Raw genomic sequence first — 71,772 nt, forward strand, 5'->3', positions numbered from 1 at the left:
CCAGATTTGATGAAGTGAAGGGCTGTGAGGGCCGACCAAAGGGCCAAAGGGTTGAAGAAGCTGAGGTTTTTTTTTAGGATTTTACCACAGGAAATAAACAGACTTTGGACATGCCTGCGCCTAGCCAAAGAGATTGCTGCATCCATCTAGAGGGAAGATGCTGTAGATGATCTCCCACCACCTCCAGACAACTATTAAGGAATGAACTAGGTCTCAGCTGCTGTTTCCTCACAAGTGCTCTTAAGCATTTTCTCATCCCTTTCTTCCTACTCATTTCCCCTTTGTCTCCTTTGGGAGTGCGCATTTGTTTCTCTCCCCCTGAATTCAGAGAGAAATGAAAATGAAAATACTGTATGAACTGAGTTGCAAAACACAAAACGACCAGCAGCATAGAAACTCTACAGCGATTGTTATCTCAGATGAAAGAAACACTGACCGACATCTCTAAATAGTCTTCCTTCCCCCTTCCCCTTTCTCACCCGTATTATCACAGCCAGCCTTTCCACTGCTCTCATATAAAGATTTGCTGTGATCATAAAGATTTAACTGGGACCAAGTCTTGCCCTGCTGTGAAAAAATCCCCATGTTGATTGCATAGTAGTTAAAGTTTATTGTAATAATAAGAAGAGCCATTCCTTTGAACGGCTCTCAGGGTGAATTCACTGTCCTGAAACCCATAGTCTTTCTTATTTGCGATGCACCCAGAGTGCATGCAGACATATCCGTAAAGGAGTCAATCTGGGTATTTTACGGAAGACAATTGAATCCATTGTAACAGTGTGTATTGGCTTAGTTTCAGTATGGATATACAGTATGTAAAAAGGTATAGGTAAAGGTAAAGGACCCCTGGGCGGTTAAGTCCAGTCAAAGGCGACTATGGGGTTGCGGCGCTCATCTTACTTCAGGCCGAGGGTGCTAGTGTTTGTCCACAGACAGCTTTCCAAGTCATGTGGCCAGCAGGACTAAACTGCTTCTGGTACAACGGAACACCGTGATTGAAACCAGAGTGCACGGAAACGCCGTTTACCTTCCCACAGCAGCGGTACCTATTTATCCACTTGCAGTGGCGTGCTTTCAAACTGCTAGGTTGGCAGGAGCTGGGGCAGAGCAACGGAAGCTCACTCCGTCACAGGGATTCAAACTGCTGACCATCTAATCGGCAAGCCCAAGAAGCTCAGTGGCTTAGACCACAGTGTCACCTGAGCCCCTACAGTATCTGCCACATAAGGCACTATGTGTACTATGTGTAGCTATGGTTTTTGGATGTTCTTGACATGTATGAATCCACTGTTATTGACTGCTGGCCAGAATCCTCTGCAAATTGTGCATATAGAGGTTCGGTTCTCTGTGGATGTTCCAGATCGCACTGGATCTTGATGGAAAAGCATCCCTCAACATATGGAGTGTTGCCCATGTCCCACAGCTCATCTTGGAGCAGCATAAAGATACAACTTTGTCAGTGGTAGAATGTTGCCTCCACAAAGCGCTGAACCCTTACATCCATTCCTGAGTCAACAAGCTATTTCCCACAGTTTGGCGCATGCAAATGTTTCCTGAAACCAGAGTTCCCAAAGAAGTCCTAAAGGCTAGGAGCGTCAAAAGATTTATGGCTGCAGTTGTGTGAGGGCCCCAGTTCACACCGCAGCAACTCTTACTGCCGATATAACTGCTCAAGAGGAAACTTCATCTCCCCGTTTGGATGCAGGGGTGGAACTTGGTCGCCATATGGTACGGAGCTGCTAATTTGATAACACTTTTGCAAGATGCTCTGTACATTCCAGAGCCGTTGGTATGGAAACAGCACAAACACTGCCGCTATTTTGCAAGGCTTTTGCGTCAGGTCCTGCTGATACTTTCGCTAAAAAGAGAATTCTAAAAAGATAGGAAAAACCACAGGCACACAGGAGATTGGTGAGAACTGTAAATTAGCTGAGATTTAGAATATATTCAGAAATTGTCTGCATACTTTAAGGCTTCTATAGACCCAGCCTGGAACAAAGAATTTTGCATAAGGAAGTTATCAACAGACCTCTGATATTTAACTCCCCACCCCCACCCCCTTCTTTCCCATTCCCAACAAAAGCTGAAGCACATGAATTCGTTGGTTCCTCCAATAATGGCTAAGTTACTCCAGCCAAATGATTGTAGTCTTTCCTCTACCTTCTTTCTCCACTTAATCCTGACCTTTCAGAGCCTCTTTGTGCACCATTGCTCTGAAGAGTTGGGGTTATTAAACCCTAAGCACTGTATTGCTCGAGCAGCAGGAATACCCTGTCCCAACTTTGCTGTTCTTTCTCAAGTCCTCCCTGCACTTCTGTCTCTCTCAACCAACTGACCTAAGGCATATTCCAAAAGGGAGTATTTGCTTTGCCCTCCAGGTTCCCTTTCTTTTTGCAGCCAACATCAAAGTGCAGTCGAGAGTCCCCTCCCCACTGAGACCCCCTCTCCCCATATATATAACCTTGGGTTTGATCTACAAGGTGCAGCAAACTCCCCTTGTAGATTTGCCAGGGAGAGAGGAGGGGAAAGAGAGGGAGGGAGAAAGAGAGACAGACCACATCTTTATTGCTATGCTGGAAATTTAGCAGCTGCAGGAATGTTACAAGTGAGTACCTGAACTCACATGTGTGTTCATATGCACACCGCTGAGATGTTTAGGATCCATGGAATGAAGTTATATGGTTTTAGCAGAAGTGTTATTAAGAACTATATGAATATTATTTGTTAATGTGCTAAAGTGGAAAACTTAAAGTTAAATTGTGTTAGTATAAATTATAGAACAAAAATTGAGGAAGAGGGAAAGGATTTGTTGAACCAGCTAATTTGAACTAGAATACAAAAAAGGGAGGTGCGAGGAAGTCGAGGGAACAAGCAAATGAAAGATATAGATATGAAACTTGGATGTGTGTTTAAATGTTTTTGTTTTTTCTTATTGTATTGTTGTATTGTATTGTATCTTTTTTATTTTTGATGTATTGTCTGTTGAATTTGTGTATTGTTTTTCTATACCTTTTTTTCTTTCTGTAACTATAAAACATCTAATAAATATTATATATATAAAAAAAGAGATGTTTAGGATCTTTTGCTGGAGTTTTGATGTGCGTTTGTTATGGATGCGTGTTAATCTTTAATCTGATGCCCACAGGATGCTCTCACACAAAGAAATAAAGAAATCTAGTTTTATTATCTATCATCCATCTATCTATTAAAAAAACACACGCTGCTTTAGACAGCAGAGTTACAATCTAAGCAGATAGCAAATTACAACACATACATTGATTAAAGAGTAAAAGATTCCCTAACTATTCTAGAAGGCCTACAGAAGCATGGGCATGACAATTTAGCTATAAACCTACACTAGAAGGGGGGCGGGAAAGGAAAGTATACCTGCCCTGAAAGCAAAGCAGAAGTGGCCATCCTGTTTGCTTAACAGACTTGAGATAGTGAGCCATTATTATCTGCACCGGGCCATCTCTGTCTGCAATCTGCCTTCAAACCACCTTACCATTGTGTGGGTGGATCGCATTGAGGAGCTGAATATCCTGTACTTGACAACTAATTTTGCATGTAAAAAGGTAAAGGTAAAGGTACCCCTGCCCGTATGGGCCAGTCTTGACAGACTCTAGGGTTGTGCACCCATCTCACTCAAGAGGCCGGGGGCCAGCGCTGTCCGGAGACACTTCCGGGTCACGTGGCCAGCGTGACATCGCTGCTCTGGCGAGCCAGAGCCGCACACGGAAACGCCGTTTACCTTCCCGCTAGTAAGCGGTCCCTATTTATCTACTTGCACCCGGGAGTGCTTTCGAACTGCTAGGTTGGCAGGCGCTGGGACCGAACAATGGGAGCGCACCCCGCCGCGGGGATTCAAACCGCCGACCTTTCGATCGGCAAGCCCTAGGCACTGAGGCTTTTACCCACAGCGCCACCCGTGTCCCACAATTTTGCATGTGTTAATCCTTAAATCAGTTGTGTGTGAACTCAGGATATTCCTGAATGCCTTTCAGTAGGGGGCTGGAATCTGACTTGTTCTATGGTCACCCAAGCTCATCATGAAGGGTCTCATGTCATAATAGAGTTAAGTCAATCTTCCACTTATGCCATGATCTACAGAGATAAACCATATCATAAATTTGGATTAACACAGCTCCTCACAGGGAAATACCTTGGAATTTTGAGAAGCATGTCCCTATATGAGTTGTTTGACCCAGGAAGGTCCTGAAGATGGGGGTTTAAGAGGGGAGTGGAAAGAAAGTACAGTTTTTCAGAGTTCCCAAACCTAGGATGATATAAAGGACATGAGATCAAGCTGCACAATAGCTGGTGGGCAATGTGTCAAGCAGACTGCAAGAGCTGGGGGAAAAAGTATTCGTGGAAAACTCAGAGCTATATATTTAATAAGATGCGTTCAAGGCATTATGTGTATTTGCATTATTCTTCCTGACAGGTAAAATTATAGGCTCACTTTTAGATCAGCAGGAATTCCAAAGGCACGAGGGCTATCCTTGTTGTTTAGTCGTGTCCGACTCTTCGTGACCCCATGGACCAGAGCATGCCAGGCACTCCTGTCTTCCACTGCCTCCCACATGCTGGTAGCTTTGAGAACACTTGTCCAACCATCTCGTCCTCTGTCGTCCCCTTCTTCTTGTGCCCTCCATCTTTCTCAACATCAGGGTCTTTTCCAGGGAGTCTTCTCTTCTCATGAGGTGGCCAAAGTATTGGAGCCTCAGCTTCAGGATCTGTCCTTCCAGTGAGCACTCAGGGCTGATTTCCTTAAGAAGGAGGGCTATCCTACCTATGCATTTGACATTGGCACCTAGGGATTTGAAGCCCCTTGCCCAACCTTGGTTGGCAGGGCTGAATTGGGCTGAGGTTCTAGAGAAGTCTAAGATGCGATTGGGGAAAGACTGCAGGTTTCCTCTGTAAATGAATCCACTCTCCAGAAACGGTCTGGGCTGACCACCGCAGAGCAATTGCAGTGTGTGCGTTATCTGGATGTGGTATGCCCCAAACGATGCTGTTATAGTCTTGTGCAAAGCTCATTCATCCTCTTTCATCCTCTGTCCATCTCAGCAACCACCCACAGTGTGTCTGTGTGCCAGATAACCCAGCAGCAGCCTCTAGAGTTACCATTTCAGTTTTGCCAAGGGGAAGACTGTGCCCAGATTGAAAGCATGGGAGATGGTCCCCCAAAATGTGACTGTCGGTGGGTCAAGAGAGAGCCTCACACCTGCAATATTACCATTACCATCTGCCGTGGAATCAGCCCTGAGTGTCAGCGCACATGGCTTAGGAGGATCAAACATGCTGAATGATTTCATGCATTTATTCTAGTACATTTTCTTCCTTCTGCTGTAGAACTCAGGGCACGGCACATGGAGGACCCGACGTGGTCTCGGCCTGTCCAAGCACTGAATGGACCCAGACCTGCTTAGCTTCAGCAAGGTGGCTCCATCATTTGTCCTCAGACTATGCCCTGGCTGGGACATTTGATCCCCGGAACGAACACCCAGTGACTTGAGCTGCATGCAAACTAGCTCGTTTCCCAGGAGAATTTTCCGGGAACAGCTCACACTGTTCACACCAGATAGCAAACAGAATCGCTGCTCCACTTTGGGATTAGGGCAGGGTAAGTCTGTTTGTTCCTCTTTGTAGAGGAACAAACTTTCCCCGAGATCAATGTCTAAATTGACACTGTCAGGAACAGCAGATAATATGCGGTCTGGGAAAGCTCAAGCTTGTCACTCCCTGGCTGGCAGATCTGACGCAGGCCTAGCAAAGGAGAGTCTTCTTGAAAGGCAGCTCCACCCACTGACTGCATTTTTGCACGGGATGCAAATCTGCCCAGCTGCCTGGGGAGGCTTCAGGTGACAGGTTGGAATCCTCCCTGCCAGCAGATATCCTAATGAGTATATGCAGGCCAGAGATTGCTTGGTGATAAGTATTTATTTGCAATATGTTTGTGCTGCCTTTCTGCAAACCTCCAAGGTGGTGTACAGTAAAAGTAAAGGTAAAGGGACCCCTGACCATTAGGTCCAGTCGTGGCCGACTCTGGGGTTGCGTTTCTCATCTCGCTTTACTGGCCGAGGGAGCCGGCGTACAGCTTCTGGGTCATGTGGCCTGTATGACTAAGCCGCTTCTGGCGAACCAGAGCAGCGCACAGAAACGCCGTTTACCTTCCCGCCGGAGCGGTACCTATTTATCTACTTGCACTATGACGTGCTTTTGAACTGCTAGGTTGGCAGGAGCAGGGACTGAGCAACGGGAGCTCACGCCGTCACGGGGATTCGAACTGTCGACCTTCTGATTGGCAAGTCCTAGGCTCTGTGGTTTAACCCACAGCGCCACCCGCATCCCAGTGTACAGTACAATAGCTCAAAACAGTAATACGGATGCCTTTTTTTTGTTTTGTTTTTTAAATCAAACCAGCAACAAGTTACAAGAAAGCAGCAACAACAAAAGAGCAACAAGCTACAAGAAAGGAGATTCAGACTAAACATCAGGGAGAACTTTCTGATAGCAAGAGGTGTTCAACGGTGGAACAGTCTCCCACAAGAGGTGGTGGGCTCTCCTTCCTTGGAGGTTTCTAAGCAGAGGTTGGATGGCCATCTGTCATGGATGCTTTAGCTGAGATTCCTGCATTGCAGGGGGTTGGACTAGGTGACCCTGGGGTCCCTTCCAACTCTATGATTACTAACAACAAATTTAAAGGTAAAATTAAAGGGATGCTTCTCAACACCTCTTCTTAATGCAGAGGGAGAGAGACAGACAGACCCATTGTAACGCTAATGCAGGCATAGGCAAACTCTGGCCCTCCAGATGTTTGGGACTACAATTCCCATCATCCCTGACCACTGGTCCTGTTAGCTAGGGATGATGGGAATTGTAGTCCCAAACATCTGGAGGGCTGGAGTTTGCCTAGGCCTGCTCTAATGGGAGCAGATTTCACCGTGTGGGAGCTACACAGGAGAAAGCCCTCTCATGTCTGACGTCAAGCCGACTTCTGCAAGTGGTGGTACCATTAAATGAGGCCTCTCCTGCAGATTTTAATAACTGGACAGATGATATCTTAACCAAATTCTAAACCCTTTAGGGCTTTAAAGGTTAAAAGCAACACGTTTGATCGCTCCTGGAAAGCATCTAGCTTGGGATTTCCACCAAAGAGTTCAGGATGGCATACCCTGGGTTTTCCCCATTTTATACCTACAATAAATCTCTGAGGTAGATTGGGTTTAGAATTAGTTGTGTTTCCAAGATCACCCACTAAACATCATGGCTGAGCAGGAATTTGAGCCTGGTCAGACCCATTACTCTTCCCCACCATACCCAACAGTGATTCTATAAAAGTGTGGCATTATGGACAAGCTGTATTCCAAAGGCATGCATAGATTTTTCTGTAATTTGTTCTGACCGAGAAATTTACCTCACAAACAAATCCAGTGCTTTGCTTATCCAATTACACACACACACACACAGAGTTTTCACAGTCCATCTGGTTAAAATTTACCTTAAACTTTTAACAACCTTTGCTACAATAAATATTTTCCACACAAAAAGTACAGATCCCTCCTCTTATCTCTGGACGTTTGCAGAAATCACGTCCTGTGAACACTGAGAAACGGCTTATTCTTGCGATGAAAGTTACATGTTTCCTCTCCTAGGCGTCGAGCCTGCCCTCCGTGTGCGGGAAATAAAGATAAGAATCATTGCAGATGGTGGTTTGCCCATCTATCACACAATCTGTTTTCTGTAAGGAGGAAATGGAGACCTATCATTCGGCACAGAACGGTGAACTGAACAGAAATGCAATAAAATATCAGCCAGGTGTTCTGTGCTGAGTGCTATACATGTCTGATGCTGTTCTCAGGAGTAAAAAAAGATTAATTGCAAACCAATTTTCCCCATTTTAAGGAACAAGCACAACCTTGAGATAAAGCACTGATTAAAAAAACAACCCCAACCCTCATTAACTTCAGCAAAACGTGGCAATAGCTATTAAGTTCTTGGGAGGAAGTGATTGTGTCCTCTTGGGTTTCATAGGGAAAGAGGGAGTGTAGTTGGACATGCAGCCTGGACTTTAAAGAGAAGGCTTTAAAGAGCTGTTACTTGCAATACTGTGTCCAATTCTGGGAACCACAATTTAATTGTGTGCAGAGGAGGGCAACCAAGATGATCAAGGGTCTGGAAACTAAGCCTTATGAGGGGTGCTTGAAGGAGCTGGGTATGTTTAGCCTGGAAAAGAGGAGATTGAGTGGAGATACGATTGCCATCTTCAGATGTCTTAAGGGCTGTCATATGGAAGAGGGAACAAGCTTGTTTTCTCCTGCTCTGGAGGGTAGGACTCAAACCAATGGCCTCAAGTTGCAAGAAAGGAGATTCCAACTAATCATTTGTTAAAACCTCCCGACAGTAAGCTGTTCGGCAGTGGAACAGACTCCCATGAGAGGTAGTGGACTCTCCTTCCTTGGGAGTTTTTTAAGCAGAGGTTGGGTGGCCATCTGTCGTGGATTGCTTTAGCTGAGATTCCTGCATTGCAGGGGGTTGGACTAGATGACCCTTGGGGTCCCTTCCAACTCTATAATTCTAAGTATTGGGAGGGGGTGCTGTAAAGGCAACAGAGCGGCTTGAAAGAATATGGGCTATAGCTAACGTGAAGAAGTGTGCGTGCGCACGAGAGGAAGCAAGAATCTGAAAAATGTGTAGGAATGGGACCGGATCCTGCTCTAGTTAAGTCCTGGCCTCTTATGCCACACATCTGCATCAACAGATGTATCCATTAAGTTTAGTAGCTCCAGATGTGCGTTTGTATAATACACGAAGAACAAGTGTAATGCATCCCAAATACATCACTTTGTGTTGGATTTGTTTGTTCGTTGCTGGTTTCTCCCCCCCCCCCCCCGCGCCGCCCCCAATTTCCCTTTTCTTTACAGCTAATTTCCTCAATGGTCCTGCTTGGTCAGTCTCTCCTACCACACCTTGGGAGCCTGTACATTCCAGCTGGTTTGCCTATGAGCCGAGCTACATGATCAGCAGCAGTAGCATGTGGTCAGTCTTTTGCCCGATGACACCTCTTCAAAACGCTCATGGAATGAGGGGTCTTTGCAGTTGGAATGCTCCCTTTTATGAAAGACTCTTTACGCCCTCTTTTCTTCATGAGATACTTTGGGGGGAGGGGGCTTTGTCCTATTGCTTACTGCAAGATTGGGGCACCTCAGGCCTGGGGGGGTGGAGATATGCAGCCCTCCAGATGTCTCTATCCAGCCCTCCCTGGATCTTGTCCATCACCCACGTTCCTTGAGTCCTTTTGCCTGCCTGAAATGTATCCTTGAACTGAGATTTAGGAGAAGAAGGGTTGTAGTTTGTGGATAGAGCATCTTCTTTCCATGCAAAGATCCCAGGTTCAGCATCTCTAGGTAAGGCTGGGCGAGAGACCTCTGCCTGAATCTCTGGTGAGCCACTGCCAGCCAGTGCTAAGCTAGATGAATCAAGGGCCCATCCTATGTATTAGATATGTGGATTGTTGTATGTCACATGCCTGTTTACATTCCAGCACAGCTTGCTGGGAACTTCCGTTTGTGTATAGCTTTTGTTTACTGCTTCCTGCTCTTGGACATGAAAGAGAGCAGACATGTTTTCTTTGTCCTGAACTATGCTGAATAAACAGCTTGTAAATATGCTTTACATATGCCTCTGTCTGCTACTTCTGCTGTGTGTTATTCACTCTGCTGGTTAAGGCGTGCTCAAGTTTCTGAAGGCTTCTGAAGCTGTAAGTCGTTGTTTGATGCTGTCCCAAAGGACTGGAGTTTGCCCGTCTGCTGGCTGGTGGGCTGGAGCCAGCTGGGGGCCTGCAAATTGTCCCTGTTCCCTTGGAGGACACATCCCAACACTATGCTCTTATAATGCCTCCTGGTGATGAGGAGCCTGTGTGTACAGTAGTACCTCTGGATGGGAACGGGATCCATTCCAGAGCCCCGTTCACATCCTGAAGTGAATGCAACCCGCGTCTGCGTATGCATGGGTTGCGATTCGCCGCTTCCGTATATGCGTGTGATGTCATTTTGAGCGTCTGTGCAGGCGCGAGCAGTGAAACCCGGAAGTAACGCATTCTTGTTACTTCCTGGTCGCCACGGAGCGCAACCCGAAAACGCTCAACCTGAAGCATATTCAACTGTATAGAAACGCCTGACTTGTGTAGCTGGAATGTAACTGGTAGTCACATAGATTGCTCCGCCCACTGTTACCTTTGGCCTGGCCCACTTTGAACTCAGGAGACACACCCTGCTTGCATGTGGCCCCCAGAAAGCTGCCCAGGAGGGAAGGTGGCCCTCGGATTGGAACAGCTTCCCCAGTCCAGCTTTCTGTGTACAGTGTGCAAGTCAACTCCCCAGACGTGCTGCTTATTTTGCTTCTGGAGCTTCTCGAGTCCATCCCTTTGTCCTTCCATTGCTCCTCCTGCTGTTCTTGAGCAGTTGAAGCACACTCATCGGGAGAGTGCTGCAGAGAGAATAGCTGTTTTGCTCAACGTGCTGATGTAGGAAGCTACCCAGAATTGCCTATTGATTAAGGCCAGGTCTGCTCAGAAACAGAACTGCGGCAGGTGCTGATAAGGCAAGATAAATATAATATACATATTTGGTGTGTCTTCTCACCCAACCCACCTCTAAGCTTTGTTGGCTCCAGGCTCCTTGGATACATCTCCCCACCCTAGTTGGTCTCCTTAAACAGGAAGTGACAAGACCTGAAAATGAAGGGTTCTCTTGCACCTGATCTTCCTGGCAGGGTTAGAAACTGAAACATGAAAGCTAGGAGACCTTATACAGTGGTGCCTCGCAAGACGAAATTAATCCGTTCCGCGAGTCTCTTCGTCTAGCAGTTTTTTTGTCTTGCGAAGCAACCCTATTAGCAGCTTAGCGGATTAGCGCTATTAGCGGTTTAGCGGCTATTAGCGGCTATTAAAGGCTTAAGGGATTAGCGGATTAGCTGCTAAAAGGCTATTAGCGGTTTAGCGGCTTAGAAAAAGGGGGTGGGGAGCGGAAAAAAACCCTCAAGAATCGCAAGACATTCGTCTTGCGAAGCAAGCCCATAGGGAAATTCGTCCTGCGAAGCGCATCGAAAAACGGAAAACCCTTTCGTCTAGCGGGTTTTCCGTCTTGCAAGGCATTCGTCTTGCGGGGCACCACTGTACCTAGATTATGGGCACAACAATGGAATGTCCAGGCACGCTTTTTTTATAACAAGAATACAAAGCTGAAAATGAATGAATGGCAGCTATAGTATTATATTCATTTTTCACATGGTCTAGTCCTTCCCCTGCTCACCCCCCTAATAGTCTTAAGAGGGTGTCTTCTCCAGCCTTCAGAGAGTAGCTGGAAGTGGGGAGGCAGAAAAAGGTCCTCCTTTCCTTCCACTCTGCAATTTTAATCTGAAACTTTAGGTGCAGTACTGCGCTCAGAGCTCAGAAACTGCTTGAGTTAATGAAATTCCCCGTTGCAAAATGTACCTAGAAAAATGGGAGTTTCAAACACAGCTTCCTGGGTGCTCTTTGCAAAGCTGAGAATGGTGCTGTGGTTAAAGTGGCGGGACCTCTGCTCTGCACATGCCCAACCGTGCCATTTTTCCAAAGCCACAACAAAGCGATTTTTCTACTGCTCTAAAGATATGTGTGGGAGGCAACTTCCACCCATGCCTGGCTCTTTAACAGTTTGCACTTGCCCCGTAAACTCCTCAACTGAAGATTATGGGCAGAGGTGGAGCAGAGAATGAGATAGCGGCTTACTGCAAACAGTTCTCGCCTCACCTCATACTTTGAACAACCACGATGCAAATTCTGGGCTCTTAGACAGAAGATAATCTTTGCCTGCTACAGATGGGTTAGAAAACCAGACCTGAGTATCAAAATGGTCTGAAATGCAACCAGTCATGGAAATGATCATGTGTCCTGCTTTACAGAGGACAATTTTCTCTTTGAAGGAGTCTTCTCTGTGTATGGCTGAAAAATAAAGAATTCCAGGAAGGGAACACAGGTGCCTGAAGGTTGCCAGCTGTTAGCTCCTGGGCAGCAGACTAAGTATACTTGCTCACAGCTTCACCCTTGTATGCATTGGATTTTTACTCAAGTTGTAGTGATAATTTCTAATTTTGCATATACACATACCAATGAAAAGGTGCAAATTTTATGTAAATCTGCATCCTCTGTTTTTGGGTGGGGCTTAATTCACTGCTTTACCGACCCCATACTTTTCTGCAAGCGCAGGCCCTTTGATGGAGGAAAAGTGAAGTTGCCACCCTTGGCAGCTGATTTTGGGTATCATTAGAGCAGAAATATGTATTTTTCCTGCCGGGGAGAAGTGGGGAAAGAAATTGTGGGATTCTGTGCATCTGGTCCCAAAATACTTTGCGAGGCCTTGGACACTATTTTCTGTTCTCAGCCAGCCAGGTATCTCAGGCCACCTCTGCTTTTCTGTAAGACGGAAACCCTTTTTGTGCATTATTGTGTAACCGTCCACTCAGCACCCGCATTGCTGAAATTGGATTGATCCAAGCACCAGCAGAGCTAATTAATGCACAGTTGGAAATGCATTACTCAGCTGAGGGAGACAACAGGTTCCACAATGCCAAGAGCTGCACAATCTTCTCTTTTTCCCTGATTGCAAAAGAAAACCTAATGTTATTCACCAGGCAGAATGATAAATAGCCTGATCAAAAACTTACTAAAGGTGCAGCAATTGTTTTCACTTTATGAATTTTTAAATCATTAACTTAAAATGAAGCAGTTCCTTTTTCAAGATTAAGCCACAAAAAGAAAAATCTCTCTTTTCTTGCCCTATGCTTTTTCTTGGTTGGATTGCATTAGATCTGGGTCCAAACCACCCCCTTTGCTATAGATTTTCAGTGGCATAGGCCATATTTCATTTGCACTCCCGTCTCACACAGCTAGCAACAAATTTCCCTGCATGCTGTGAGCAATGCATATTGTTCTTAAGTTACCCAAGTCAAAACCCAAAATGAGCTCTTCATTATCTAAGATTGGAGTTGCATGTAAACCAACTGTTGGTCCTGGGAAATGGCGCAGAACCTGCGAAAAACATCGAGCGCAGACCACACAGGGTCTCCTCCTTGTCGAGGGCACCGCTTCCACATTTTTCTCACAGCGAAGAGGCACCCACTTCTCTATGCTGCTCTCAGGCGATGAACAAGATGCCAACCTCATGCTAGCGGGCTGTGCGACGACTTCTTCATTTCTGGACTCACTTCTCATTCTCATCAGCTGCCCACATGCAGCTTCCCTCCAACCCTGAAACTGGACTTTTCCAGCCCAACGCCCGCTTTTTACATGCTGGCAATTCACTAGCTTTAACGGGTCCTAGTTAAAGGCGCCAAAATCAAGCTCTCACTCATTCATGCAAACTCGAGATCACCTTCAGTGCTGGCCCGCCTGTCAAAGGTTGATGCACGGGAGCAAGTTCTGCTTCACCAGCACATTCCCTGCAAAGAACATGAGCACACAAAGCAGGCCAGAACGCAGCCCATCAGCTGACATCACTCGGCGGGTGAGCATGGTTTGGGGGGAAAGTGGCCTTGCGGGAAAAGGGCTTCCCCACCCTTGCTCTAGGGGGAGATGTGTTTCCCAGATGCTACCGGCAGAGACTTGTATGGGATATCACTGCTGTGGCCACAACCTAAATTCAAGTTTGAGAAATCTTTGTGCTAGGAGGCGGCAGAAGACGGAAGCAGCAATGCTTTATAAGCAAGAGGTTTAACATGGACATATGAACTTGGATTGCTAGAAGAGGCTGTTTTGCAGCAGCATCTGAACCAAGAAAACTCCTCTCTGCGGGTTTTTCTGCTCTTTGGGCTTGCATGGAATGTCAGCTGCCCAGGAAGAAGGAAAGCTAGGCTAGGCTGTCCCTATGCCTTGAACAGCCAGCTTGATTTGCACAAATCAGCAGGAAGAACATTCTGCAGCATGGAGCCAAGGAGCAAACATTGGCAGCCTGAGAATGGTGCCAAGCATAACCAGGCAAGCAAGCCTACAAATAAGCATTTAAGACGCACACGTCAAGGTTCTTTTTTTAAAACATTAAGTTTACTAACATAAATAGTGTTTATAACAAAAGGCACAGGTTTTTCTTTTCTCCCCTCGACTATAAACAATGGAAAAATATTTACAGTTTGCACAGAATATAGCAAGTGCACAATTGGTCTTTTTCAGGAGTTTTAAAAATGTCTTTTTTTTTCTGCCCCCGCCCTCCCTAGCCCCTTAGCATCTTTATTCAGAGTTCCGCAATTGTTTCTTTTCCCCCTTCTGCAGCAAAAGGGATCCAATTCTACAAATATCAGGTTAAAAAAAGGTTGTTACAACAACAACAAATCAACATGAAGCAATTCTCTCTTTTTTCCACACACTCCGCCCCCCCCATTCTGTTCTCAGATCACAACGACATTACTAACTTCTTCATATTGGATTACGAAATAGGGATAGCTCTGGTCGTCGTTGAAAATGACGAAGATCTGAGGCTCGAAGTAGTTGTCCACGCAGGAGTCGTAGAGGTCGCTGGTGATGCTGTTGGGGTTGACGGGCGGAGGTCTTCGCATGGTGTGGTTGCCGACCGTGTACCTCCCCGTCAGGACTTTAGCCAGGAACATATAGTGGATCCCTTTGGGAGAGCGCTTGGAGAAGTTGTGCGAGTAGCTGGCTTTGCGGGCAAAGTAGCTGCCTTGCCCAAACATGGTGGCATGCTTCCCACAGACCCGGGGGTCAAAATTATGCTTGCAGATTCCGTCGACCACATCCTGCGAGGTGCCGTGGAACAAATGTCTTTCGTTCATAATCCGGTCCAGTCCTGTCATCTTTTTACACATGTACTCCTTTTTCCTGGAAGCCGGAAAACAGAAGTCACTGTTAACAGTTGTCAACAGGTTTACCACACCTATCAGCCAATCACCCATTCCCACCACCCTTCTGAGTAATACCCCTCCACACCCTCTCACTATATACAAGGGTCTGGTGACTTCTGTTTCAGTGTATCTGAAGAAGTGTGCATGCACACGAAAGCTCATACCAATAACAAACTTAGTTGGTTTTCTGATGCACAGGTAAAACACTCCACCTAGACTGGAAGATGGGCCGCCTCCCCACCCCACATAGTTTTGCCTTAGTCTCCCTTGCAGCAAAATGTGTCCCCGGTTTAGCAAATTTAGAAAGAGGCCAGCAAACTTCAATTCAAACTGATCACTTAAGAGCTCTCCAAAAGGAACAATTACTCCTCAAAGTCCTGAGCTGCCAGGTTCAACAAAAGGACTTCTCCTTTCTAAAAACAAAACAAAACAAAAACCACCAACCAACCCCAAAATGGTAGAACAGGAAGTGAGTGTTTCAGAGGAATTTCTGGGCTTTTGCTAGAATTCCTAACAACGAAGAGCCAGAATCAAACATGCTCCCACAACTCGAGTGTTTTCGATTCGGTACACAACTTGCTAAAACAGCTACTCATTTTTAAGAAACTGGATCTGCAGACCCCCCTACACTTTGTATTAACAATAAAACTGCACTTCACAACGGGGCAAATTCATTTTACAGGGACGTTGCAGTACTGGATTTCCTGCAATATGCAGCTGGTTGGACCAGATGACGTCTGAGGACCTCCCCTTCCAACTCAACAATCCCCCCCCCCAATGAAAGCGGGGAGGTTTCCCCCAATTAATAAGGAGGAGAACTGTTATTATACGCATTGGCTCACCTCTTATACTTCTCCCACAAAAACTGGTTCTGAACTCGCAGTATTTTCAAAATTTTGTATTTGGTCTCTGGCACAGTCTTATGAAAGAGATTGTAAATGGTTCTGTAGCTTTTGTCTTCCTTTGACACAGGCACTTGGACGAAGTCCTGAGCTGGATCCATGCTGATCCACGTTTCAGGGTAGAAGTTTGGAGAGGTAACGGCAGTCGGGGATAAGACTTGCGGGTCGGTTGTCGGCGCCACGGGTACGGTGGGGCTGCCACCAAGAGTCCTAGGGTGGAGAGAAATTGGGATATTGGATCAACACAACAACAACAAAATAGTAATCTGAATATGTACTTTTAGAAGTATTTGGAAACAAGATTTCTTTTGTTTGGAGCAGGGCAACTGTTCACTATAAGAACCACCCTCCTGGATCGACCCAATGACCCATCTAGTCCAGCATGCTGTTCTCACAGTGGCCAACCAGGTGCCCACGGGAGACTTGCAGATATAGAACAAGATATAAATTCAACGAATAAAAATAAAAGAGTGCAATAGCACTCTCCCCTCCTGTGGTTTCCAGCCGATGGATATTCAGAAGCTCACTGCCTCTGAGACTGGAGGAGGAACATCGTAGTTATCTAGGTTGCGGGTCATACTCGGGAACAATCGCATGATATACCCTTATACCTTCAAGCCTAAGTTTTTAATTTAGAAAGCTAGGGGCAAAAGGACTGATCACCGGGATAAATAGCAGCAGCTCGTATGATAATATTACTGGGATCCACAGACACGGAGTCGTCGTGGAATTTTTCACTGGGCTTGCAACGATGTGCTGCAGAAACACAGCATGTTTTTGATGCGTATGACTTGTCCTAGTGATCGCTCCTGCATCAAGTGAGGAATCCCACCCCTCCTATGAGGGAGAGTGCCACCCGAAGGAGACACAGTTCCCGGAACATTAAGCTGCCGTCAGGAAGGTCCCACAAGCACAGACCACGGAACACCCTTCTGTGTATTTAAAACCCAAACACTAGGTGTTCAAAGCCAGGGTACAGTTGGCTAACAGCAGCAATGGACTTCATTAATGCCCACTTGGCTAGTTAGAAGCCTAGAATCCAAGTTGCCATTCTACTTGCAGTTGCAGTTTTATCCCTGCTGAATTTCTGGGAGTTTCAAACCACACGCAAGTCTTGTGACCTAAAAGTCTTGTGGAGCAGAACCCAAGGGATGCATATGATGAAGGCTTATATTCCAAAAAGCTTCAATAAGAGCTGGTCCTTAAAGGTGGTATAAAACCTTGTGATTCCTATGAACAGATTGTCATGGCTGCTCAAATTTTGAAGTGGCAACTACCCATACTAAAGGAGGTTCGCCTCTTAGGGAGGTAGCCAGGTAGCCCAGCCCACCAACAACAGGGCTCCTAAGCCTCTATAATGTGGGGTGAAGGCAAAACCCTACCCAATGCAATTCCTCTGTCAAACATAGAATCAACAAACAGATTTTGAAAAGGACAGGAGCCTCACCAGGGTCAGGCACCAGCTCCTGGGAATTATTATCCAATCCTAAAAGGCCTGATCAACTGTCATAGTGATTGGTTCTGTTATTGCCCACTAATGCAAAATTTCCAGAGCTGCTCCCCTTATTGACCATCTCCTATACAGTGCCGGGGAAATAACGCAAGGAATATCAGAACAGAAATTCCCTTAATACAGCCGGGGAACCCAGAAGAGAGTATGGTAAGCACAGAGGTCATACACATAAGTTGGATAAATCAGAAGTGCAACTGAAATGCACGTGTTTAGCATTCCCTTAAAGGAATCCAGAACAACTGATTGCAAGGACATCTACGAAGTCAGAGGGAGTATAGATGGGGTTAGGTGCACCTAAAGCATGATCCTATGCAGTTAAGCCCACCGAAAAAATCAGAAGGTCACCATTCATTAACATTTGGGTAAGTCAAGAGCTCTCAATAAAGAAACACGGGCACTCCAGCATTAGGAAAGGGGTTGTGGCGGGTTCACCACGTCCATTTGCCCCGAAACAACGGTCGCTGCCGAAAGGGAGTCCCACCACTTACTGCAAGTATGGCATGAGGATCACACAGGAGCGGAAGAAAGGTCTCCTCTTGATTTCTCTTCGAATGCACGAATTCTGCTGGAAGCCATCTTTAATGTTCAGGACGTAACGGTTGTGCCACGTAACAAACCGGACCTCTGCCAGCCCTCGGTAGTTGGCTTCTTCTATCAATCGCACAACGGGCTTTTAAAACAAACAAACAAACAAACAAACCCAAGTAAATATTTAATAATCCACACCAACGGTGCAAATATACTTTCCCCCACTGTTTTTTTTTTTCCCCTTTGGCAGGGTTTTCCAGTTCTGCTGTCATTAAAGATAGTGCTAAGCACCACTATATGCATTATCCTGAAGGATTATGGTTTGCAACCACCACCCCTCCAGCACACTGAAATGAAAGTTGGAACAACTGAGCAGAAGCTGATTAAACTGAATGGCCTTTGCAGTCTTCAGCTTCCAGAAGGAGAGGACGCAGGCATATTTAAACCTCTCTCGTGAAAGTTAACGGTGTTAAGCATCAATTGGGTGCCAATCAGTGAGCAGTTGCGCAAGGTCTTGTTTCTGCGAACATGTCAAGAGTTTTCCTGCCAATCCAGCACTCCCCAAGATCTGACTGTTGCTAGATTGCAACTCCCATCATCCCTGACCATTAGCTATACTGGTTGGAGCTGGGGCGAGTTGCGAGTCCAGCCACATCTGGAGTGCATAACATTGACTAGCCCTGAACTGGTCAATGGATACTTCCTCCCCTTTTCCTCACCCACCTGTGCCCTGCTGCCAAATCTGCCCCGGAAAGTCTGGAGAAACCCAAGAGCAGTTTGGGGGGCAAAGTAGATTTGGGAAGTCCCACTGAGCTTGCAAAACTTTGCACGCGTAGCTATTTTTCTGGATATGGAAAAAGCTACCAGTTTACACACAGCCTTTTCATTTATTTTTGAGCATCTTGCAAAGGAGGTTAGGCTAGTTAATGGTGATTTATAACGAAGACTACGCAGTGGGGGGCATCATGAACCAAGGCTTCCCGCATCCATATCCCCCAACATTATTCCTGAAATTTAAGGGTGATGGTGATGGTGAAATACCTCTGAATATTCTCTCCAGCCAAAATGATCCCTGCAGAAATACTTCCAGATGGTGTAGTAGTTGGAGTTGGAACCTGTACACACAGGCGTAGACAGCCTCCTCAGCTGGTCAAATTCAGTCGTGTCATAGAGTGCCAAACCATTCAAGTCGACTAAAAACTCATGGCCCCTGTGGGGAGGGAGAAGAGAAAAGGAAAACAATTCAGCTTTCTCTATCCATTCAAGAAGCGACTGGAAGTTATGACATTTCAGCAGTTGCAAAGCTTTGCCAATTCTTCCTCCTATAGCAGGCATGGCCAAACTTGGCCCTCCAGCTGTTTTGGGACTACAACTCCCATCATCCCTACCTAACAGGGGTCAGGGATGATGGGAATTGTAGTCCCAAAACAGCTGGAGGACCAAGTTTGGCCAGGCCTGTTCTACAGACTGGGAGGCAAACCAAATGCGACCCACAGTTCCGCAAACGCAACCTCTCAGCCTAACCTACCTTACAGGGTTCTTGTGAGGATATAATAGGAGGAAGAGGAGAATGATGCATATCAGCTCAATCACCTTGGGAAAAAGCCAGGGGTATATAAGCAATTTATTAATAAATTAATCATCCACTTTTTAAAAGCGACTTGTGGAAGATCAGGACAAAAGCAACTGGGCTCCATCCTTTCATTCCACAGCACCGTTGCAAATAACCACCCTCTCCTCCAGCAGCTGCTGCTTTTTTGGGAGGGCAGATGCTTCAAATCTGGGACCACAGGGTGTGTGTGTGTGTGTGTGTGTGTGTGTGTAGGAATGGGGTCAAACACCTCCCTGCACACCATAGCAGGAGTTATTTACATTTTAAGAGCATGCATGTCAATTGCATAACCTGACTGACTGGGTTTTGTGCAGGGAGAGACATATATAAGCAGCGAACTATTTTATTAGGAGCAAGGAATACAAGCCAGAAGAATGAATACAAAACAGAACGCAGGCGTTGTAGGATCTGCATGTCCTTGCCCCACATCAGGGAGAACATTCCTGGGTAAGACGGATTTTCCTTGCATCAGTTCTGGGACAACACCTTCCTCCCCCTCACTCTGCAATCATGCATCATTTTTGCTGAGAGGCTACACACCTACTTAGGCTATCAGTCGGATGCAAAATGCTAATCAGACAGGAACCAGGTGCACACTCCCCCCCCCCCAAACCCCTTGTGAGTCAAATGCTCCAATTCATTTATGATGCCACCATTTAGTACAGTGGTACCTCGGGTTAAGTACTTAATTTGTTCCGGAGGTCTGTTCTTAACCTGAAGCACCACCTTAGCTAATGGGGCCTCCTGCTGCTGTCGCGCCGCTGCTACACGATTTCTGTTCTTATCCTGAAGCAAAGTTCTTAACCTGAGGTACTATTTCTGGTTAGCGGAGTCTGTAACCTGAAGCATACGTAACCCGACGTACCACTGTACTTCTTCCCTGCGGCCAAAGTTAAACAGGGCACGTGGTCTGCTGCACAACAGAAACGGGGGCAAAGGAATCACGCTAGATTCCTTGCACTGCACTAGAACTGTTCTCTAGATCAGGGCAGCGGCCAACACTCTCCCCCAAATTTATGATCATACGCTTGCCGTTCGATGCAAGACACCCTGAGGTGACCTGCACACGCAACTGAAGAAAAGCACCACCAAGTTTAACAATAAAAACAATACCCACCCCTCAAAAGAACAGAAACAGCAGTAAATGAGATTGCCATATCCCCTCAACTGCTACATATTTTCTCCAAAAAAGCAGGTGGTTTGTAAAGGATAAACAGGGCAGAGCGCCACATTCCTTGCTGCACTTCTGCAATAACCCAGCGGGGAGCTCTATTAAGAAAAAGTGTTAAATTGCTGACAGAGAAGAAAGCCAATATTGTTTCATAGAATCATAGAGTTGGAAGAGACCACAAGGGCCATCGAGTCCAACCCCCTGCCAAGCAGGAAACACCATCAGAGCACTCCTGACATATGGTTGTCAAGCCTCTGCTTAAAGACCTCCAAAGGAGGAGACTCCACCACACTCCTTGGCAGCAAATTCCACTGTCGAACAGCTCTTACTGTCAGGGAGTTCTTCCTAATGTTTAGGTGGAATCTTCTTTCTTGTAGTTTGGATCCATTGCTCCGTGTCCGCTTCTCTGGAGCAGCAGAAAACAACCTTTCTCCCTCCTCTATGTGACATCCTTTTATATATTTGAACATGGCTATCATATCACCCCTTAACCTCCTCTTCTCCAGGCTAAACATGCCCAGCTCCCTTAGCCAATCCTCATAAGGCATTGTTTGTGTTTTGGAAGAAGAGAAATAGGCTGCTGTATTGAGGGGAGGGAATGCTTACAATATGTGAGGAGGAATAAGTGATCTGGCACCTCTGAGTAAGCAACATGCTAGCTGTGGCACAAACCTTTCTATTCAACAGCCTACGTCATCAGATGCATAAAACCAGCAAAGAAGCTGCTTTTCCTGAAGTTAAACAGATCCATTTGTGCCATGACATTTAATAAGAGAGAACTCCACACCCAGGCAGGCAGAGATCATCGAGCTCCAGATTACGACATGTTAATGTGTAATCCGTAATTACTGGTGGACTTTACTTCTTTGCGGCAACTTAGCTCTGCTATCAAGGAAACTGCTTTGCAAATGGGGAAGTGCAAGCTCGATTAGGTGCCGCGCACCTGTTGCCAAGTCACCTGCTAAAACTTCTCTTTCAGTCACCTGTGCAGGAAGAAGGGAGGTGAAAAGATAAGATGAAAGGATAAGATAAGCAAAAGCTATTGATTTCCCCCCAGTTACAAGATTTAAGCTGCGGTGGATTTGGCAAGACAACTTCCCCAGCCGCATTCCCTATAAGCCTGAAACTTCAGGGATGCTATTTGTAGGATTTTTGAATGGGTCAGAGGTGTAGTGGGGGGGGGACACACTGGGTGAAACACCACAGGGGGGGGGGGCACTTACAGCTGCCCTACAGCTGAGGGGGAGGCAGTGACAGAGAGAAGCCCAGAATCAGATGCTGGAATGGGTATTAAGTACATAGTTCTTGACTTCACGGTGCAACAAGACCAGGCACATCTATCACAATAAGTCTGTGGAATGCTCTCCCCAGGGAAGTTCGCCTGGTGCCTTCATTATACACCTTTAGGTGCCAGGCAAAAATGTTCCTCTTTAACCAGGCCTTTGGTTGATCCGATTTACATCCTATGCCCTTTTAAAACGTTTCTTTTTTGGGGGGTATTGAGTTGCTGTTTTTATTTCTATTAGGCATGTTGTGGTTTTATATCTTGCTTTTATTCTGTGAATCACCCTGAGACACCCCAGGTGTAGGGCAGTATATAAATTTTAATGAATGAATGAATGAATGAACATTCAATGAAACTGAATTTTGGAAGATTCAAGGAATGGGAAAAGAAGTGCATCTCTTCACACAACACACAGTTAACTATGGCAAATCCTTAATAAAAATAAAATAAATAAAATAAAAATAATTATGGAATTTGCTCCTACAAGAGGCAGTGATGGCCACCAACTTAGATGGCTTTAAAAGAGTGTTAGACAAACAGTTATCAATGGCTATCAGCTTGCCCTAGATGAAAACCTGGCAGCCTCCTTTGTGCAGTAACAGGTGTGAGCATTCTAGCAGCAGCTTGGTGATCATGTATGATACTGCATACAGATCTGTTGCGACATGCAGAGAAAACCCAGACTGCGTTCTGTACCGTCAATGAGACTTAGAGATGGCGATACAGTATCTGAATTTAAAGACAGGCAAAGGCCATAGGTTCAGGCTACAAGGGGTAAATTGCCCAGTTTCTTCCACCGTGGTAGACTTAGTCGTAGATTTGCAACTTCCACTTGTTATACTGATTAAACCTTGTCACCGTTTCAGATTGGCTCTGGGCAACATATTATTGAACATTATCACTTTATTCAAAACTGCCTGTTTATTAAACTGAATAAATTATTTGGTATGTGCAAAGAGATTTGAGGAGGAATGTGAGTCTTTAAAAGTGTTTTTGGAATTTGAAACAGAATTAAAATTGGTAATCCTTTCCAAAAATAATCAAAGAAAAAATAAGCAATGGCTATCAGCCGCAGTTGCATTCTTCTACCTCCGCCACTGTCTAAGGCAGGATGTCGCTAAGAATCCCAGGTGAGCAGAAAGGTGCTGCAGGTGCCTGCAAATGTAAATGGGGAAGAGTGCTAAGATGCTCAGGTCCTGTGCTTGTGGGTTTTTCAGGGCATCTGGTTCCTTACTGAGAAAAACAAGATGCTGGGCCTGACCCAACAGGTGCTTTTATGTTCTTACTTGGTAGTTATGTTTTGGAACATGGTTCAGCACAGCTTAGGTGAAAACAGCATTCCCGACATAGTTTTAATTTAGTCAAGAAACACAAGGCAAATGAGGCCAAATTCAGGTTGCGGAACGAACGTCACCTGACTGGTTATAAACAGTTTCACACTGATTTTTGTGCTGGAACTATGGAAAGTCAAGCAAAAATTTTCCAAGGCACATAGAACACTGGCGATGGGAAGTAAGCTACAAACAGGGAACCAACAGCAATGGACTTCTTTCACCTTTAACATTCTGCACCCAGGTCCATGTTAGAGAAAAGCTTTCGGCAAAAAATATACGTAAGCAAGTACAGTTTTGCATGTGCCTGTTTACACACACGCAGATACAGTTTCAAAGAGACCGCTCCAGGATACAAAACATGTTGGAATCACTTTTGGGAATTTGCAAACAAACAAGGCCTTTAAGAAATGAGGGTCCCACTATCCATTTTCAGGCTATTTAAAGCTGTTTCCAAGGCTTATTTTAGCTTTGCAGAAAACCTTTGCTCTGTTTAGGCTTGCTGAATATTAGCCCTATGGGAGCATCCCGTTCCCATGCTAGGGGAACTGAAAGTGCCATGTCTGTTACAAGCACCGGTTGCAAAGCTTCGTGGCTAGAAGCAGTCAACACTGGACAGATCTGGGAGCCCCTACATATTTCAGCAACGTGGCATTTCTGCTCAGCTCTGATAGACAAAGCACCGTGCAAGAGGTTTAAGTATCATTAATTCTGTACCTACAAAATGTAGATAGGTACAGGGTTGATGCTACCTACTCAACAAACCATTTTTTTTTTTTTTTACAATGCTACCGAGAGTTTAAAAAGCAACAAGCACATTGGCGTTATGCAGACAGCTTGCCCTGCACGCTGCTATTTGATTACGTTTTGATCCTATCCTTGCTCCAGAGAGTGCACAGATGGCTCTTTCTTGTTCATTTTATCTTTCTATCTCACCTAAAAAAACATCCTGCAATGTAGGTTAGGCTAGAAGGCTGTAAATGGCCAAAGGTCACCTGCATGGCTAAGTGGGGATCTAGACCAATGTCTTAAGGATCACACCGCACTGAATTCTCCAAGTATAACCGGCATAAAGTTTCTCACCCACCCACCATCTCACATCTGTGACACACACCCCCTCAAAAAAAAATCATGCACACCTGTGCCCATCAAATGTGCTGCAAAATTGCTTGGGAGTTTTCTTGCACACACGCTGCCTTGAGTCCTGAGTGTGAGCCAAGCTCAAGTGCTCCTAAAATGAGTAGCAGCAGTTTAGGTTTTAAAGTGAACAAGGCTAACATTTGAGTGTCAGTATGAAAACAATTAGCAATGCCACCCTTTCTGCCTTGCCCTTAATCGTTGGCAGTTGGATTTACAAGCCTGCATTATTTTATCCAATAAATACAGGTATGGGAGATGAACATTCCCCAAAGGTGCCAGACATAGTCTGTAGAGACAGGGCAGCAAGCTGACCTACCTTACTAGGACGTTGGGTGGATAAAAGGGTCATGATATAAGGTCCTTCAAAGAAAGGTGGGGGCCAAAGATTAATAAATCCCCTAGTGACTTTACAGAGGTACCTCCACATTACCAAGCCACCCAATTCATAAATGATTTAGTATTATTATTGGAAATCACCAGGAGGAGCCTATTCCACCTGGCCTCTCTTACAGTATTATATTTCTGATTTAATAAAAGTATTCCTATGCTTGCTTCGATATGAAGCGCTCGCAACCTCAATAAAGCTGTTCGGAATATTAAAACAGAAAGCATACTGGGATGTTATTGTCTCATTTGTTGGCAGCCGGTTGAGATGGAGAAATAGCCGAAGTCTACATATTTTATAAGCCCACTGCATGTTCAACGGGATATTTGAGAATTTAATCTGACAAGTGCATTAGTGAGACTTGATAAATATTGATTTGCTTGCACATTCCAAGGGAACAACTCTGGTTTATATTGTACTCTTGCAATTTATGCTACGGATCCCCAGGGGGTTTGAGTCCAGGTTTATCATCTCTTAATATTACAGCCAACGCAACAGCCTCTTTGGAAACTCACCTACAATTCCAACCTTTGGGAGCCCGGACTGTTGTTTTGTCTGTGTGCCCGTAGCAAAATTTATTAAGTACTTTCTAGATAGTCAAGGGATTTTAGGAGAGCGCAGAGACATGTAAGATTAAGACTTTTTCTTTTTCTTTTGCCAGGAAGAACTTGTTTTAGACAGAGGAGGATGAACAAGGAAGCCTAACTGCACGAGAGTAGATGTCAGCTTTATTTAAAATTGTGCGCTCACCTTTCAGCACAACTGAGATCAGCTGGAGAAGACTTGTCATGGGGGTGGCCGTTCTGCCCGGGAAGTTCCTTTTGTGACTGCAAGGATCCGCACCCTCCATCCTCAGTACACTGCAATCATGTGATGCCCTTTCAAAGAGGTGCATCGTGCGAATCCTGAGCAAGCTGACATTGGTTTGCCCAGGTTCCTGGTCATGGGAGTTCTACTCATGTATATGTGGCATGGACACGTTTGGGGTATGGTGGAGAGGGAAGCACACAGAGGCATGTTGGGGGCATGGGCTGCATGAACACACCTCAAATGTCCTACCACAGGGACCCCCAGACTCGGCCCTCCAGCTGTTTTGGAACTACAACTCCCATCATCCCTAGCTAACAGGACCAGTGGTCAGGGATGATGGGAATTGTAGTCCCAAAGCAGCTGGAGGGCAGAGTTTGGGGGTGCCTGTCCTAACAAAATGGAATCGTCAGTGGTGCTACGTGGGACACACAAGCACTTCTGAAGGAAGGCTGTTTCCATATGCCTTTCTAAGTAGAAGAGATTAGCAGACAGGATGAACTTGACTAGCTGAGAGGATGAACTTTGCATTTCTACTGCAGTTCTTAAGCATTTGCTTGCATAGCTTTAGTCAGAACTCTTGAACGCCACAAGTGCAAAGGTCTGCAGTGGGCTATGGGGTGGAAAGTGTTAAAATGCTGTGCCCCACTGAATATCGGGTCTGGAAAGAGTCACAAAGCCATGGGTTTGTCAGAGCAGCTGCGGTAAGGAAATGACATCCAAGAAAATCTCACATTAGCTGTTGGCCTCCATGCAAAGGCAAAGAATTTTGCTTACTTGTATTTTGTACTGAAGTTCACCCACTCAACTTAAAAAACCTCCACAAGAGGTTGCCACATATTTTATGCTCATCTAATTTTAGGCATATGTAAGTAACTCTGGCACAGCGCTAAAAAGACACTCCTCTTGGCCCTCATCCCATGACATATCTGTACCTGACTTGAACCAATGGAGTACCACAAATATTACCAGAACCAAAGGGGTACCAAGATTTGTGGTACAAATATTTCCGGCATGTTTGCTGTTTTAAAATAGCCGAAGCTGCACCAATGTTTTGGAATGAGCTTCCACTGACTATGGATGTTTGCTTGGATGGGGAAAGAGGGGGTGGGGAAAAGAAAATAGAAGCCGAGGAAGAAGCGAAAAACGAAAAACACTAAAGTCAGGAAAAAGCGTTAGTCAGCAGGCACACTAGTGCTCAGGAGAGCCTGTTTCTTCCCAATTGGAAATTAAAAGCAAAACAGGAGAGAAAAGGGGTTCAACCCACTTGGAAACAAGGTTGGCTGGAGAAATGTTCTCCCTGCCATAGTGTGTCGTAGCAGAAAATATTCAATACAGCTGCAAGTTCTGGGAAGCGAGAAACAACTCATCCGGGAGTAGTCACATTTGAAATAAGTGGCTTCGGCTTCTGAAGCCCTACCTAGCATACTTAAGGAAACTACTTCCTTCCTCATGCCTCACTATGATCTCAAAGATCAACCAAGAACACCCACTTGGTTTCACCTGGGCTGCCAAATGAAGTGGGCAGGTGAGAGATGCCTTTGCTGTGACTCCTCCAGCTGGTAGGGAATTCCCTTCCGCTAGCAAGTAGCCCAAACTCAAGGGGCCCCATCTGCATTATACATTCAAAGCACTGCGATACCACTTTGAACAGTCATGGCTTCTTCACAAAGAATCGTGGGAGCTGGAGTTTGTTAATGGTGCTGGTAGTTGTTAGGGAGACCACCTCCTCGCCTCACAGAGCTACAATTCCTGGAGTGCCTTAATAACCAATCCCTTTTCCCCCAGGAAATTATGGCATGTAGAGTTTGCACTCATCGCCATTTATTATACAGTTTAAAATGAAAAATGCTCACCACCCAACATCAAAATTAATGGAGAAAAAATCAGCAGCTTCTGAGAGGGAAGAATGATTTCAGAAAGGAGGGAAAAAAGGAATTTTTTTTGGCAGCATTGTAAGAGCTCAATGCCATAGGAGTCATAAAAATATAAACCGATTTATGGAGGAAGAAGAAGAAGAGTTTGGATTTGATATCCTGCCTTTCACTCCCCTTCAGGAGTCTCAAAGCGGCTAACATTCTCCTTTCCCTTCCTCCCCCACAACAAACACTCTGTGAGGTGAGTGGGGCTGAGAGACTTCAGAGAAGTGTGACTGGCCCAAGGTCACCCAGCAGCTGCATGTGGAGGAGCGGAGACGCGAACCCGGTTACCCAGATTACGAGACTACCGCTCTTAACCACTACACCACACTGGCTTGGACGGGCATCCAAGTTCTTTTAGCCATGTATGTCTGCTTGCGCCATTCATTTATTCAACCGCATTTTGTGACCTGGGCTCTGACAACCACACACCGCCTGAAACAAGACCGGATCTATCTGACCTTCCATATAAAGAAACTCCCATTAAGTAAGGTGCAATGAAGGGCCACGTTCACGCCATACCTTTAAAGCACTATGGTTCCACTTTAAACAGCAACGACTTATCCCAAAGGATTCTGGGAGCTGCAGCTTGCAATGGGTGCGGAGAGTTGTTCAGAGACTCCTATTCCACTTAGCAGAGCTATCTTTCCCAGAGTTCCCTGGGAAAGAAGAACTGTCCCACTGTGAGGTGAAGAGGGAGTCCCTACAGCTCCCAGAATTCTTTGGGGGGGGGGGGAGTCATGGGCTGCTTGAAGTGGTATCACAGTGCTTAAAATATGTGGCATGAATGTGACCAAGATGACTCCTAATCTGCAAATTCTGGGTGGCGGCAGAGACAGACAAGGAGAAAACGTGTTTGAACTTTCATTAAAGTTTGAACTCATTAAAGGCCTTGCCAAGTCAGTGAGACAAAGTCAGGCCACCGTCACATGGCTCTCTTGGGAGCACAGAATGTTTAGCTGCCATCTCCCGGTCAGAATGCTCCTGACGTGGGACGAAAAGGGCATCATGTCTCATCAGCTACAGTCCAACAACTGTTCCCTTACTTTGGTGACTCTGCATTGATTCATCAGCATTGGGTCAAGCGGTGTGTGCCTGGAGTAAACAGACCGCAGTTCTGAGGGAAGGGGGGAGAAAACACCCCATGCACAACACACAGTGTGAAGTTTTGCTTAATCACTCTTGGAAACTGGTTCACAAAGCCCTTTGTTCCCCTTTTCGCCTAGCAACAGTAACTATTTATATGCGGCAAAAATACAAGTCAAAGAAGTCCCCACCGCCAGTGCAACTCCTGGCTGTGAGCATCTCGCGCAACACGGGATCAGGAGAGGAGGAAGAACGGGCTAGAGTCAGTTTTAGCTTCCAGGGCACTGGCAAACACTAGGCAGGGCACTGGCACCTCTCTGTGTGAGGTAACATGCATGTTTTGTTGCCAACGTTATCTGTCAAAATAATGCGCTAGCAAAGGAAATTTCTATAAAAGTTCCCACTCCAGCAGGAGCGGGCCAGTGGAAAACTAGGTTTTGCAACCAGAGCGCACAAAACGGAGTTCCTTGCATAACAGCAAAGTCAAAACTCTTCTTTACTATAATAGGTTGTCGTCAATATTCATCATTCCAAAAAGCAAGAGAGTTGGGCCTAACTGAAAGGAAGTTGGTTTTTCATGGCCATGCAGCGATTTTCAGAAAAGAATGCTTCATTGGGCAGAGTAGCATGTTTTCTGATAGTTTACACAAAGCCACAGAAAAGCAGAATATGATACTGGGCACAGGACTCTAATTTTATATTTTTTTAAATGCACATTTTTAGTCTTCATGGTGTATGCATTTTCACAGGTAAACCTGAGAAACTGGGCAGTACCTGACAATGGCTTCATAGCCAGGGGAGAGCTCAGGAAGATTTCAAATGGCCAAGACCTTGTTTCTGCTCAAAGATCACAGAATTGTTTGCTGCCTTTGAAAAAGGAGAAGGCTTTCCATTTGTGGAAATGTACATTATTTATATAGGACGCAGAATCCATATTTTCTTGGCATAAGATTTTATTTAAGCCACAGTGCACAGTCCTGATCACAGGGTACTGAAAAGGCAGTTTCCCAAAGTTTCTGGCTTCCCAAACCCAACTTGTGTTCTTCAAAATGAAGAGAGTGCCTAAAAAGTGAGTATCTTTAAAAAAAAAAGAAATCAAGGATTCCCAAAATCAGAAACACAAAAGGAACAGGAAGGTGTTAATACATTTCATTCATTCAAATCCAAATCTGGCAAACACTGACAACTTTGGTTTTATAGCCTCTCTATAATATAAAGTCACTTTTCAAGTAGTCTCCAATCCAATAATAAAATGTTTTATTTCTAATCATTATCCAGCAGGCTGGTTAGTCAAGCTGAAAGAAATATACAAACTATTCATCTGCCCAAGGAATTCATAATGGCAGGAACACACTTGTATCAGAATAAAGATGGAGCTGGTTCCTCACATTACCAGCTCATGCCCAGATTTAGGCTGAGCTTCACAGACATCACCAGTAAGGATGCACTTTTTGTGTGATGCAGGATCCACTATAGAACCTCATACGGAAGGCAAGAGAAGCCTTCCCTAGGCTCCCAACTCTCCCAGGTGACATGGATTTATCCTGCTTGGGGATCACATTTAAGACATACAAATTATCCAGCCTTTCCGCATTCCACAACCTTCCACTACTTTTGCACAAACTGTCCGAAGGCCCCCTTTAAGATTATGTCTATTGCCAAAGCTGGAAACTTCTGTGTTAATAAACATGCTGGCCGCTTATCTCTTAACTTCTCAAACCGTGTCTTAGTCTATCTTTCCCACATATGCACAGCCAAGCCCTTGAGCTGTGCCAGGCACCCAACCTGTCAGTCAAAGCCACCTGGCTGCAAACACCATAAATACAGATGCCTTTATTGCTGTGTCCCTTACCTTTGACCGTTGACAAATGCTAAGTGCTGAGTCTACAACCTGAGCAAGCTGATCCTACCTAGGCTGGATGGGGAGTGAACTCTCACAATGATTCTTCCATAGGTTAGCTAGATCTTTCAACACTCACTCAGCTTCCTAAAACAGGGGTAGCCAGTGGGCTGCACTCCATACATGGTTGAACTGCAAACCCAACACTGTTTGGCACTTATGGGAGTTGTTGTTGGACCCATAAAAACATCTGGAGGGCCATCCCTGTCTTAAAAGTACAGTTCCATCTTTCCCCTTTGGTTTCTTATTCTCAATAAAATCTTTCCTATGTTCAGGTTTGAGTGTGGATTCTGCAACAGGGCTAAGGGACCGCATTCCTTCCACGCACTTAGGCCTTTCTGCTTTATGGTACAAGATGTGTGGCTACTAGGAAAGCCTCCTGTCCTCACAAGGATGGAGAAGTGTTTGTGGATGTTCCCTCGCCCCATACAAAATAACTGGCTCATAATCTTTCCCACCCAGCCAGAGCCTAAGGGGAAAGAGGAGTGGTGACAGACTACTTGCACAGCTGGCCATTCTGGCAAAGGCAGAAGCGCCATTCCTTTTCACCCATGGCCAGTGTGAACCTCTGGCTTGGCTCTTTGGGGGATCAAAAGGCTGCACTCCTCTGCCTTACAGAGCACTCTTTCAGTTTCCTCCTCCTTGCCTGCTCTCCACAGTCACCCCTCTTAACCTTCTCAAGTTCCAGAAACCTCAATGCAACTGGCACAGAATCTGTATATTCTTGGTCCACAGGTGTGCCATGCATTTGACCTTTCCACCCAAAGGCTACTGGAGCCGGGACAGAAGTAGCAGAGAGGCTGACGAGAACTCTTAGCACAAATACCTTTGCAAATACTTGCCTGATTTTTCTCACCTTTAATTAAAGGCCATCTGTACCGAGACCTGCGGGTATAGGGTGGTATACAAATTTAATAAATAACACTAGGAAAGCATTTACCACAAGCACAGTGTCTTGCAATAATGGAAAGTATGGGGTTTTTTTAAGCATCTGAACATAACTACTGCCTGCTTCTGCACTGAACTCGCTGAATGACAGTCTTTAGGTGCTTTAAACAAACACAATGGAAAACCACCCCGATTGCATAGAAAGGGAGTGAGCAGAAAGTCCCATTTTACCCACAAAAGGTTGAGGAGCACAGAAATGTTCCTCCCTACCTCTCGCTTATTTTCCAAGCACTTTTCTCCACAGCTAAGCTTCAACAACAACAGCAGCAAGGAGACACCTGCCCTGGATGAGAAGCGCATGTGGGAAGGGGCTATGATGGTTCTGCAGCAAGCGGGGCTATGGGGGGAAAGCAATTATCATAAACTGCAGAGACTGCTTCGGAGTACTATTAATCAAGGGTTAATAAGCCTGATTGGCTGCTGCTATTGGGTTTACCTATGTGCAGTTTCCTGTGAGAATGGCACGGAAGGAACAAGATGACCTAGACCTGGAGCCAGGTGACAGCTGCTTCCCCCCACAATCTTATCTGCATAGTAACAGGAGTAAACAGGAGTCTGCTGACAATTCCCCTGAAACTCCTCTTCTACAGCTTTCCCAGATCCACACAAGATAAAAAGCCAATAGACTTGCTTCATATGTAAATACAGGCTTTGAAAGGGGTGGTGGGGAGGATACCAAGAATTCGCTGGAACTCAGCACACCAGAAATCAGCAGTCATTCACCTCTTTCTTGTTTAGATATTCTGCTTCTCCCCCTCTCCATACACACACCCAGCAAAAGTAAACAGCTGAGCGGATAGAGAAAACATCACAAAATTCATCTGTTCTTATTCATAAGGGGTTATTCTCCTTCATTTCGACAGCTGTGCAGATCACTCAGTTGTAACTTTCAAAAGCAAAGCCAAACTCCCATCTCCAGGAAGTGCGTTTGGAGCGGAAAAACATGCAGACTTAAAACAAGAAGCTACAGTTTTAAGAACCACTTTCTCCCACTTAGAATGTGAGCTGTGTTGGAGAGATTCCTAGTGCATGAACTTGATAATGTTGGGCAATATTATTACCCACTTATTTTCATGGAGGTTTTGAGGACACCTCAAATTCATCACCTCAACAGTAGTTATATGTACCTTATGCTGCTAGAACAGCAATGAATTCAGTTTGGAAAAGCTGATTGGCAGAGTGGAATAAAACAAAACCTGTCTGAACTTCTTCCAGTGCAGGAAAACGAAACCAGTAAGTGTTTCACAGGGAAGTGGACCTACAGGTGAAAAAAATCTTAAGGTTGTAGAAAATGGACTATATCACTCCAAGTGCATTTTAAAAAAATGTTCCTCTGTATAAGAATATGAGAAGTCCCACTAAGCAGAGAATTAGTGCTGCAAGGACAGGATGGTTCACTATGTGCTAGCTTTCTACCTGCAGGCGAGTGCTTTCTGTCCTACCAACTCAGGAAATCTCATTCTGCTGCATGTTTGTTATCTGTCTTGAGATGAGCATGGGGACCAAACAGCACTACAGCCAAGTGCTGGCCCCCCAAAATTAACTCTGAAATTCTAAAAACTAAAATTATAAGAAAAGATAGGAAGAAGAAATAGAACAATGGCACTCTGCATTGGAAGAACAGTATCTACCCTAGGTATTTTCCTCAGGTCCTTCAATATGGTGAGTGTTTTAGAACCCCATTACAGTGCAAACTGTAAGGGTTTTACACAAAAGCAAGCCCCACTTTGTTTGCAGGGTCTTACTTCCAGGTAAGTGGATTACAGCCTGAAGTTTCTTATCCTGGAGGTTGGCAATGAGATACAGAGATACAAATGAAAGAATGTCAGAACACATCTGGTCAAAAGCCAACAAGGGAAGGCATTTCTGTTAATATGCTGCAGCAGGGTAATAAGAGTGCTTGCCGATCAGAAGGTCAGCGGTTCGAATCCCTGCAACGGGTGAGCTCCTGTTGCTCGGTCCCTGCTCCTGCCAACCTAGCAGTTCAAAAGCACGCCAAAGTGCAAGTAGATAAATAGGTACCACTCCAGCGGGAAGATAAATAGCTTTTCTGTGCGCTTATCTGGTTCGCCAGAAGCGGCTTAGTCATGCTGGCCACATGACCCAGAAGCTGTACGCCGGCTCCCTTGGCCAATAAAGCGAGTTGAGCGCTGCAACCCCAGAGTCAGTCACAACTGGACCTAATAGTCAGGGGTCCCCTTAACCATACCTATTTATCAAAACAGGAACTTCTTTTGTAAGAGCCCCATGGAAATGAACGAGGTGTTAAGCAACAATAGGGGCACACATGCCTGCATTCCATCACAGTGAGCTCATATGGCAGTATTCCATCTTTACCCCATGGTAGACAGCAAAAAAACATGGATGGAATCCTGAAATTAATGGGGAGGGGGGCGCAGGTATCACACAATCTATCCTGAACTGTTTCTATGCCAGCTAGTCATTGTAAGAACTACTATTTAAGAACTAGTGCCTGGGTTTGCTCCCCCCCCCCCCTCTTCCCTCCCTGTCCCTTTTACCTTGTGTGTCGTGTTTTCCAGAGTGTAAGCCAGCAGGCAAGGACTTTTTTAACTGACTGTACACAAGCCATTCAAGGGAGCCCTTTTTGGCTGAAGGGCAGGGCGCAAACACTCTATAAATAAATGCGCATTTTAGAACAAGCAGGGGGCAATACTTATTGAAAAAGAAGCCATTTGCAAGCCACAGAGAAGTACTTTAGTCCCCAGGGGAGCCAATGGCTTAGGACCTACGAACTTACTTAGGAGCACAAAACAATGACAATATTATGGACACAGAGCATAATGATGGGTCACTGTGCCATGTAAGCTGTATTCAAAACAAAGGAAGGGATATATTTAAAAAAAAAGAACCCCCCTGCTGGTTACTATCCGAGACTGGCTGCAGCTTGTCCTCTCCTGGAACTGCTGAAACAGACATTTCCTTGTTGCATGCAAGCTTTATTGCTCAGCTTCTAAAGCCCGGCTGACCAAGAGAGATTAATAGCTTTAGCCCAACAGGGGTGGTAACCATGTGAACCAGGAGGCTCTGGCAAAACAAACTCAGGCGCTCAAGGTGGCCAGGTGCAACAGGCCACTATCTGCACCCAGTTGCCAGGAGACACAACATCTGAGGAGGAAAGGGGAAAGCCAAGTTGCATTGACCACAGAGCAAAGACTTGCAGGGGCCTCTGAAAGTTACAAGATTCCCCAAGTCATTTTAAGTCAGAAGTAGCCGGGCTGCCTGGACTGATCAAACATCCAGAGTTCACAAAGGATCTCAGAAGTAGCCCAGCCTAAGCCTCTGCTAATAAGGGCATTCTGAAACAACATCTGCAACAGGTGGCCCATCCAGGCTTTGCTTAAACAACCTCAAACCAAAGAGCTGTCTACTCTACTGTTCCTCCTAATGTTTAGCCTACATCCTTTTTTCATTTGAACTGACTGGTTCACATCCTACTACCTTCTGGAGAAACAGAAAACCATTCTGATTCATCGCCCAGGGTGTGGTTTTTTATTACAGTATTTGGTTTTCCCCCTTAAGTGCTGATAGTTCTCTCCTTTCAGGTTTTGATTTAATGACTAGTGAGCCATTGTGCATAACGGGCCTCACTTGGGTCAGGCTTGCATTAGCTAGCATCCTTTTAAAGCCAAATCTTGCTGCCCATCCCTTCAATCATGCTCCCCACACATTACCTGTATGACATCAGGTGTAGGATGGGTGACTATGACTTGCTCCAAACAGGAAAGTCTGGTGGAGCCAAAGGCCAAAAGTTGTTTGTGTTGTAGTTTTATGTGGTGAACCGCCCTGGGATATGTGGGTATACAACTTTAATATAAAAATAAACAGAAGTTTCCAACCCTTGATCTAGATACCAAAGAATCACCTCAGGAGCTGAAGTTCTCTTGCCTCACCTCAGGAAACCATACAACCCTGTAAAAGAGGTTAAAGGCCAGGCATAGGCAAACTTGGCCCTCCAGACATTTTGGGACTACAACTCCCATCATCCCTCGCTAAATGGACCAGTGATCAGGGATGATGGGAGTTGTAGTCCCAAAACACCTGGAGGGCCGAGTTTGCCTACGCCTGTTAAAGGCAGTCTTGAACACCAAGTCTGAATTATGTTTAAAAAATTCCCTTATAACAATGAATATTACAAACGCAAGGAGTATGTGGGAAATGGGATTTTTCCTGAAAGAAAGCATAGCAGCAGAAACAGTCACTGAAGTCCTAGTGTAAGATGGCAGCTTTGCCATCTTGCACATAGGAAATTGAGAAGAATACAATATTTATTGGTATGATGAAATCTTCTTACAAGGGAACTTCTGTGACATTTTGTCTTCCCTGCAAATGATGATAAATGTTGGGCTGGAAAGAAACTAATTAGGAAGTTGCCACAGTTAAGTGTAAAATCATGTGGGTGTTTCTACAGTACCTCACACATGGCCTTGATGCTGACTTGCAACTTGTGAATATAAAACATCACAGGCACAAGTTTTCTTTGGAAGCAGATCTCTGTGGGTGTCGATCAATGAAAGAATGGATGGGTGGGAAGCCGCAATCAATGAACTTCAGTCTGATTTCAATGAGTCCATTCGAAATATGACTAATGTTGGGCACTGCCTGTAGCTTTCATGATGATCTTTACATGAAGGTCTTTCCACACAGGGAAACTGCAACTGTTGAAGCAATGTCCCGGCTACAATTTCAGCAACAGCAAAAGTAATAATTTACACAACTTGGAAAAGTAATAAATCCAAAGTGACTCCACTTTGATGCAGAACGAGCCCTTGTGTTCAGATAAGGGACTAGGGAAGATTAGCACCAGGTGCTGACTTGCAAGAAAGAGCAGCGTTTTATCTAGGTTGTGACAAAATAGAATGAAGGTTTTTAGATCTACTCCTCCTGCTCCCAGATTTCAAAGCAAAAGTTCCAAACTCTGGATAACCACAATGAAACACAAACAGCTCTGAAGCATTAAGAAGAATGCTTTTGGCACACAAACAAAAATGCTACTTGAACCACTTATTCAGGTTTAGTACTGCACAGTCTGAAGGGAGATGGAGAGATTATCAGGCTCATTATTTACAACATGTACATTATGGATTCCTCAGACCCAAGCCATCCCCAACAGAAGTTCATCCAGCTTCTCCTTGATGCCAGATTGAGAAATTCCACAACATCCTCAGGCAACTGTTCAACCACCCAGCTGTTCCTGCTATTAGACAGGCCTCCCCCCCCCCTCACCTCACCTCCCAACTCTAAACTCTGCACTGCTTGCAACTTAAAACCCACTGCTGCTTCCCTCCCTTGTTAGCACAAGTCCTGCAGGAGTTCCCTTGCTGCCTCGGTTCAGCCACACATGCCAGAGTCTGGAATTTGCAGGCAGCGCCTGAAGGACCAGCCTGACAGCACAAGCAACTCAGCCAGTTGCTTGGGGCAACAGTGGTTTCTTTACAGATGCCAATGAGGCAATTCCAGCAGGATGCCCCAGGAGGCCTTGTGATGTCACAAAGGATACCAGGGCGTCCACTCGAGTCACGGCAGTGGAGCTACTTTGAATGGCAAGGAGCCCAGGGCTAGGGCTGAATGCTTGTAGAACCTGCCTTACCCCTCCCAACCCCCACCCATTTGCTCTAGTTGCAACTACTTTGCGTGACAAGGAATTGGTTCATATTTCAAAAGTGCCAGAACACCCTAATTGGCACAGTTCCTTTGGAACGATGCAGGTACACAGACTGAATCCGGAACACTGTGTATTCCTTCGCAAGAGCCCAGGCATGTGCAGTAATCGAAGAGATGCAGCAATGCTACCTTGACAGGAAGGCAGCAGGGGAGGAGAGAGGGAGAAAGAGAAGGCATAACCAAAGTTTAGCTTCCAAGGGCTTCCACTGGCAGCCTTTGCAGGCTGGCTAAAAAGAGGACATTCCACAATTCTTTCAGCTGTGCAAGATAAAAGGAACAACTGCTCCGCTGACATTTTCTTCCATCCTGTGTGCAGCAGCAAGTGGCACAAAAAAGGGAAGAAATCCAAGCCATGTTTATTATTCTGTTTCCAAAACACAACCGTGCCAGCCAGACCCCAAATGGTGGAGTGAGTGCTCTTAGGGGTGTGGCGGTGTTTTCCAAACACACATCTTTTGGGTCCGTGGCCGCTTTACAGGTGTTACGTGACCACCTTGAAAATATGGTGCGACCTCCTCCCGCTTGGCTCTCCTCAAGGATGTACTTCATTTACATGGAGCTGTATGTGTCAATCACCAACTTGGCTGGGTCTGAAAATAGCCATATATCCTTTGAACAAATGCACTACTCCTTTAAAAACATGTACATGGGCCAGCTCTCTTTAATCAGCCTGGTTGAGTTTTTCTCCCAAAACTAGAAGTCAGGAAAACCCAATGAAGCTGAATGTTGGAAGATGCACAGCCGACAAAGTACTTTTTTTCTTTTTACACAGCATATGAACTATGGAATTTGCTCCCAACAAGAGCCACCGGCTGTCTTAAAAGCGAATTTTGAATTAGGATTAAAGAAATTCATGAAGAATAACACTCTCAGTGGTTACTAGTGACGGTGACTAGGTTCTATCGCCACCAAGTTTTCAGGTATCAAAGTCAGAGAGAGTGCTGTTGGGTTCAGCTCCTGCTTTGGGGCTTTTCATAGACATCTGTTTGGCCATTGTGAAAGTGGGATACTGGGATTAGGATGGGCCACTGGACTGATCCAGCGGGCTCTCCTTTTCTTCATATGGGACAGGATTCACTCAAGAGCCATGTGTTGTGGATTCTCCCCCTCCCCTGTAGGCTACTCTTCCAGTGCCTTAAGTTTAGTCCACTTCTCTTGTGGCAAGTGTGGATACCAAAAGTCTGTAGTTACTCTGGATTAGTTAATACCCAAGATTAAAGTCCAAACACCATGGCTGTTTACATGCAGCAAAAGCACACTTCTACTGCCCCTAAGTTTTAGCAAGATTGTAACACAGAAAAAACACACCACTTACTTGTTCTTCTATTTCCTGCTGTCTACTCAGCCTTCTTACAGTTCAAGCACATAGGCCAATAACCCTTCATCAGATGTGCATCCACATGCTGTGGTTTAGAAGCACCCTCTCAAATCTAGCTGGCCAGTTTCCATTGAGGTCCATGAATGCTGGGTGCTGGACACAATGAAAACCCCCCCAGCTATGCCGTTTGACCTACAACTCCAAGCATTCTTGAACTTTGGTCATGCTGGGTAGGGGCTGCTGAGAGTTGGAGATCCCAAAACACAGATGGCCCCCCAGCCCTGTTTTAAATGAAAGCCTGTTTAAATTGGGCTGCTCAGTTATCAGCTCACCTGAGATTACATGGATACTTTTGAAGAGATTAAGGGCGTGCCACCTAAAAAGCTACTAATTAAAAGTCAGACAAAGGAATTTTAGTAGGTCAATAATTCAAGGTAATAGAGGCTATATGCAAGAATGCACTTTCGAGAAAAGGGTTCCCCAGATTTTGGCTAAGATTCCTTTACGTTTAACACAAGGACAGTTAAGGCAAGAAGGGCGTCTTATCACTCACCGGTATCTCATTTTGACTTTGTCGTTGTCCGGGTTGCAGTAGAGCCTTTCCATTTGCTCCTGGGAGTCAGTGGTCACACTCTGCCACACTTGTGTGGCTGTCCTCCTGACCTGCCAGTGGTAGGGCAAGACCGTGTGGTGCCTGGGGCAATCGCTGCCGAGGAGGCAGACCCCCTGTAGAAAATCCACGCAGATGTCCACCCCGTCCTTCTGGTGGGTGTGATATTGCAGCTGGTTCAAGAGTTCAAACACAAGGTCGAGGGACGCTTCCTCGCTTTTGTCCTGGAAAAGCCCATCTCCAAACTTATCCGCAGGATTCAAGTGGCATTGACCCATGAAGCTGCTGTTGTTGTCCTGGAGCACCACAGGATAACCTTCAAGTATCTTGTCAGGGCAGGAAAGAAAGGCAGCAGCATCGCTGGAGGCAGCATGCAAGGAGTGGTCCTGGAATGGCTCACTTGCAGAAGAGGTAACGGAGGGGAAACTCTGCTCCCCAGGCTGGGCCTCCTGGTCAGGAGACCCGTCTGATATTTGCCCTTGAACGTCCGAAGTCCCTGCCACCAGCACCGCCATGCTGCTGTCCGGCTGAGCGCAGGGAGCCGCGATCCCCAAGACCTTCTTCGTGACAGGTTCATGCAAGTTGCTACGGTTGCTCTTCTGTCCTCTGCGCCGGAGGAAAGCATCCAGGGCGCCAGACCCCAGCAAGGTGGTGATGATGGGCCGCAGAGCCCTCAGTGCCCCTGTGTCCAGCAGCTTCTGCACGTCCTTCTTTTTGAAGCAAGGCCTGACCGGCGGGATCTTTCCGGAGATCCTTGCCGGCATAGCAAAGGCCTCTGAAGGAGCGGAGCCCGGCACCTCCTGGCAGCAGGCCGGCTGAACTGCGCAGGGAGGTCCCAGTTCGGCTTCCATCGCTTTGAGGGTCTCCTTCCGAGTCACACAGGCGCCTAGGGCAGAAGGAGGGTGGGAAAGAAAGAAAGAAAGAAAGAGGTTAACTTCTCCCTTCTAGCGGGGCTCAGGTTTGACACAAAAATCACATCTCCCACACACCCCAAAAAACACAACACACCCATTTACAGCATGTGAGCAGTCCTTAGCAAATACAAAGACTGAAACCAAGTAAACACCATTATCTAAAAACACCAACATTTGTTTCGCCCTCCCTCACATACATCCTTGGAACAGGGTGGGATCTACCTTTTCACCTTTACTGGCACAAGACTATGGCTCCTTCCTATTCACACAAATGCAAGTCTGGCTGCTCCTTTCTGTCTCCCAAAGACCCATGCAGACAGACTTATCTCTGTCTAGCTAGCTATCTATTCACACACACACACACACACACCAGGAGTGCCAACTGGGAATAAAATATTGGGTGGGAGGTGTCCCCAGGTAAGCTCTGCCCCGCATAATTGATCACAAGAACACCATTTGATTGGCAATGCCCATGAACTTTGGGGGCTGGCCGCCTCCAATATTTTATTGGGGCAGGGGCAAACGGGCCTCTGCCCCAGGAGTTGGTTCCTATGACACACCCACACCCCACACCTATGCCAGCTGACTTCCCAAACCCGTGCCCACAGATACATACACAAAGTCTCTCCCTCAGGGAAACGCAGGGTGATCTCTCCCCCTCCCGGAACCCAAGTCAGTGGAAGTTGACCAGATTCCGTGTGCAGCTCGGAACCGAATGAGTAAGATGAGCATGTGAGAATGCGAAACTGTCCTTGCAGCGGCTCCTCCCCAGAAGGGCGGATTCCTCAAGAGAGACCTCAAGAGAAACGCACATCCCTCGGGTCGCCCTGCGCGCCGCCGCCCCACTTGCGGGTTGGGAACTGCCTCGTCATTCCCTCTCCCGAGCCTCTGAGGTAGTTTCGCATTCCCACAAACAGCCAGTCATCCCGCCTGAATCACACGCACCAGCCGCTTCTGACTAAGCAGCGAAGGAGCCGACAAGCTGCCCTGCCACCTGCAGGACTTTCCCCGGCACTGCAGCTTCCAAAAGGGGAAAAAAAGTTTTTTTTTTGTATGGGGTTGGGCACACATACACAGAAGCCACGATGCTCCAGCGCCTGGGAATATTTTAATTGGAAGATCAAGAGCCGCATTTCCATGTGGTTAAGACAACTCTCGGTTTGGGATATCTACACTGCTAGAAAGGATCCTTACAGAGGGTTGGGGGATACAGAAAAGTATGTGAATATATATTTAAAACAGTTTATTTGATTTAAACTCAGGCTTCTTCAAAGGAACATCTATTAAACTGGTGCAATATTCCGAATCGGGACTTCTTACTGCTCGTGAAGCCAAGGTTTGCTTTATACACATCTAATAAAACTGTATAATAATGATTTTATTAGGCATATGCCGCCCCTCGGACTGACTGGGTCGCCCCAGCCACTCTGAGCAGCCCCCAACAAAATATTAAAAGCACAATAATATATCAAACATTAAAAACTTCCCTAAACATCTGGGTGAAGGTCTACCTATTCTTCCGTTTTCATCGTGGAACAAGCCAGCCTTTATTTACTTGAAATTCTGCCCAGCTGAACAGCATTTTTTTCATGAGATGCTTACTCTGCGCCAGGTAAATGTGTCCTGACTTACAAGAATGTTCTCAAGCCAGTTACGGCCAAGTTAAATCTTTCTCCATTTGTCTACTCAGAAGTAGGTCCTGCTGAATTCAGATTAGGACTGCAGTTTAGCCTGCCTCCCCATCCCCCTTCGGTGCAAATCCCACAGCCAGGCAGTCCGTGTGGCGCTTAAAGCCAAGGATGACTCCAGCAAAAAAGGAAGTGCAGAAAAGACACTGTCACCAGTTCCTTGAGCTCAACGGTCACTCACTTCCCTTCCCTTAGCTGCTTTGCAACACCAGGATCGAGGAAGGTCATCGAGAGGCTTTTGCCCAAGCGATAAAAGGGGCACCACCTTCCGAGAAGCTCTATTGTTTGCAGAGGACAGAAACTCAACGCGGATTAGTCACCCCCGCACACAATTGCCCCGAATGGTGCAACAGGGGCGATCTGGATACTGCGATGTGGCAGTGGTAGAGGGCCTAATCCTGGCAGCAGAGCAGCGGGCGACCCTTCCAGATTGATGAATGCACAATACTGAAAGCGTGGAAAAACTCTTGGCAAGCCTGCAATGAGCCGAAGGCTCCGCTCCAATTCCTGCGCAAGGCGCTTTGGTTTCATTCACTGGCCGGGAAGCCCGGAGGGGTAGTCGACAGCTCTTCCGTTTTTTGAAGAGTTGACTCTACGGCTGGGATCGACCCCCCCTCCCCTCCGTCTGCTTCGGCCAGGCCCTTTAAGTCCTCCCCTCCCCCAGCCCGATGTACTCACTCCACCTCCCCGAACAGAGAAGCCCCCAGGGGACTGCAATGCACACCAACCCCGAAGCACGTCCCGTGGAAGTCCGAGGGACTCCCACTTCGGGGGAAAAACACGTCTAGGATCGCCCTTCAAGGCTGCAATCCAAAAGCCACTCTTTCCTTGGAAGTAGGACCCGCAGTATCCGATTATTATTTTTTTTTAAGGGGTGGGTGGGTGCGCCAAGCAATCGCAACCCAGTCCTTAATTTTGGAATTTGCGAGGTTCTTTTTGAAGGGGGGAGAGCACTTTTCACCTTGCTCGCCCGTTTGCTCTGCAACCCGGTCCTTGTTCAGAAGCCCAGCCGCACTTGAATACAAGAGCGCTCGCTTCCAAGTTAAATGCGCATAAACAAAAAATAATCATCTCAGCAAGAAAGGACTTTTCCCCTTAAAAAAAAAAAAAAATTAACACGCGAAGGAGCACCAAATCCTCTTTAATTCAGCGCCCCTCGACAAGTAGCTTCTTTCATTTTTTAAGCAATGAAGCAAAAGCCTCGAAGGAAGTTACCGGAGTCTGTTCTTCGCTTCGCCTCTCCGCTGGCCGACTGCAGCAAAGGCGACCGACCCCAAGGCGAAGCAGCCCAGCCCGAGCCAAAGGGCAGTTGCTGGTCCGGCGTCGACGGAGCAAGGGAAAGCCGGCAGAAGAGGAGGCGGAGGCGGCGGCAGGAGCAGGAGCCCCGGCGTCTCTCCTTCCCCGCGTTCAGCCCGCTCTGCCCCCGACGGCGGCGCACCTCAGGCTCGGGCAGCGGCGCTCGCTCGGCCCCTTCCCGCATGTGACCCAGCGGCGCCCATTCCCCTTGCAGCTCCTCTCCTCCTCCTCCTCCTCGCCCTTCGGATTCCAGCGGCGACTGCTTCTCACATGTTCCTCTGGAGCCGTTTTAAGTACCGCTTCCTGGAAAGCCCTCGGCCGGGCAGCTGCACCATCGGAGGGTGGAGCTTTGCATGCGAAGCGAAGCTTCGCCTGCCTTCCTTCCCCTTCCCCTCCCCCCTGCTTTTATTTGCAAAGCGCTCCCTGACTCGCCCAGCCGCGCCGTCAGTCCGGGCTCGCATTCCAAGCCGGGCTCCGCCTCCTCCTCTTTCCCTTCGCTTTGCTGCCTCGCCTTCAGCCAAGCCCACCCAATCAAGGGCGGGCACGGGGGAGGGACTGGCTGCTTCGCTTATTTGCATAGCTGGGATTCTAAACTCTGTGGGTGGGGAGGGGGAAGGAAGCGAGGGAGCGAGCGAGCGAGGCGCGTTCACACGCGCGCGTTCTCACGCACACCAGGAGCGCCCTGGAGAACCGGGACCGCTTGCGTTGCAAAAAAAAGGGGCACTTTGTTCCAGGCAGGGCGAAGTTTGTTGCACGGCAAGAGGCGCTGCAGACACGTGCAAACACACTCTCTCACACACGCCCCTCTTCTTCCTAACCCCCCCCCGCGCGTGCACGCGCACACACACACACACCCCTGCGGTAACCCGAGAGGCGCTTTTGAACCGAGCACTGCGAGGAAACTGGGCGTGGGAACGGGGGCCGCGTCGTCCTGCGCCGCGATTGGGCAATCTGAACTTGCCGAGCAACAGCCCCGGGTCGGATTTCGGGGGAAACGAGAGTGAAGCATGTTAGTTTCTGTCTTCGAGCTGGCGAGGGGGAAATGGGAAACGGAGAATTGGAGCGAGCGACGGGCTGTCGCTGTCACCTTGACATAGGAGGAGCTGGCTTAGCAGAAAGCTATCTCCCTACCTAACCACCCACCTTCCCCCCCCCCCCGTTAAATCTTCTTTGTATTGCCATCGCCATAAAGCAAGGAGCCGGGCCAAAGAGGGTGGGGACGAAAGTCGAAGCTGAGAAACGGCTTGGAGAAGAGCGATTCCGTGCAAGGAAGTTGTTCGTGAGAAATGAATGAGCAGATTTCATATTCGCTTTTGGCACACAAAGAACCCCCCGAGCACTGATGACTAGTTGCCTTGTCCTGTTGGGAAGTATCGAGGTGCAAATACGAAAGGGGTAATTTAATCGTTATTTACTCAACGCAGCTTCCCGTCTCATTCATCTCGTACTATTTGCATAGAGAAAGCTGCGGGGTTGCTATTGCTTTGATCGGCAAAGTATCTCTGGGACTGCCATTGAATTTCCCTCGCAGCAAAACCCCTGTGCTGGAGGCCTACAGAACCCCCATTTTACAGAGAGGGAAACTAGAGGATTGCAGGTGTATTTCCCTGTAAATTCCATTGGACCCGGTGGGGTTTACTTCCAAGTAAATATGTATAGGTTTGCACTGTAAGGGAGTACTTGGGAGTAAGACCCAACATTCGAGAATAGCCTTCAGCATGAGTTACAGTATAAATTAAATTATTGTTAATTATTAAATAAATAATTAAATTTGTAGGAATCTAATTCATCCATAGATCTCAAGGTGGTTCAAAATACCTCATAAAAATGAGAACAACTCCCACAAACCAATAACACACACACACACATATACATACACACGCTACAGTATATTATATCAAATGCTATATTTTCCAAATTATTTTTATTAATTTTCCAAATTATTACAAATCAAACCGAATTACTTCAATTGAATACAATTTCTTAAAATCAGGTTTCCCGCTCTTGTTGCAAACATATGCAGCGTGGGGGTATCAGGTGGGCTGTTGCCCTGGGCGCACTTGGGGGGGGGGGCTAAAACAGGTGCCCTCCCGGCAGAGATCCAGCACGCAAGGGCCTGCTCCTCCAGGGCGCGGGACAGGCTAGTGGAGGGTGAAGCTCATGCCCCACCTGGCGATGAGGGCCTGGCGCACATGCGCGCACACTTGGGCGCTGGTGGAGGTGCTAGCCTCTGACTCCTGCTGCTACTCCTAACGCAGCTTTTAAAGGCAAAGGCCCCCTAGGCAAATGGAAAATGGCAACCCTATAACTGAATAGGTTGCATACTTCTGCCGCCCCCTTTACAATTCCTTACAGGCTTTGCTCTACAGTGGTACCTCGGGTTACATACACTTCAGGTTACAGACTCCGCTAACCCAGAAATAGTACCTCAGGTTAAGAACTTTGCTTCAGGATGAGAACAGAAATCATGTTCCGGCGGCGTGGCAGCAGCGGGAGGCCCCATTAGCTAAAGTGGTGCTTCAGGTTAAGAACAGTTTCAGGTTAAGTACGGACCTCCGGAACGAATTAAGTACTTAACCACGAGGTACCACTGTACTGTATATTTAATTTGTGCATTAAATTTTTACCTGCAAACAATGTCTGTTGATTCTGGGTGGTAAAAAAGAAAAGAAAAAAGGCCACATTTTGAAGTCAACATTTTGATTGCAATTACGAAGAATGAAGTTAGCATTTTTACCATGCCAGTCCATGCGGCACTTGTGTTTGCTCGCTTTCGCCACCACGAGGCCCTTCCTCGGGTTGTTTTTTTTAAAAAAAGCATGGTGTACATATTTCCTCTGCTTTTATGACTGAGGAAGGCAAATAGTGTGTTCTCTTTCCCCTTTAACTGCCACCTTTCCATCATGCTCCTTTTGCGTGCTGTGACCAGCTTGTTGTCCCTCCCTCCTGCATGCTTCTAGCATCCTCTGTTCTGAACATTATGCTCGGCAGTGACATTTGAACAAATATGTCAGGTCTACCTGGCATTTTACCCTTATGAACTGTCAGGCTGTATGGAGAGGCAAGCAAGGAGATCTGACACATTTGTTCACATGGCCCTGTCAAGAGCACTGCTGAGGACTTGGCAGAAAGGTAGCTGTCAGGCGGCTTTGAAAAAAAGGCAATTCACCTGTAAGCTTCTGGGGAAAGGCTGCTATTCAGCTACAAGCTGGGCAGCAGGGAGGTGGAAAACTATTTCTGCTGCTGTCTGTCAAGGGGGCTGTTAAGAATTCGTGGCCTTCTCATTATCCATTCTCTGCCTCTCTCTCAAGATGACTTACAGGCAGAATACTTAACCAAGTCTTCTGGAAAGGATATTGTAGAGCTGGGAAAAGGTTCGGGAAATTGATACAGGGGATGGAGCAACAACTTCCCTTGGAGGAAAGGTTGCGGCATTTTGGACTTTTCTGTTTAGAGAAAAGGAGGGGCAAATGCAGTGGCACAAAAGAAGCATTGACAATTATGCATGGAGAAAGCAGATAGGGAAATGTTTTTCTCTCTTGTAACGCCAGAACAACTCGTGGACATCCAGCCAAGCTGAGCGTTGGAAGACTCGGGACAGATAACAGAAAGTACTTATTCACCCAGTCTGTGGAACTCACTCCCACAAGAGGCAGCGGGGGCCACCAACCCGGACGGGTTTAAAAGAAGGCTAGACAAATTCATGGAGGATAACATCTACTGGCTTGATGGCTGTGCTACACCACCAGAGCCCACCTGCTTCTGAATTCTAGTTGCTGGAAAACCACAGGAGAGTTCTCCGCTCCTCCACATGCAGCTGCTGGGTGACCTTGGGCCAGTCACGCTTCTCTGAAGTCTCTCAGCCCCACTCACCTCACAGAGTGTTTGTTGTGGGGGAGGAAGGGAAAGGAGAATGTTAGCCGCTTTGAGACTCCTTCGGGTAGTGATAAAGCGGGATATCAAATCCAAACTCTTCTTCTTCTTCTTCCTGTGTTCCTATTCTGCTTGCAGGTTTTCCACAAGCATCTGGTTAACCTCTGCGAGAACATGATGCCTGACCAAATGGGCCATTGGCTTGATCCAGCAGTTCTTAAACTTAAGTTCTTAAACTGTCTTTTGGCATAGCCCTGTTTCTCCTTTACACCTGCGGGTGTGGCAGTAGATGTTCTGGACTGTTGTCTTGCCTCAGTAAAGGACTGGATGAGAGCCAACAACCTGAAACTCGATGGATACAGCATTTGTATGGTCAATCCTGACCACATCTAAAAGGAGACCATGAGTTTCCCAATTTGGAAATTCACAAATTGTTACACGATTAGAGAGAACTTTCAAAAAATGCAACATCGATGGTATCTAACACCCTGGAAGCTTTCAAAAATGTATAAAAATGTATCAAGTAATTGTTGGAGATGCGGAGACTCAGGAACATTCTTCCATATGTGGTGGATATGTAGGAAAGTACAGGCATTCTGGGAGAGTATACATGCAGAGCTGCAAAAAATGCTAAAGATCTCTTTCAATAAAAAACCAGAGGCCTACCTCCTAGGAATAACAGATTTGGATATTCCACAAAAAAGGAAGGGTATCTTTTTATATGCCACGGCGGCAGCAAGAGTTTTGATCGCAGCAAAATGGAAGAGTAATGAAATCCCCTCTATTCAAGATTGGATCCAAAAGCTGACAGAATATGCTGAATTAGATGGTTTATCAGAAAAAATAAAGAATAAATCAAAACAGGAATTTGTTTCTAAATGGGAGGTTTTCAAAGAATATTTGAAAAATAAATATAGTAGTTTAAATTCTGTTGCAGCATTCGAGGAACTTCAGTAATAGTAGTAAGGTAGATATAAGAAATTAGATTTAATGAGAATAAGTTTAATTATAAGAAAAAATGTGTATGGGCAATAAGTAATATGAATTTGAAGTATGGAATGGACGGGAGGTCGGGTCTTTAGTGTTAAGACCAATAGATGTTTTATTGTCTGCTAGGAGTATTGTGTGTCTATGGTTGTTTTTGTGATTAGTGTATGGTTTGGTATTCGCGTTCGGTGTTTGTTTGTTTGTCTTTCTTGTTGTATAAATAAAAAACTTAAAAAAAAAAAAAAAAAAAAGGAGACCATGAGAAACTTCCTACGTATCGTCTGAAGAATACCTGCATGAGAAGGAAAACCATGCACTGCAGATTAAAAACCAATCATCTGAGAGATTGGTGGCAGTTGGCTAACATATCAGAATTGCAAAAGGTACAGTCATACCTCATGTTATGTTTGCTTCAGGTTGCGTGTTTTCTGGTTGCATCCCATGGTGTAATGGAACAGGTTACTTCCGGGTTTCACCACTCGCGCATGTGCAGACGTGCAAAATAATGTCACGCGCATGCGCAGAAGCAGCAAATCGTGACCCGAGTACGCACAGACGCGTGTTGCATTCTTTTCAGGTTGCGAACGGGTCTCTGGAACGGATCCCGTTTGCAACCAGAGGTACCACTGTATTTTAGAAGTGCCTCTCATTTGGGATGGAAATCACCTGTGTAATTTATTTCTGGAGGGCTGAGGGCGAAAGCTTCTATGTGTATGTCCTGTGAACCACTAAGAGGAAGAAGCATGTTTCAGAACTTCCTGCCCCATCGGTCTCACTATTTAAAAACACTGATGCTTTTGTCCTGGCTGGAAACAGCGAGGCATCTCAGGGGAGTTCGATGTTATGTTTTGCAGGCTTATTCATCATCTTGACCTAATCAGTTGGAAGACTTGGTGGCAGAGCAAGCCTCTGGAAATGGAACCAGGGAGATAAGACCCACATCCGTTTCTGCATTGCAGTAGAGGCCTCATATTGCAGCCCTCAAGATCCGTCTGTCTCACCCGCCGTGCAAGGCTGCGGCTGTGTGTATGGGCAGACGTGCACTTGGAGACGACCTTCAGCTAGGGAATGACTTCAGGAGGAAAACAATACACCGGCCATGATTCACAAGAGACAGTCATCCGAACTGTATATCAGAAAGCAAGCTTCCTCCTCCCCCGCAAAACATTAGCAGCCGCTCCTGTCTGCCTGTGAACATGCAAGTGCCGTGCACTGATGTGGTTTTCTACCACCAAAGCACAGAAACAAAATTAGCAAGAGGAATGAAACAGAGACAGGCTTCCAAGATCCTTGCAGTCTGGTGTTTTCACAAGGGTGGAACGTGAAGCTGAGCTGATACATTCGTTGAAATGTCCGTATCTAAATACAGTATTCATGCTGGGTAACACCTTTCAGCCTTCTGATCTGAGCAAGAGCTGCCCATATGCAGGGATGTATAGAATAAAGGAAAAGATACTGAATCGGACCACTGGTTCATACAGTTCAGCATTATCTGCACTGACTGGTCTTAGGTCTCCACAGTTTTGGAAGGGGCTCTTTCTCAGTCCTATTTGGATATGCTGGAGATCAAACCTTGGGCATTCCCCATATACAGCCTGTGGGAATGTTGACAATAGTAGGAGAGGATATATTGATTAAATACTATCCTTCCTCACTCAACGCTAGTGAGCTAGTAGCAGAGCACATTCCCTTGTACACTGCAGAAAGCTAGTTGATGGATTCGTGAGAATAATTTGAGTTAAGCAATCCAGTCTGGCTTGTCCAGATTGGATTGTTCCTGGTAAATCCCCTTTAGTTCCCTCTTAAAAGCAATCATGACACAACAGTCTTCTTTTAAAAGTAATGATAAGGTTTATTTACATTCCGTTCACAGTATGGTCCTGAAGGCAGACTTTATCTTGTAGTTACAGTTACAGAGAAAAGTGTGGGTTCATCCTCTGTGAGGGATGAGCCCATGTGCTGCTGGCTGAGAGCCAGCAGACAGCAAAAGGCGAAATGGAGACAAGGGATCAAGAGAGTCAAGAGGAAGATGGCTACGTGACTAGCCTCTTTATAGGGTCTGCCAGGGTCACTCCCATCTACCTGGTCACACCCAGGGGGAGGATGCTCCAGACCAGGTGTGACAGGAAGTCCTCCTGACTGGAGCAACATTCCCCTGTGTGTCCACTCTGGGCAAACAGGAAATGTTGTATTTGAGTGCTTCACTGATGTTACATCCCATACAGCCTGTGCTCTGCCACTGAGCTACTGGATGCACATCTATTGCATCCAGTAGTTATACTCCATGGTAGCAATTCATTGTTCATTTAATAAATGTGCTTGTGTCAAAACTGTAATGGAAAAGTCATGTTACTGGGCAGCATGAAACCTCCTAAACTTCCACAACATAATAGTCCTTAAGCCACCTTCCTTTAAGGCAGGGGTCAGCAAACTTTTTCAGCAGGGGGCCGGTCCACTGTCCCTTAGAACTTGTGGGGGGCCAGACTATATTCTGGAAAAAAAAGAACGAATTCCTATGCCCCACAAATAACCCAGAGATGCATTTTAAAGAAAAGTACACATTCTACTCATGTAAAAACACCAGGCAGGCCCCACAAATCACCCAGAGAAGCATTTTAAATAAAAGGACACATTCTGCTCATGTAAAATCACGCTGATTCCCAGACCGTCCTGGGCTGGATTGAGAAGGCGATTGGGCCGGATCTGGCCCCCGGGCCTTAGTTTGCCTATCCCTGCTTTAAGGTGTTTCTCCCGACACATTCCAGTGGATGTGCCCAGGAGTCGCTTCACAAGCATAGCAATGATGCGTCAATGGCAAATTTGCTAACAACATGCTCCTCACTACTTGAGCTGTACAAAGGCATCTCCTACTCTTTCCGTACAGGCTGCAGGAAAACAGACTGGAGCGGGAAGCATGGTTTTGTAGCAAAACAGGTAGGGTTGCCACCTGGCCTATCCTTGTGCTTTTAACAGCAGCCGGAACCACAGAAATAAGCAGGGGATGCTTTTCATAGCACGGAAATCAACATTCTTCCCTGCTAATGCCTGCACATCAAGCTGTTATTAAAGGCACGGCGTGGAACATTGTGTCTGTGGATAAGAACAGGTGATAAGAGTTCATTAAAAAAGAAAAAAACACTCTGGTGAATCGGAGCAAAGGTCTATGCAGTACAGTGGTACCTCAGGTTAAGTACTTAATTCGTTCTGGAGGTCCATTCTTAACCTGAAACTGTTCTTAACCTGAAGCACCACATTAGCTAATGGGGCCTCCCGCTGCTGCTGTGCCGTTGGAGCACAATTTCTGTTCTTATCCTGAAGCAAAGTTCTTAACCTGAGGTACTATTTCTGGGTTAGCGGAGTCTGTAACCTGAAGCGTATGTAACCTGAGGTACCACTGTACAAGAGTTAGCCAGCATGCTGCTTTCCAGAGGCTATGGACTATAATTCCCATCAGCCCCAGCCAGTATGGTCAACAGTCAGGGATGATGGGAGTTGATTTCAAAGGCGCCATATTGGCTAACTCATGACCTCCATTTTGTTTCTGACAGTGGTTAGGCATTTCCTTTGCAAAGCTTCCAAGCTGGGCATGAAATCACCAGCATTTAACAGTGTTGGCGTTTGGAGTTGGCGTGCTCAAAAAAGCTGAACAGAGCACACTGGATCCCTGTTGAAAGAGTACCTTTTTACCTTGCATATAATCTCACTCAGATTACCAAATTTAGGAGACTAACAAAGCCTTTTGTTTACTGCAGGAAGCAGATCCTTCATAGGAAAAAAAAGAGATCCTAGTTCTATCTAACTAAGGCGTTTGAGACATGCTTGCTCTTACACACATAGAGAGGTCTCCTCCCTCAAGGTGAGGATGATGAAGAAGGAAGTAGAAAATGAAGTAGAAAAAGAGCAAGCAGAATGATCAAGGGTTGGAGCAAGTCACCCAGGAGGAAAGCCAGCAGCATTTGGGACGTTTTCACTTAGAGAAATGGTGAGTAAAAGGTGGCATGGCAGGAAATTATAAAATTATACATGGCATGGAGAAAGTGGATAGAGAAAAATCCCTCCCAATAACACTAGAACTCATAGACATCCAATGAAGTTGAATGCTGGGAGATACATTCAGATTAAAGAAAGAACTTCAGATAGTTAAACTGTGGAACTCCCTGCCACAAGAGGCAGTGGTAGCCACCAACCTGAATGGCTTGAAAAGAGGATGAGACAAATTCTTGGAGGATAAGGCTTCTCAACAGCTACTAGCCACGATGGCTATCTTCGGTCAAGAGACCACATGCTTGTAAATACTGTTTGCTGGAAACTGCAGGAGAGGAGAGTGCTCTCACACTTGAGTCTCGCTTGCGGGTTTCCCACAGGCATCTCCTTTGGCCGTTGTGAGAACAGGATGGGCCCCTGGCCTGATTTCAGAAGGCTCTTTTTATGAGAGTATCAGCCCGAAAGCGAAAGAAGATCAATAGGTCTGTGCAAGGACAGTCTGGGAAGATCAGAGGTTCCTCTCTGTCTACCCTTCGCTTGAAAGTATGTCAGCCTACGGTGCAAGCTGAGTAGCACTTCGAACAATCAGCCTCCACTATTTGCTGCTAAGAAATATGCAGCCTTTGAACACGGGCTCGTGCCTGTAAAGTACTCTCAAAGCAATGTTGCATTTATTCCAGTGCACATGGCAGTTTATTCTGTTTTGGGCATGTTTCAGTCACCGGTTTTTCCCACAGACTGTGCATAGATCTGTGTGTATGTGTGTGGTTTTTAAAGAAACTGTTATTAATTTTGCTTTGCCACAGCAGCTGCTTGCTAATCACGCTGTCATCTTTGCCGCAGTACGCTGTGTGTGTACATGTGTGCTTTGCGTGTGCATGCCAGAACATGGTGGGTTAATTAAACATGGCGGTGCCATTGGCAAAGATGCTTCTGTGTGTGAGTCACACACTTGCATTTGATTAGTAGTCTTCAGCGGAAGGTGAGGTTCCTTGTCCTGTCAATTTTAAGTGAGCCGAGAGTTAACATAATTCCGCACATCTTGGTAATTAACACCCTTGAATGAGTCAATTGTGCACAGCTGACTAATAAAGTCAAGACCATTGGTCACATGACACACCCAGCTTGCCAGTTCCTTTGGCAGGAAATTTGGATGTAAGGAAATATGGGGTTGTGCACCAAAATGTCAAAGTTCTCCTGCATGCTTAAGATAGCAAAACTTGTACATAAAATATGGCCATTTATAAACAGCAACAGATACTTTGAACTATTAGGGTCTGGTGAATCATCTTCAAGTTTCTGAGGCTGAAGCAAAGCAGGCAGGGCTGGATCCTTGGATAAGAGGATACATGCAGCCTCCGGGTAAGAACAGAATATAATTAATATACTGTATAATGTTGAAGAATCTCTCAGAACAAGATGGGCCTATTTGAAATGTTGATTCAACATTCCCTCCCCCCTTTTGCAGATAGATCTGGATTGAATTGTTAATTAATTGACTTGGAAGATTACTAATATGTTTTGTGATGCATAATCATCTTATTACTGGGCTTTTATGTTTATGAGAGGTGATTTGGGCATGGTTTACTTTGGAAAGGTGGCACCTCTCTCTCCCCCCACCCCCCGCTAAATTATGATGGTACTAAATAAACTGAAACAAAACTGGTATAAGTGTTGCCTATGCAGCAAAGCAAACAAACCTTGAAGCCTTAAGATTATCTCATTGCTGTGCTTTGCTCTGATGTTTATGAGAAGCGCTTCGGGCTTTGCTTACCTTGGAAAGATGGCATCTAGAAAACTGAGGATGCTGATGAGAAATAAATGGAAATGAAAAAAAAAAGAAGAAGCAGCTTGAATCCTTACGATTATTGCTAAAATTTATTGCAATTTTATCCCACCCTTCCTCTAAGGTTTTCACCGCCCCATGCTCACAACAACCGTGGTAAGGTTTGTGAGACTGGGAGATAGTGAGAGGCCCAAGGTAAGTTAGGGAGCTTCAGGACTGAGTGGGGATTTGAACCTGACTCATCTTTCCCTGAGATCTGTAACACACTGACCACCAGTTACATCAGAGGTGGGGAACCTCAGGCTTGTGGCCCTCCAGATCTCGCCATCTGGCCCTCGGAACTCTCGCCAGGCCACACATCTCCCCAAACCTGCTTCACACCCCAAGTGTTTTCACCCAAGGCTGGAATCTGTCATTGAACCCTGACTATGCCTCTGGCTAGCCTGGATGGAAGATACAGAGAGGATGTGCAAAGTGCTCAGAAACGAGCCTTCCGTAGAAATGAGCATTCATGGCTTTGGCAGCACCTCTGCCCCTGTTTATCACTGCTATGTGGTCCTTGGAAGGGAGCCCAGAAGGGAACCCTTGAGCTGAAAAAGGTTCTGAGATATGAGAGGACATATATCTCAAGGGCTGTCATATAGGGAAGAAGCTTGTTTTCTCCTGCTGTGGAATGTAAGACTCATACCAATGGCTTCAAGTTACAAGAAAGGAGATTCTGATGAAGCATCTGGGATAACTTTCTGATGGAGCTGTTCGACAGGGGAACGGTCTCCCTTGGAAGGCTCTCCTTCCTTGGAGGTTTCCAAGCAGAGGTTGGATGGTCATCTCCTTCCTTGGAGGTTTCCAAGCAGAGGTTTGATGGTCATTCCAAGCAGAGGTTGGATGGTCATCTATGGATGCTTTAGTTGAGTTTCCTGCATTGCAGGGGGTTGGACTAGATGACGCTTGCGGTTCCTTCCAACTCTACAATTCTATGATTCTGTGAACTCTGATCTATATACAGCTATGGCAGGTGTGGTGGGCCTGAGTTATGGAGCTGAAGATGTCACTGCAGCTTATCTGAAACTCACCCCATTGAACATTAGTGGAACTGAAGTCTAAGTGTACTCAAGGTTATGTTGTTATCAGGAGAAATCCAGGTTTGCCATGGAGCAGACAGCCAACAGAGGGCTGCTGCTAAAACCTTCTGTTCATTGACACTCACACTTTGCATCTTTAAGTATACATTTCAAGTTAGGTGTGCACCTAGAAATGTGTAAGGAGGCCTTCAAACCACAGATAAAAGGGGTGTTGCAGGTGCAGAGACGTTTTGTCTGATGACTACCTGGGAGAAGGAGAAAGATTTGCTGATTAAGCCTCCTAGGAACACCCAGCCTTGGAATAATCGAAGGCACCAGCCTGGGGTCAGCTGTGAGATGCTAATTCTACGGGCATGCACACATAGCCAGTTCCAGTGTAGACAATTTGAGCACACATTCTCATGGGAAATCGTAGCATGAGCAAAATAAGGAGCAATCCCTTCCCATAGTTAAGTATATTCAGACATACTGTACTTTGTAAGGATCGCTAATTAAGGAGTTGTATGGTTCACTCTCCCATCCGTGCCTCCAGAATGAGATTAAGAGAGCTTGATACTGGCGTCGGAATCCTTGGATTCCTTCCTTGCCTTGCAAGACTAAGATAATGGAATTCCAGTGATGGTATGAAGCGTACTTTATAAGAGAATCTCCCTAGAGCAATATGGGGTCTGAATGTGCAAAACAACCACATGAAAACTAGGAGAGGCGAGAAGCACATTTACCTAATTACATCACAGCAAAACGTTCTTCATAATTATTAATTGGAGCCTTAAGTCTGAACCCAGAAAAATTTCACACGGGTGCTTCATAATTCTTCCTGCTCTTGGATTGCCCCAGTGCCTGAAGCCAAATATTTTATGTTGCCATTTGAATTAGGTGGGTGGGATTGCGCTTTCCCCTTTCCTGCCCCCACATTTGCAAGGACATGCGCTGGTAAGTAATACTAGGAGCTGCAGAAATTGAGGCAGTGGGAACAAATGCACAGCGCTGAAAACAGCAGCAAAAGTATTCCGAGACTTGCAGCGCAAACTTAACCATGTCCACTCGGAAGGGAAACCCCTTTGCATTAAATGGGATCTACTCAAACAGGGAAGTGTATATAATAGGATTGTAACCTGAATCAATGTAAGATCTTTTTCAAAAATGCAAATGGTGAGAATGCAAACAGAAATATGGATTTTTCTGCAACAAACCCTGACATTCCACACAGGCAGTGGAAATAATATACAGCCTATTTTGAAACACATGGGGTTACCACAGTTCAAGGACACTGACAAACTGGAACGTGTCCAGAGGAGGGCAACCAAAATGGTCAAAGGCCTGGAAACGATGCCTTATGAGGAACAGCTAAGGGAGCTGGGCATGTTTAGCCTGGAGAAGAGGAGGTTAAGGGGTGATATGATAGCCATGTTCACATATATAAAAGGATGTCACATAGAGGAGGGAGAAAGGTTGTTTTCTGCTGCTCCAGAGAAGCGGACACGGAGCAATGGATCCAAACTACAAGAAAGAAGATTCCACCTAAACATTAGGAAGAACTTCCTGACAGTAAGAGCTGTTCGACAGTGGAATTTGCTGCCAAGGAGTGTGGTGGAGTCTCCTTCTTTGGAGGTCTTTAAGCAGAGGCTTGACAACCATATGTCAGGAGTGCTCTGATGGTGTTTCCTGCTTGGCAGGGGGTTGGACTCGATGGCCCTTGTGGTCTCTTCCAACTCTATGATTCTATGATTCTACGTTAGAAAGGATTAGGCTTACTAGTTATTTATCTCAAAACTAGTTTTATTCAATGCTAATGCTGGGTTACACGTTGTACTGGACACAGAGGCGGCATGCAATGCAGTCCTGTAAGTGTCTACTCAGAAGTTTCACTGTGCTTAATCGAACCTTGTTGTTTAGTCATTTAGTCATGGTTGGACAGTCTTCTCGAAGCTACGACCATGAGTTTGACCAAGCTGCGGGAGGCAATGGAAGACAGGAGTGCCTGGCGTGTTCTGATCCATGCGGTCATGAAGAGTCGGACACGACTAAACGACTAAATAATGGAATCTACTCCTGGGTAAAAGTGCATAGCATTGCTTCACTAGATCAGTAGAACAGCCTTCCTGGATAAGGTCATAGGCTCATCGAATACAGTGGATTGGGGACAACTGAAACCATCCTTGACCCTTGATCCTTGACCAGCCAAACTGGAATTGATGGGAACTGGAGTCCAACATACCTAATCTAGTCTCCAGCAATGGCTGGTCAAATGTCCCTGAATCACTCACATGATCTTCCACAGTCTCTGATACCCCTAGATATACAGCATCTTAAAAAGCAGAGACATCACCTTGCCAACAAAGGTCCGTATAGTTAAAGTTATATTCCCCAGTAGTGATGTATGGAAGTGAGAGCTGGACCATAAAGAAGGCTGATCGCCAAAGAATTGATGCTTTTGAATTATGGTGCTGGAGGAGACTCTTGAGAGTCCCATGGACTGCTAGAAGATCAAACCTCTCAATTCTTAACTAAATCAGCCCTGAGTGCTCACTGGAAGGACAGATCCTGAAGCTGAGGCTACAATACTTTGGGCACTTCATGAGAAGAGAAGACTTCCTGGAAAAGACTCTGATGCTGGGAAAGATTGAGGGCACAAGGAGAAGGGGATGACAGAGGACAAGATGGTTGGACAGTGTTCTCGAAGCTACCAGCATGAGTTTGACCAAACTGCGGGAGGCAGTGGAAGACAGGAGAGCCTGGCGTGCTCTGGTCTATGGGGGTCACGAAGAGTCAGACACAACTAAACGACTAAACAACAACAGCTTAGAGGTTCCACTCTAAATCACTGAAATATTGCCTCCCCAATTTGTCTAATTCCTTTAAAATAAAGTAAAAACTTTACAGAGTGCCTTTTTTAAAAGTTTTACTTCACACGCATTATCGGCCTAAATCCATAACATAAGGCAATATTATGCATGAACCCCCCACAGTGCTGCATTTCCAGGGCAATCCTACACGTGTCTACTTGGAAGAATGCCCTTTAAGTTCAACAGGACATATTCTCAGGTAAGTGTATGTAGATGTTGCCACCTAATTCTTGCTTGAAATCTAGACAGATCCTATCTGCCTCCTGCCGCACGAATGTAAATCCACATTCTAAACCAGCCTTCTCCCATGTGAATTAAGATCTTCCGCAGAGGACCTTCTCTAGATCTCTCACTATTGCAGGAGAGGTGGGTGGAGACTGGTAACCGAGGACAGAGTCTTCTCTGTGGTGGCTGCTTTTTATCTGATTTTGCAGCTGCTGCTGTTACTCACAGATTTCTTGTTATTACATTTGTTTTTCATTTTACTGTTGTGTTTTTAATCTGTGCCATGGGTGTAGCCAAGGGGAGGGCAGGCAGGGGCAGCTGCCCCCCTAAATCAATAAAAATACATAGAAAACTGAGGTTCTGCCCCCCCAGGAAAAGGCCTGTCCCCCCTCCAAAGCTGACTACACCCACGATCTGTGCTATAAATCACTCCAAGAATTTCTGCAAATGTTTAGAGTAACAATCCTTTGTGTTCGTATCTGGGATTAAGTTCCATTTAATTCACTGGGGGTTGCTTCTGTGTAAACATGGCGTTGTACCACACCTTACTCAGAGTAGACCCATTGAAATTAATGGGCATGACTAACTTTGGTCCATTAATTTCAATGGCTCCACTGTGCATAGGAATTAACTGGATGCAACATCTGCATAGGATTGTGCTATAGCTAAATAGTAATGCAGCCTTATCCATGTCTACTCAGACGTAAGCCCCGTTTCAGTTCAATGGGACTTACTTTCAAGTAAGTGTGTGTAAATTGAACTGTAGCCTAAATATACCATCTAGCAGTCACAGCAAGATCAATTGGGGAATGAACTGTATATGTTAATTGTTAATTATGAAGAAGGCACACAGTCTAAATTAACATTACTTACATATCATGCAGGTGGATAAACCTAAATAGGCCTGATCCTCAGTTTAGGTAAAGAACGGGGCTAACTTACGAAGAAACCAACACTTCTGAGGACAGAGGTAATTACACCAAATTACTGCACTCATGCAGACAAACCCAATTCCCAGTGGCTATATATAGTTGTGTAGATGCGAAATGTGAGTGTTTGTATTTTCATTAGGCAGCCATGTAATTTAAGATGATATGTCATGACACAAGCCAAAGGATTACAAAGTGATTTCTGAGGCTATGCCACACATAGAGGCAGCAGCCGTGACCACCGTGAAGGCATGATCTCATTCCTAAATACACGTTTCTCTGCCCTCAGCAATAGAGCACGAGCTTTAATTAATTCTTTTCCACTGGCAAATTGCACTCAGAATGTGTGCATTAGTTTATAATTCAGACTTCCACGCAGTAACTCAGTGTGTACCCTTCCTTTCCATAATGGATCACACAAGGTGGTTTTCTCCCTGAGCTTTTTGTACTTTTTAAGAAAAACAAATCCTGGCTCCAGCATTTTCCCTGATCTTAGACAAAAATCAAAGAGAACCACCTTTTACACCTAGGTTCTATTTTTAAAATGCCAGCTGTGTTTAGATGTAACAGAAAACCTTGGTGAGGCTTCACACCAAACGAAGTCAGCGTAATAAAATAAAACAAACCCAAATCCCATTTTAGAGTTATCAGAATAACCTTCCGTGAGCCTTGGGCTGGTGTGTTTCCCTCTGCAAGAAGGGGCAGAAGATTAACTGCAGTTTAGTCTGTTGTTCAGACCATAAACAGTGGTTAATCTTAACTACGGTTACTTGAAACAAGCAAGCTTCGTAAGCTGTCCTGTGAATTTGGCCTGTTTGAACAGGTTAAACACAGTTCATCTGGGTATAGGCGACGTGGCAAGCTGCGGTTAATCCAAAACTGAAGTGAAAGTTTCTGAACTCTCCTTGCAGATGTGCTGGAGGAGGACAAGTGCAGCAACTCATTATGCTAAACTGTGGCTTAGCATTATGTCCAAACCAAGGCTGTTTAATGGGATTCCACGCAATTTAAAATACATCCCATGTGTGCTTTCCCCCCCTTCATTATCCACACAAACATCCATATCCAAGTGGCAACTCGCATTCCCCCCTTTTAATGTGGGTTTTACTGATCCATGGATAATGCAACAAGGAAGAAAATCACATAAAAGCACATGCTGTCCAATTGTGGATGTAGTAAAATGCATCATGTGGGGTTCTTTGGAGGTGTGGGGTGATATTGTGGTGGGTGCCATTCTTCATCACACACCCTACTTCCATTGGCAAGGCCTCCTTAGTAGGCTCTCTCTCTCTCTCTCTGTGTGTGTGTGTGTGTATGTGTATGTGTGTGTGTGTGTCTGTGAACATGCTCAAAATGGACCTCAGGTTTCTGGAACTTAGCTTTCAGGAACTCAGGGACGCGGGTGGTGCTGTTGGTTAAACCACAGAGCCTAGGGCTTGCCGATCAGAAGGTCGGCAGTTCGAATCCCTGCGATGGGGTGAGCTCCGGTTGTTCAGTCCCTGCTCCTGCCAACCTAGCAGTTCGAAAGCACAAAAGTGCAAGTAGATAAATAGGTACCGCTCCGGCAGGAAGGTAAACGGCGTTTCTGTGCACTGCTCTGGTTCGCCAGAAGCAGCTTAGTCATGCTGGCCACATGACCCGGAAGCTGTACGCCGGCTCCCTCGGCCAATAAAGCGAGATGAGCGCTGCAACCCCAGAGTTGGCCACGACTGGACCTAATGGTCAGGGGTCCCTTTACCTATATTAACTGAGGAGAGGAGAAAACACCACACTGTGTGAATGCATCCTATTAAGCAGTGTCCTCTATGGGGAACGCTGAGGCAGAGTTCATTTGAAAGTGTTAATGAGTGGACAAAAGTACTATATTTTTTGGGGGGAAATATGAACAAATTCCTATGCCCCACAAATAACCCAGAGATGCATTTTAAATAAAAGGGCACATTCTACTCATGTAAAAACACGCTGATTCCTGGACCGTCCAGGGGCCGGATTTAGAAGGCGATTGGGCCGGATCCGGCCCCTGGGCCTTAGTTTGCCTACCCATGGTCTGAACCAATGGCTGCAAGTTACAAGAAAGGAGATTCTGGCTAAACATCAGGAAGAACTTTTTGATGGTAAGAGATATTCAACAGTGAAACAGACTCCCTTGGGAGGCTGTGGACTCTCCTTCACGGGAGGTTTTTAAGCGGAAGTCGGAAGACCATCTGTCATGGAAGCTTTAGCCGAGATTCCTGAATTGTGGAGGTTTGGACTAGATGACGCTTGGGTTCCCTTCCAACTATACAATTCTATTATGAAAGCTAGAGTCCAACAATATCTGGAGGGCCATAACTTCCCTATCTGTGGTACAAAACACAAGGACTGTGTACTAAATACAAATAGATTTGATCATTGCTTTTTATGAGACTGGTACTTGATATTTTGCGAGTCCTTCCTCTAAAACATTTCTCTCCTGCTCTTTCCCTTCGGAAAAGAGTTCCAGATAAAGAAGTGTTTTTCTTTTAAAGTTCATGGCTCTGCTAATAGATTGTCGGGAAAGCGGGGGTTGGAGTTGCACTTTATTTTCTTATTATTGTACATGATATCTTTATATTGGTTTGAGAGTAAAATATTGTACATTTATTTCAGAAATTGCCCTTGAGGACAAGAAACAGCTCAAAACACACAAATCTTTAGATTCTGATAATAAAAATTCCAGAGCACTTGCAGCCTTGTTTGTATTTTGGGTTGGTGGATTCCTGCTGCTGCGGTAATATATCTTTCTTTCTTTCTTTCTTTCTTTCTTTCTTTCTTTCTTCTTGAATTAACACCCAAAATTTATTGACCCAGAAAATGTGTCATTGGAGATGAATTTAGTGTTTATTCATTTATTATATTGGAAAACCACCTTTAAAAAATACATTATTTTTTCATTGAGAATAAAAATGCCAGCATCAAACCATAGACATTCTGTTATTTTAAATATTATTTAAAATAATTTTAAATATACTGTCGACGATATGTTTAGGTGCAATTTTTGAAACAATTCAGATAAATTTAATAGAAATGCAATACATCTCACCATGGGGGGGGGGGGGGAATTGTGTGATCAAGTGACCTTTGTGCCTGTTCAGTCTGCTGCCTAGCTGCTGCGTGTAGATGGTCAACTTCAAGGCCCCTTGTGGCTCTTCATCCTTAAGCCCGACTTGGACCAGGCAGCCCATCAAGCAGAAGCTTCCTTCAGCTTGAGGGCCATCATCTGTAAAGTAGGATAGTAGCTTCTCTGTTGTGAAGCTGCAGAGTGGTGGTCCACAGACAGGGCAAAACACTGCCTCCTTCCCTACAGACCCTATCAGATGCAGACCCTCTCAGATGCAGAGGTCTTGATGACTCCATGACCCTCCAAGGCTCAGTGGTGGCCCAGGAGAGGGCCTACTCTGTGATGACCCCTAACCTGAGGAACTCTCTCCCCACAGAGGTGCACCTGACAGCTGGCGCCTTCACTCTACAGCTTTCTGCAAGTGCAGAAGGCACACTTCTTTACATCTTGGCTTTGAAGAAGAAGAAGAGTTTGGATTTGATATCCCGCTTTATCACTACCTGAAGGAGTCTCAAAGCGGCTAACATTCTCCTTTCTCTTCCTCCCCTACAACAAACACTCTGTGAGGTGAGTGGGGCTGAGAGACTTCTGAGAAGTGTGACTAGCCCAAGATCACCCAGCAGCTGCATGTGGAGGAGTTGAGACATTTTGACTAAGAACCAGTACAGGGAAGTGGACAGAGGGTTTGGTACAAATCTCTGTTGACCCATGAGGATTATGTTGGACCAGTTGCCTTCTCTCATCCTAACTTATCTCATGGGGTTGTTGTAAGAATCTTGGTGGTGGTGGTGGGGGGGAATAAATCCTATATGTGTGATAAATGACAGATGGGCAACACTGAGTTTGTGGGATCTGCTCGGTGTTTTTACAAGAAGTTTGGCAATTAGCTGTACTGGAAAGATTGTCTCACAAACTTCAAGTAATGAGAGGTCAAAGAGAGACGGACAAGTTTTTGGCAGACTGGTTTTTGTTTATTGATTTTATAAATAGCCAGGAATCTGGTAGAACAGTTCCAACTGCATATGAAATGGTTTGGGTTTTAAAAAAAGGAAAAATAGGATCATTTTAAGAAGGGTTAGAGGAATTAAGAAAAATGAAATGTGGATCTAATTAATGGAGTCATTTGTTTTGATTATAGGTTATAAAAAAATGAATGCTGTAAGGGGAAAATTAGTGTTATATATTATAGCAGATCGAATATTACATTACACAGAAGATTCTTAATCCTGCTTGTAGACTATATAGTGTTTTAAAGAAATGTAATTTGAAGGTTTAAAAAAACCTCTCCTAGTGGGGGAGGAGGGCTTAATTTATATTTATACTTTAATCAATATTATTTTTGTAATACAGTTTGCTAGGAAAAAAATATGTTTTTAAAAATGAATGTAGAAAAACTACAAGACTTCTGAGATCTCAGGACCCTGGAGTCAGGTGCAAAAACGTGGCTGGTAGTGGGTGGGTATACTGTACAATTAGATTTAAGAAAAAGCGTGCCTCTGAGTACATGCTCAACCCAGGAATTCATTTTCAGTACCAGAACTTAATTTCACACTAGAATCTGCTTCCCACCACCAGCCAGGTTTTCTTTATATCAGCAGCCAAATTTAGAAGAGGGGGGAAACCCCTTTTTGTTGTGATACATCCGGGAACCAGAAACCTTGCTGATCTACTTCAAACCACTCAAAAATCTACCAGTAGATCCTGATCTATCTTCTGCCGAACCATGTGATAATGATAATAACGATAATAATAATAATTTCATTTATCAATTGGTTCTTACGAAGCATCTCAAAGTGATTTCATCGTACAATAAAAGCTTGTATAAAACACTTGTATATACATAAAAACAGATAAAACAATACGAGTGTTTAAAAAAACCCATTTCAAAACCAATACAGATACTGACTAAGAGAAAATAATCTCCTCTTAGAATGCTGTTGAAAGAGAGAAGTCTTCAGCAGATGCTGAACAACAGCAGAGAAGGCAATTGTCTAACCTGTAACAGGAGGGACTACCGTAGTTTTAAAGGGTAGGTTCTGCCACTATAAAGGCCTGATTCTGACATTGTGTGGAAATGGCTTCCTGATGAGATGGAATCTGCAGGATGACCTCTCCGGCAGAGCACAGTGATTGGTTGGGAATATAAAAGACGAGATGCTCTTTTAAGTATCTCGAGTTCCCAAGCTGTACAGGGCATTGTAATTCTTTCAGCCAAGGTTTAATACAGTGGTGAGATTCTTTCCAACGAGCAGCTTAGCTGCCACTTTTTTGCACCAGTGACATTTTCTGGGTCAACTTCAGCCCCGATGAAGGCCATCCATCGAGATGACCAAAGCTGATTCAGTCCCAGGCTCAAACCAGTGAGTCTAGGGTGAGCCAAATCACCACTTCTTTCAAGCTGCAGGGTACTGTGTGTGTGTGGGGGGGGGGAGCCTCCAGCCAAGGGGCCAACTACAGCCCATCGGGCCTCTTAATCTGCCCCATGGAAATGTGGCCTGAATACCTCATGGCTTTGCACATTCTCTGAATGGGGCTGAATGGTCGTAAGCACCACTTGTGTGTGGTAAACACAGCCATACTGTCTCTAAACACTATTTTAATTAACCTGGCTCGTAGGATTTTTATTTTTTTTAATTGTCTATGAGCCGTTCAAGTTTGGGAGATATTGTGGGACCAGCGCCTTTGAAAGGACTTTGTTTTCTACCTTCTGGTTTCTTAACAGCTCAGAGAAAAATAACTCTGGAAGGTGAAGAGGCCCTTCTCTCATTAAGGCTGTGTTTATAAGCATACTTACCGAGGAGGACATTCCAATGAAATCAAGGCTGCGTCCAGCTGCATCAGCCTCTGTAGTCAGCTGCCTGAAACTGAAGTGTGTTTGCATTTTCATTTTCTCAAACACAGATAGCTGAACTTTGAGACGACTAAAAGGAAAGGCTCTGAATGACTCAGGCTGTTGTGTGGTATAGATCTCGCTTGCAAGTCACCCCAGCCAGGTCCTCTTTCAGATAAAAGGTGCAGCAAAGCCCAGCCGCCGCTCTGCAAACCAGTTTGTACAGGAAGGCCACCGCCCCTTCTGAAACCTCGGTGTGACTGGGAAAGGGGGCTATATACAGTTGTTAAGTTATTTCGAGAGATTAGTTATCGGAACCGGAGGAAAACTAGCCACAATGGCTGCCTGTTTTGCAAGAGAAAAAGGATGGGGCGGGAGCAGTGGTGGCTGGAGTCATTCCCTTGCCTCTAGGGTTGGTGTTGGAAGGCAGTGTCTGTGGGTCAAAAGGCCCTGGGAGGGCCTACAAGGAACAGGAGAAGCTGTTCACACCTGCCCTGTCCCTCTGGGCAGTGGTGAGGTTTGGAAATCTGCATCACTGCCCAGAGGGGGAGAACAGGCTGCTTGCTGCTCTTGACGCTTGACAGCTGCCAGGTACAAGGAGCAGCTGTCACCTGTTCTCTCATTCCAGAAAACAGACTGGAGAAGGAGCTCAAAGTAGATGCCTCTAGCAGGGTCAAGGAAGGAGTCCTCTGCAAGTTGTATTGCCAAGACCTCCCCCTGTACTCACAGAGCCTGGGGTGGCTCTGCTTGCCTTCCTAGCTCAAGAAACAACAGGGATGTTGCCTTTGTTCAATCCAGTGTTGCTGTTGTACAATTCAGCAGGGAGAAGGATGGGGACAAAACCAGAATTAGAGAGCTCCCAATTAGAATTGGCTCTGGTTCTATTTACCATTGGCCTCCTTGCACCCTGTCCCAATGGAAACCGGACTCCACTGCCCAAAGGTATTGTAAATTCCTTTACTGGGAATGAAACTTGGCCTGAACAGGCGAAAACTAGAAACCCTAATCACTAGAGATAAAGATTCAAAAGCCCAACCCAAAATATGCCCTAGTTTGTGGAGCACAGAGGTAACCAGGAAGAGAAGTGGAAATCTTATGCACTCGCACTAACTTGGGTGTAAGTCTCACTTAACTCTCTGGTATTTCCTTCCAAGTCAATGTGGCATAGGTTGGGATGCACACCTGATAATGCCAGTTGTCCCTCCTCTAGAGTCAAAACAATGAATTTATGAGTCAGAGAGTGACAGCACCTGGTGGGGAAAAAAATGTTTTGCTTTTCCTGACTTGTCTTTTACAGACTGGATGCATATCGGTTATGTAACTCGCCTGTATTTCTGCCGTAGGACAACAGAAAAGATTAGAAAAAGTTTGTGATTCCTGCGTCCCTACATTCTATTGCTAAATCTGATTCAGGAAAATGAAGCAGTAGAGTTATTGAGATTATCCAAATGGACTGTACCAGTTCAGAATATATACAGTAGATTATGCCTTCTGAGGAATGGTTAAAAGAGCTGGGAATAGCTAACCTGGGGAAGAGTAGGCGAGATGTGATAGCAGTCTTCCAATATCTGAAGGGCTGGCATGCAGAACATGAAGAGGTTGCTGGAAGCTCTTTTAAAGCCATCCAAATTGGTGCCCATCTCAAGGGAGCAAATTCCATGGTTTTCACTAAGCACTGCGTGGAGGAGTCCTTTTTTTGTCTGTCCTAAATCTAGCAGCATTCATCTTCAATGGATGACCCTGGGTTCTAGCAGTAGGAAAGGAGGACAAAAATGTATCCTCGTCCATTTTATCCACACCAATATTATGCAGCTTTCCTCTTATCAAGTGCAGCCACAACATAGGTTTCTACGTCACCATGATGGCATTGGCAGTTTTGTTTTCAGTTCCTTCCCTAGTGATCCCTTGCAACTGCTCCATAGTGGGTCAACATCTTCACCAAGCTGCCCACTGCGACCCTAAGGTCTTTTTCCTGGTAAGTCACTGCCAGTTCAGACGCCAGGAGCATATAAGTGAAAATTGGAATTTCTGCCTCAGTGTGCATCACTTTTCACTTGCTTCCATTTTACTGCCCATTCAGCCACTTTGGAAATATCCTTTTGGAGCTCTTCACAATCCCTTTTTGTTTTAACCACCCTGAAATAATTTAGTATCATCAGCAAACTTGGCTTCCTCACCCCTAACTCTAGATCATTTACGGGCAAGTTATGGTCCCAATATCGATCCTTAGGGGCCTCTGCTTTTTGCATCCCTCCATTGGAAAAGATGGAGCAGACTTGCTTTCTGTGTTTCTGAGGGCAGGACTAGAACCAATGTATGGACGTTGCAGGGAAGCAGAGACACTGGAAGAAACCTGATGGGGAGAGCTTTTTGACCGTGGAACCGACTGCATTGGGGAACCATGGGCTCTGCTTTCCCAAAGGTATTGAAATAGAGGTTGGATGGCCACTTGCCAAGGATGCTGTAGTTGCATCCTGCATTGGTCAGGAGGCTGGGGTCAATGACCTCTATGTTCGCTTCCCATTCTTGTGATTCTGCAGTGTTTATGAATGCTCCTGTATTCCCTACAAGTAGAAGACGTACACAACAGGGAGTGAGTTGGGCTAGAACCTCTCTCTGTGGTTTACTTCTTCCTTTTACTTCCCTCTCCTGCAGCCATAACTGGTACCGTCAATTCTACCATTTCATAATTCTACCACCTTGTTCTACTGGGAACTAGAAGATTCCAACTATTTGCTATGACATGGGGACACTTCATGAAGGTAGACACAGGGGTGTTTGTTACATTCTTTATTCTTGTAGGCTACTCCGTCTCAAACATTAGGGGTAACAATGGCTCAGTCCAGATGTGAAACTGCATCACCTCTTAACCCTGGGAGAGATCCAAAGCATTCCATTTACTTGTCATAAGCAAAGGAAGAATAGAACAATATTGGTATTTGACAGGGTCCTCTCACTCCTAGATGTCCTGTAAACAACAGAATTAATGGCTCAACATAATATTTGGCTTATTTATTTTAGGGGGAAAGTTTACACCCCACCCTTCCAATGCTCTTACACTGCTCAAGGCGCCTTGCAACAATAAAAAACCCCCCACAACTGCAGGGAGTTGGACTAGATGACCCTCAACTGCACAAAAAAAGAAATTGACTTTCTAAAACTTTATAACACAGAAAAATAAACTACCCCAGCTTGCCTGGGCATGATGCTACTGCTGCTTTTGAAAAATTCCAGTTTCAAGTGTATATAGCATTGTTCATTGTGTACCGGTATATCTCGCATTTCCTCCAAGGAGCTCAAGGTGTGGTGTAAATGGTTCTCACCCTCTCGGTTTTATTCCCACAACAACCCTGCGAGATAGGCTAGGCTGAGAGACTGAGTGGCTGGCCCAAGGTCACCCAGAGAGTTGGGATTTGGACTCTGGTCTCTTAGGTCCTAGTCTGACACTCTAACCACAGCTACGTGCTTAGTCATTGTTTGCCACCTCTACAGCTTCCTAGGCTTCTTGGTGGTGGTGTTGGAGTCATGATACTGAAACTGCCGTGTTTAGCCTTTTCCAGTTAAGCAGCCAGGACATGAAGTATGGCCTCTTGGGCTCTCCTTATTGATAGTGCAAACTTTAGCTGTGAAACTTTCTCGCCCAAGCCAAAGGTCAAGAATATTGCTACCCTATTTTTATCTTTTTATGGGCTTCCCTAAGGATAACTCCTCACCCTCGCGCTGGCCTCAAAGGAGTTCCTGCGGTTCCTTTGTTCTCTTTCAGTCCCATGGAATCCCCCCCCCCAGATTAGCCCTCCAGGCCCTCCCCCCCCCCCCCACTGATGTCACACTGTGCTCTGATCACTCTGCATCTCCCTGGAAACCCCCAGCTGAGACAAAGGCCCTTTTGGCATGATAATTCAAAGCATGTCCCATCCCATTTTTAGTGTTTTAAGAGTTGTAAAGTCCCCTTTTCCAAGCATAAATAACAAAGCAATTATCAATCACACATGCACATGATGTGCGGAGCAGGACAGATGCCCTTCAGTTTGTAAATTAGGCAGATTAGTGTTAAATTGTGAAATGGACAGGTTTGTCCCAAATCTCCCCTTTTTCTCTTAAACGGGGACTTTCTATCACCCAGGGGTTGCTCAGACCAGGGTTTAGTCTAACATGAAACATGATGCATTTTTTGCATTGTAAAAAAAAAATCTATGTGTTTGTGTGGTTTGGCATATGTTATTTAACAAGGAGGTAGGTCGTTTCTGAAAAAGAAACAGATGAGAAAAGAGAATTAGGAAATAAAGATGAAATTTGGTTCCTTACAAATCTCCATAACCTTACATTAATAGTTTATTATGGGACTATGAGAATAGTGTATTAATTGACTAGTCAACGGCATTCACTGAACCACACTGAACTCTACTTAAACAGTATGTAGCTATACAATCGTTTACATCCAGAAAACAACGCAGTTGTGCCATGGTGATTCCTCACACATTATGCTGAGCATGTTAACTTTTCTTTTGTTTCAGGATGGGGGCCCTCAGCTTCAGTCATGCTTTGGGAAGGAAGGAAGTCTCAGCCCCCAACTGTAGGTTCAGAAAGGGAGATAATCTCTTCCCCCAAATAATGGGAGGGGTGCATCCCCTTACTTCTCCATTCATTTAAGTTCTTCCTTTAAGTTACAAAAAGTTCAGGGGTGGCCAAGGGGCTGGCTGGCTGCTTATGCAGAAGAGGAAAAAACTTAGAATAAACCAGACCCTGCTTTAATGTGTGTCTATGATTGGCATCTTAGCTTCCACACATTTTGTTTCCATAGTCATCGCTGTTACTGTTCACACTGGTGGGCAAACTTGACAGAATGTGGCCTGTTTTTATCAACCCTCCTCCTTCCTCTGATACCCTTTTCTGTTCTTGGCATGCATACAGGGATTGCTGTATCTGTGAATGCACACCTATATTATTATTCAAAACCCACAATTCTTCCCTTGGGGGTTTCTCAGCTGGCTTCTCCCACCATTCATCTGCGTCCAGCCAGTTCATTGCACTTAGCTGGTCCATCTGTACCATGTTGTCTTGCCCTCTTGGTAAAACCCACCTGCCAGGAAGCTAACGTACCAGCTCCACTCAACAACAAGAACCATTTCTGTGTGATAACGAGACACTGGTGGTGTCTGTGGATGTATAACATGTGATTTTTACTTCTTGAATTGTCCGCAAAGTGAGTAAATCTGGATCAAATGAAGAAAAAAGTATGGGCAATTGGATGATGACGATGACATAATGTGGACGATGTGAAAAGCACCTGAGCACAAACAGTACGTGTTCCACAACAAGTTCCCATCTGAAATCCTACATGTAGTATCATCCAAAATATCCAAAGTTCTTGCTACATTTGTAGACACACATTTGTAGACACACATTTTGCACAGCAGTGACTCTTTATCATCTGGTAAAAGGTACAAAACAGGGTGGTTTTGAATTAAGGTAAGCAATGTGCATTATCTTCACATGGGAACCCAAATCTAGGAGGGAAAACACCGCAAGGAAGATCATTTACAACAAATGAGGAACTAAAACTTATTGGTTGAGCGGCTCAAGAAAGACTTGCAACTTGGACTTGATATAAAGCTTTCACAAAGCAAAAATAAATCACTTTAGAGCTGCGAAGGAACATATGAAGCAAAAGCAGGAACTGGAAATTATTCCTCATCTAGTTCTACAAAGGCCAACCTTGTTTTTTCTACCCTACTTTTTTGTTGGCTGGCATCCGTCTGTCTCAGGTGAGGCGTCAAACAGTTGGAAGGTTGCAGCGCCTGCTGCTGTGGCTGTAGAGACCGATGCGGGAGAGACATGTTTTGCTGCAGCTGGGGCAGATGAAGATGTCCGATTGTGCAATGCAACATTTATTTGTACAAATCAACATTTCAAGGAGGAAACAGGCTAATTCCGCATGATGGCCAGGATTCCAGAACTCTCACATTTCCTGTAACTGGGTATGTTCCATGCAACACGGGAAATGCTAAGCTTTTACAGGGTATTAGTGGCTATTTTCCTCACTTTGCAAACTCCCAGATAATTATGGGAAGGTATGGCTGTGAAGCTGGCTGGATCCCCTCTCTGAAGCTATTTTTTAGCATACCAGTTAATCCAGACCTTACAGCTGCGTCTTCTGCTGGCAACCTCTATCCAATGCATGCTTACTCTGAAGCAAATAATAGTGTTCAGTGAGGCCAACCATCAGAAAAGTGTTTACAGAATCGAGGCCTTACAGCAGAATCCTATATGTGTCTACTCAGAAGGAAGTCCTGTTGTTTGCAGTGGGGCTTATTCCCAGGTTGAGTAGGCACATAGGATTGCAACTGTAACATTCTTAAAAAACTAATTCTGTAAGGAAGATCTAAAATGTGTGTGTTTGTGTGTATTTTACAACACTTTTATCTGTCCAGCTGTGACATGAACGTGCCAGTAGCTAGGGAAGCTATATAAATTCTTAGGGTAAAGGAATGTTAACAATGCAGACATCAAACAATTAGGTCTATTGGTATTTGAAATTGGTGAGAGGAGGAGCTGTGTTTGCTCAGCTTCTTTGAAGGGAACATCAACTTCAATAGCGAAGTTGTTACATTTATATGCAAAAGTCATGTATAATTTGATCGGGGGGGGGGGGGGGATGCATTTCTTCACCCTCCAACTGCCTTATCACTCACCATTATTCTCCCTTCTCAACTCCCTATTTCCCTGCTCCACTTCCCACCTCTCCTCCCACTCCAAAAACAATGAACTAAACACTGCAGCTTTGCATTCTGGGTAAGGGACTGGTTTGAGATAAGGGGACCAGTCTCTGCTCCTGATGGAAATGACCCTTCCCCTTCTCAAAGCCAGCTCCTGGGTAAAGAGACAAGTGTTGAAAACACACTGCCTGACTTTCAATTCCAGCTTGAAGGTTTCCCTCAGGTACCTGGTCAGCCACTTTGAAAACAAGATGCTGGACTAGACAGGACATTACCTGATCCAGCAAGTTCCTCTTATGTTCTTAAGACACGATTGCAAAGTTTATGAGCAGGTTCTGGAATTTCCCTACCTTTAGATGCATTTCTTGAAATGCCTCTTGGATCTGTCATGTAAATGCTCCAGATTGCCATCTTCCCAGTCATTGCTTACACAATGGCAACCAAGTGATGAGATTATTGACTACTGTACTGAGAGCCACATAAGGAAAAAGAAAGCAAAATTGCT

General features: G+C 45.5%; 1 protein-coding gene and 1 long non-coding RNA gene across 4 annotated transcripts; both read right to left on the reverse strand.

Moving 5' to 3' along the window:
* Positions 1 to 14,061: 14,061 nt before the first annotated feature.
* TIPARP (TCDD inducible poly(ADP-ribose) polymerase) lies at positions 14,062 to 43,410 on the reverse strand. Of its 3 annotated transcripts, none has more exons than XM_083442719.1 (6): positions 42,850 to 43,410; positions 38,976 to 39,918; positions 18,880 to 19,048; positions 17,799 to 17,980; positions 15,738 to 16,007; positions 14,062 to 14,872 (listed from the first exon to the last, which is right to left on the reverse strand). In XM_083442719.1, the coding sequence occupies exons 1-6, from the start codon at positions 43,112 to 43,114 to the stop codon at positions 14,425 to 14,427; spliced, it is 2,277 nt and encodes a 758-aa protein (XP_083298845.1). In that variant the 5' UTR covers positions 43,115 to 43,410; the 3' UTR covers positions 14,062 to 14,424. The 3 variants fall into 3 exon arrangements, with proteins under 3 accessions (XP_083298845.1, XP_083298847.1, XP_083298846.1); XM_083442721.1 differs by having other exon boundaries at positions 42,596 to 43,298; XM_083442720.1 differs by lacking the exon at positions 42,850 to 43,410 and adding an exon at positions 40,563 to 40,781.
* A 23,916-nt stretch (positions 43,411 to 67,326) lies between these two features.
* LOC310678727 lies at positions 67,327 to 68,325 on the reverse strand. The gene is made up of 2 exons (XR_014511900.1): positions 68,265 to 68,325; positions 67,327 to 67,519 (listed from the first exon to the last, which is right to left on the reverse strand). It is a non-coding gene; the product is annotated as an uncharacterized lncRNA (long non-coding RNA).
* Between the last annotated feature and the right edge of the window lie 3,447 nt (positions 68,326 to 71,772).

Source organism: Podarcis tiliguerta (assembly GCF_965153285.1).
Source record: "Podarcis tiliguerta genome assembly, chromosome: 5".
Classification (NCBI taxonomy): domain Eukaryota; kingdom Metazoa; phylum Chordata; class Lepidosauria; order Squamata; family Lacertidae; genus Podarcis; species Podarcis tiliguerta.

Coding starts and splice junctions, on each gene's coding strand:
- TIPARP (XM_083442719.1), bottom strand. CDS start 43,114: ATGCGGGAAGGGGCCGAGCGAGCGCCGCTGCCCGAGCCTGAGGTGCGC. Junction 17,981..18,879: donor GCTGGAGAGAATATTCAGAG/GTATTTCACCAT, acceptor TTGTTTTAAAAG/CCCGTTGTGCGATTGATAGA. Junction 14,873..15,737: donor TTGTGGGAGAAGTATAAGAG/GTGAGCCAATGC, acceptor TCCGGCTTCCAG/GAAAAAGGAGTACATGTGTA.